At 37.3% G+C, this 72,089-nt stretch overlaps 1 protein-coding gene across 1 annotated transcript; it reads right to left on the reverse strand.

Moving 5' to 3' along the window:
- Positions 1-37,124: 37,124 nt before the first annotated feature.
- LOC133800719 (transcription repressor OFP1-like) lies at positions 37,125-38,739 on the reverse strand. Its single transcript, XM_062238751.1, has one exon. The coding sequence runs from the start codon at positions 38,607-38,609 to the stop codon at positions 37,335-37,337; it is 1,275 nt and encodes a 424-aa protein (XP_062094735.1). The 5' UTR covers positions 38,610-38,739; the 3' UTR covers positions 37,125-37,334.
- Positions 38,740-72,089: the final 33,350 nt, after the last annotated feature.

The raw sequence follows: 72,089 nt of genomic DNA on the forward strand, positions 1-72,089 counted from the left end.
GTTATGGATTGCTCCGGTAGCGAGCTTCTCAGGAAGCTCTGACCCTATGGGAAGTCAACACGCAAGATAAACGTGCATATTCCTGCCATCACGTGTCCGATATCCCCCTGACTTCTCGGACACGCAGTAGGAACGTGCGTATTCAGGCACCCACGGACGAGTTGGGCCGTGTGGCCCATTATCTCCTTCCATACTGATTAGACCACACTTGTGTGTCAGGTTTAGGAATTAATCATGAATATCACAGACTTGATATGACAAATGGTAAGGTCACGGGATGACCTCCCTACCAACTTCCAGGTGCCTTCTCCTATAAATATGGAGACCCTGGGAGTTTATAGGGGTTGGAAAAATAGTCTTTTAAGAACTATATACTTTGTAAACCAATTACCCAGAGAATATCAATAATATTGACTAGTGGAGTAGAAGGATTTTAACCTTCGAACCACTTAAAAACGTGTCTCGAGTCACCTAGTTCTTTCCCCAAAGATTTCCTATCTGTGACAGTTCTACTTTTAGTACTAATCTCTTTCTCTTCTTCTCTTAATTATCTGTTGCCGAAGAACCGCGTCAACACACTCAATCTCCTGAGTACCCAATTATTCAGGGGAGAATATCTGTAACAATCTTTTGTAATCCCCCTTGAGCCTATAAATAGCAAGAGATAGCTCAAGGGAGGGACTTTTGGGGCTTTTGAATCATTTTGAAACTATAGTAATTCTCCTAGTAAACTTGTATTGTTCTTCAGAGGTTAGTGAAACTCATTGAACCCTAGTTCTTTGATCACTCTTCTGATTCTTATATCAATATCAGTCTAAGTGGACGTAGGTCATTACCAGATCCTAGGGCCGAACCACTATAAAAATTCTTGTGTGATTTACTGTTTTTGCCATACGTTCTTCTCTATACATTCATTCATATCAATCACATTTTGACTCCGTGTCAGTTGGCCAAATCTTGGGTCAACAACATTTATTTAAATAAATACAATAAATAAATAAATAATATACGATGAACCGAGTACTAATGGGTATTTCTAATATTTACAACCCTTTGAAAAAATTAGAAATAAAATTGAAATCTAAGCATGTGTAGCTTTCAAGACTCTCCAAGAATGCTCCTTCTCTCCTTTAGGCTTTCTTGCTAATCTTTAGAAACTTTGTTTTTGCCCAAATTATTAATTAGAAACAAATTTTCTAATTAATTTATTTAATTAAATAACCTTTTTTTTCATTTAGTTGAATTTAAATAATTAAAGAATCAAATTCAAATAATTATTTAAACTTAAGACATTAAAATATCTTAACCAACTAAAAGATATTTTATTTTCAAATAAAATGAAATAAGATAAATAAACTTTTAAATTCAAATAATTTAAAAATTAATTAAATAAAAGATATTTTATAACAACTTAGGAATTAGGGTTTTGGGAACCAAAATGGTGCCCTAGGGCCGGCGACCCAAGGAGCCAAGGGCTCGGGATGGGAGGCTGGGCGAAGGCACGCGGGAGCAGGGGCTCGGGAGCCTGGGTGACGCGCAGGAGCAAGGGCTCGGGAGCCTAGGTTATGCGAGCGGGAGCAGGGGCTTGGGGCCTGGATGCGTGCGCGGGTGAGGCAACCACGGGGCTTGGTATGTGCGACTGCAGGAGGCTCGGGTCGTGTGCCATGGCTGGTGGCTCGGATCCTCTTGGTTTTCTTTGTGTACAGATTTTTCAATTTAAAATTCAAGAAATAAAATTACAAAAAATCTTATGCCCTTTATGGCTTACACAAGATCTAGAAAAATAATAAAATTCATAACCCAATAGCACCATATAATTAACGATCTATCATTCAACCATACATTCAAAAAAAAATATTCATCCATTCAATATACATATCAACATACATATAACAAATGCAAGAAACTCACACGGTATTTAATATATATATATATGTATAGACTATTCTGGTACCAATTGTTGGTATTAAATGATCAAATTAAAGGTATGCAGCGGAATATATGGACTCATTAAATAAATATTAATACCATCTAGGATAATATACATATATAAATATTAAATCACATAATATAGATCAGGGATTACCTCTTGTAGCATATCAAGTATCATTGAGTCTTTTTATATAAATCAACAATCTTCCTATCCAGTGTTATGAGATCTCACACCTTGATCTTCCAGATCAATCCTCAAACACACAAGGACGTGTGTGGGCATGTAGGATTCAAAAGATTAATTTATGTGACTCCCTAGATGTACTCAACACATGAGATCTAGAGAGTTTTTACTGAGAGAATGTTTAGAATAGTTTTCAGGTTTAGAGAAAACTATCGCTTTAGAGAGAGAGTCTGATTATCCTTCATTCTTTGAATATCAAGTATATCATATTTATAAAGATATTTTAATCTAATTAAATCATCTTTGTTTAATTGAAATTAAAATTGATTAGATATTTTCATTTAATTATCTATTTAAATCTTATTTAAAAAGAATAATTAAATAACTCATTAAACAAATTTATTTGAAATTCAATATTCAAATCCCAGGGATAAAAACTCTGATGCTAGGCGCCACACACTGTACTGTATAGTGTGTGTCGCCCATCCCTATTAAGGTTGCCCTAGTTTTCTAATTTGTTTACTTAATCAAATTTTAAGACAAGATATTTATTCCAACATAAATATCAGTAATTCAAAATTAACTTTATCTTAAAATATCAGTTTTAAATTAAATAAATAAATATCATATTATAAATAAGATATTTATTATTTTCTCTCTTTATATTAATCCAAACAAGATTAATATTAATTTTAACATATAGTTTTTCAAAATAAAAACTATACAATTATATAATTAATTAATTCACAATTAATCAATTACTTATAATTAGCAAATAATTATTTCCTTACTCTTGAAAATTAATTCATTTGCAATTTAGTCATTTCTCTTAACAAATCTTTCTTTTGACATCCTTACCCTTGACAGTGTAGGACATAGGTGATATGAGACCATGGACCTATAATACGAAGCTCCAATAAACCAGATTATTAATTAAACTCTTTAATCTAACAATCTTATTTATTAATTCCTTGATTACTCCACTAAAAATATGGAATTGCACTCTAAGTATTTATAGAATTATATTTACAGAGTTTTCTCTAGTAGTCTATTGATATAATCAATATATGTAGTTTTGTCCTCCATTTATTGGTTCGTTAATTAGAGATGGTCAAAATTACCATTTTACCCTTTTAATTACCTCTTGATCCTTAAGTACCATTAATTTACTAGAAAATAATTAATCTATAATCTAATTATAGATTTGAGCTCAATAACTATTTAGTTCCATAATCAACCTTAAGGGAACCAATATTCGATCTGTTAGGAAAGCATAAATTCCAATATTGTAATTCATGTTCACAGTCATCCATGATATTGATTCTCCAAAACAAAAGTCATTAGCCTCATTATTCTAAGAAACCTTAACAAGTGAATCAAAACATCCAATAAACATAAACAGGAGTTCATGAATACTCAGGATTTAGACTGATCTACAAATGATCATCTATTATGACAAGAATTAAATCTTTACGTCAAACGACAAGTTTATAAAGATAATTAATTCTCATTGTTCCTATCATATATAATCTCTATTATATACAACACCTTTACTAAGATGTCTATCAACATCAATAATCTGGATCTAGATTACTTGCATCTCGTATACTTAGCAAACCGTACTAGTAACCATTCATTAAAGATTTCTTACTTTCATATGAAACTGACTATTTTATTGATTATATATGATCTTAATTCTCTCCTACTAATACAAGATCATATTCTCATGAATGAATAGTAAATTTTCTTGATATTATTATATAATTAATTCAAACAATAATTATAACATTCAAATATAATAAAATTGTACTTTTATTTATAACCAATAAAATGTCTTTACATGCTTTTAGAGTATTAATCCTAACAGTCGGCCCACCCTATTCTTCATAGGGTGGTCGGCCTAAACTCCCAAATACACTTCACCGTTCAAGCTGAGATCAACATGCCTAGCACCCAGAAGATCAACAGGCCTAGCACCCAAGCTCTAAAGGGTCATCGGGCCTAACACCTAGGTCTCATGGACCAAATGAGACTTAGCGTTTTTCCCAAAGGTTTCAATTGTGCATCATCAACCACGATCCAAAGAAACAACGAGTAGACCCATGATCTCATAATCATAGGGAGGTGGTGTAACGCCCTACTTCCTTAGAGTCGTTACTAAGTGAGTTTAAAAACGTGCTTCCATCTCAATAATCGAGGTTTTAGATCAAACAGTGTAATTAAGCTATAAACAGAGGAAAACCCTTAGAAACATTAATTTCCATAGAAAATCATAAAAGGTGTACACTTGGGATCCCAAAACACAGTTTAGAAATGTTTACAACATATTAGTTAAACCAAGTCGACTAGACGACAAAATCAAAGTTTATTTACAAGCATCTCCCAAAATCCTCTGGCCGTGGCGGCCAGGCTGGCCAAACATGTACACGCCGCCTCACGCCTGCTGTACTCATGGTTGGTTAATCACCTCTGTACTCTTTACCTGCACCACAGAGCATCTGTGAGCCGAAGCCCAGCAAGAGAATCCACAAGCAGATAACATATGCAACACAAATATCAAACATATAAGCATGCCACCAATGGCTAAACATGTACGGCCTAGCCGTCCCAGGCATTTACCAAGCCCTTGGTTCGCGAACCATGCCGTGAGGATATCCCAGGTATCCTTCTGGGGACTCGCCCTGGCAACTCGCACCCCACGTGCTCAGCGCTGCTCCCGGCCCCTTGCCGTTCTCAGCCTTGCACTCAACGTGCCTGACGCCGTTCCCGGCCCCTCGCCGTCCTCGGTCTTCACTGTTCTCAGCTCTTGCCGATCACCCACATATTATCATACATGATATAACAACAAGTACAGAATTCTAGCATAAACAGATAAAGAGCTACGCTTAGCAGTTCTAAGATATTGGGCTCGACCTTGCATATCAATTCATTCAAACACATTGGGCTCGCCCCTGCATGTTAATCCACTCAAACACATTGGGCTCAGCCCTGCACATAAGCTCTATGGAAACAGGGTTCTCTTATCTGAGTTCTGAGCTTTCTGAGCACCGATGTCCCGAGCACAGTCCTCAAACTGGAGCCTCGTCGAAATCCCTAGTCACAACACATCACCAATATTCAATCATCAAATTATAATCCAATGAATAACTTCGAGCCACAACCCTAACCTCTGGAACCTTGAATTCTATCAATCCAGGTGATAAAATCCATCCTGAGCCTTAACCATTGAATTCACAGGCCTAAATACCCTTAAAATTGCATACTGGCACTAAGGGTCGCGGCCCCACCCTCAAGAGCCGCGACTAGCCTCAAAATAGAGGCTAGCACCACACTGACCCCCACACGAGCCGCGGCGCGCCCACCAGGCGCCGCGGCGTGCATGAACCTTCTCGGCCTCCCATGGCCGCGCGCGCACACAGGCCGCGGCGCACCCCTCCTAGGGCCGCGGCGCTCCTCACCGAACCCAGAATTCTTCATCAATTTCCTACCTTTTCTTCAAGCCAATCCTCACCAAAACTCACCTATCTAACCCAGATATTAAACACATATACACCAACTCAATAATAACTCAGTAACAACATCAAAACCCATTAGAATCCACCCCAAAACCCAACTAAGATACTCAAGAACATGTCAAACTTAACTAGGGCATGCATACTCTAGCAAACCAGTAGCAATTCTCAACATAATCCCAATAATTAAATCTTACCTTGTTGAATTCAACCCCTGTAGTTGATCCTCAAGCCTTAAGCTTCAAGCTCCTATAGTATCACAGCTGAATTCCCCTAGACCTTCAAGTTGATTCCCTTAGTTTTCCTTGTGCTTTCTTAGAGAGTGAATGAGGAAGGAAGAGATAAAACTATCCTTAGCTGAAAGAAGAGAGAGCAAGTCGGTTCCTATAGCTTCTAAACTATTCCTCTATTTTGTCTTACTTGACTTAGGTCTATATGGTTACCCCAAGGCTCGGGGTACCAAAACGTCCCCGAGGGCAAAATGGTAAATTTCCCCAATATTCCCGCCTACACATTCTATCCTCAAATATATCTCCAAATATTTATTTTCATGTCCCGACAATCCCATAACACACCTAGTACCCAAATTACCCCTCGACTCGCCCCGAGTCGGAATCTCAACCTCGTTGTGACCCTTTGGCTAACCGCTCCCCAGGACTGTCTCGGATCGTGCTGTACAGACATTTCACATATATACAACATATATCACATTCACGCCCCTAATATCCAGACGGGGCCCGCATGCACATTTAACTCACTAAACATGCACCACTATCATATATTCACATTAATTCACCCATTAACACATTAAAGCATAATAAATCATTTATTGCCCCTCCAGGCACACTAATCAAGGCCTTAAGCCCGATTAACAAATTTGGGTCGTTACAGGTGGACACGTATCTCGACTACCCAATAATCGTGTACCAAACCACGATCTCCAGTATTACTGATCATGTAACAGCCCCTGAGTACTATAAATAAAGACCCGGGGCTTCATAAAAGGGGATCTTTATTTTTTTTTTGGGGGGGGGGGGGGGAGGAACGATTTTGAGAGAGATTTTTTCTGAGGAGAAACTCTTGGCAAATTAGTAACGAGTGAATACTTCAGTTCATCCGTGTAATTGTCTATCAAGTGATTCAATACTAAAGACTAAGTGGATTAGGTTATTACTGTTCATCAGAACAGGGCTGAACAACTATAAAATTTATGTGTGTTTGTTTAAGATATTTGTACTCTGTCGTATATTATATTCATTTCGTTCAAAATGTGTCGTATATTGTACATACGACCGTTGACCAATTTCACAGGTCAACAACTACAAAAAGGGACTTTGATGATAAACAATGTTTGTCCTTAGAAGGGCCAGATGTCCAGCTATAGCTCAACATCAAAGTTTATGATGTCCTATCAAGGGTCAATGCTCAACGTCAATTAAAAATATCGGATGTCCTAACTAACCTAGAAAAAGAAAATTTCATTACCTTGTTTGTGCATTAAAAAACACCATATCCACAAGAAAAGGATGGTATAATAACAACTATGAGACTTCAAATGAATCAACTCAATTAAACTAAAAAATATATGCTAAGAGCTAAAATTAAAGTGAAAGTGGAAAGACAATACCACTACATACCTTTAAAGAACAAGGCACTATAGCAGCCACATATGCCTATGCATCAAAATATGCATTAGACATTACAAACCCACTTGCAAAATCAAATTACATGAGGAAAAAAATAACCTTACATAGGAATGAGTAGAAGGAAAACTCGCAACCTGAATAGTAGGCTTGATACACAAAATTATTTCTCATTTAGAATCACAGAGGTGAAGGGCTTAAAGAGTTGCCCAATTTCTATATAAATACTACTTCTTATCAAAATTGTCAGAAGAATGAGATTTGTAACCATAAACAAGTCCATACTGGTGCTATCAAAACTCTTGATGTTGTCACGAAGTACATAATAGTGGAATGGCATCGCCCTGCCCTGTCGGCTTTCAAGAAGAATGAGATTTGTAAAAATCACAGAGGAAGAAGATGTGAGAAAGATTGAGTACAACTGCAAGAAGAACAAGTGGGCCTTTTCCTTGTTAGAAATAGGGTTTTAATTCATAGGGCCAATTAAATTGATTGATTTTTTTCTTTTTGGGCTATTTTTTTAGCATTGTTGGAGGTCCTCTTGACATATTTATTTAAAGGTAGGACGTTGAGACGTCCTACTTTATTTGACACATAAGATGACCCACGTTTTTATGCACATCGTTTTTATGTGTCATTGAGGGGGAAAAAGAAGAAATAAAATGATTAAGATATATTTATTATTTGATAAAGATTAAAAACAATACAATAATAGAATTTGAAATTTTAGCCAAAAATAAAATAAATGAAAATCTAGTTTTAATTAATTAACATAATTTTAAAAGGTTATTGGAGTATTCATTAAAATATTATCTATAAATTTGTCTAAAATTAGATCAAAGTTAAGGTTATTCTCAATAAATTTTGGAAATCATTATGTTTGTTGTGAGTTTTTTTATAAAAAAATATATGATTATATTATTTTGCTAAAACTCGAAGATATAAAATGAGATAAATCCATTAAAAATTGGGAAAATTAAATTTTGGATAACAAAATATAATAAGATATACAATAATAAAACTATTATTTCTAATAACACTTTTAAACTTATAACATAACGCAAATACATAAATATTAGAGTATATAGTTTTATTTGGATTGTGTAAAATTAAGGCAAGTTAATGATGATTTTGATTTTTTTTTCCACAATTATAATGGTTTTTTTTTTAAAAAAAGTGATTGAAAAGGTAAGTTGACAAGAGTTATCTTGATATTCCGTATACACATTAAACAACTCATTTCAAAAAAACTTTCTGACTTCTCTCATTTTAAAAAAATCCATTTTTATTGAAATAAAATATTTATTTTATTTTTTGTCCATTTCGATTGGTTTTTTATATGCTTTAAATTCAAATTTTTTTTAAATATACTTTTATGTATATTTATTTATAAGCCTTCTATTGACTATGTATAAACAAATTTATTTGAATATGTATAAATTATCATCAAAATATACGAAGATTGGTAGTTTCATATAAGTACATTTAACTCCAACCAAATAAATTAAAACTAATTAGTTTATTTTAGTTATTATTTAATTCTAATGATTTAAACTATGCATAATAAGTTTATTTCTTATGCACAATTTAATAAAATAAATCAAATCATTTACTTTCTCACGTTGTTTAAACCATCATGTTTATTTTAATTGTAAATAAAATAAAATAAAATATACAAAAAAGTTTAATTTAGGCATCAAATTTAACCAATTAATTTATTTTATATTGTTATCTGTGCATCAAACTAATTGGTTATAAATTTAATAAAATCAATTAGTTTATTATAAGATTTTATTGTTCAATTAAAAAAGTAAAAAAAATATATTGTTTAATGTAAGTTGAATTGCCACTAAAATAAGCTTTTATGTTTACCTAAGATGCATTCACGTTTTGTTTTGTTTTTTGAGTAATTGGCGACGAAAATAACAAAGTTTTTAAAAATTAGCATTTTAATACCTAAGTCTTTTTTTAACAGAATAAATACATCCTGTCAACATTTCTTGACAATCTAGGTACCTCGCGTTAAATTTTCGGTTAACTGCTCAATAAGTACCTACGTGGCAACATGTGATTGGTCAAAGTTTAATTATTTAAAAATATTTAGATATTAAAAAATCAAATAAAAAATTATTTAAAATCATTTAAAATTCTTAAAAAATATTAAAAATTTATTTAATAATTAATTTTTTTAAATTTTTAGTCCCAAATATTCTTTACTGCTTTTTGAAAAAATCCAAAAAAAAAGACATGAACTATAAACAATAATTAGAAAAATATGAATGGTGAACAAAAACAAAACCACAAAAAAAATCAGACCACCTCATCTTTCCAAACACAAATCCTAGAAAAAAAAAATAGATATGAACCATGAACAAAACCCAGAAAAATGGGTATGAGCTATCAACACAGCACAACAATCATACCAAAATCTATATACCTAAATCTATTATTCTCCAATATCAGATGAAAATAATAATAAAAAAAAAAAAGAACAAAAAGGAAAGAACTCTCATACATGTTCATTGTTCTTCAAGTGAACATCTAAAATACCCAAATTCATACAACAACAATTTTTAATCTACAATCTTCTAAGAAGCCTTCAACCCATCCCCGATCTTCTAAGAAGCCATCTCAGATCTATCCCTTCTCCTTGACCCGCGCAATCCTGCAACCCTTCCCCGGCGCAAACCCACCCCCATATCGTCAACATCAGCCCCATGTAGACGTCATCCCAAATCTAGATCCGAAGTTACCACGAGTAGACTTCGAGCCTCTGTCACTTCAGAAGAAAACGAGGAAGAAGAAGACCCCAACCCAAACCTCGTTTCCTGCCCAAATCTGTCGCCAAAAAATTCAAAGGGAAATTGAAGCTTCCCCAGAAATCATCCTCCTTAACCCAGGTAGTACGAAGCAATTTGAAGCCATTGAAGGCACTACAAGAAAAAAGACTTTTTGGGGAGACGCAAAGCCACCCCTAAAAATGCTATTATCAGTGGATGCATTACGTAGTCGTCGCTAACATAACCTAGAATTTATTAATAATTAACTAAAAAATGAAAGAAAGAAAAAATCTGAAAAGAAAACATGGGAAATCTCCCCCCAAAATTTTAACAGCACTATTAGCAGTGACACAGGTCACTGCTAATAGTCATATGCTCATTTAAAAAACGCAGTAAAACAATCTCATTTCTTCATTAGCGGCGACTATTAGTGAGGACATGTATCGCTGATAATAGTCATATATATTTCAACTCCCTAACTCGTCTTCCTCATTTGGCCATTTCGAAAAAAACCCTACTGTAACACCCTACTACCCTAGAATCGTTACCATGTAATTTTATAACTCTTATTTGACTCGCTAATTGAGGTGTTAGACCCAAAAGTGTAATTAAATTTAAAAAAGACTCATTTAATAAAACTTTCATATTAAAAGGTTTGTACTTTCATTGGGATCGTAAAAGAGTTACATTGGAATCCCAAAATATTGTTTAAAATATATTTACAACTCAAAAGTTGTTGACGCCGTTTTTCGTCAACTTAAATATGAAGAGCACTAAACACAAAATTAAGAAAATAAAGAAGATCAATCAGAATTTTACGTAGTTCAACAGTTAAAATCTGCCTAGTTCACGAGTTAGTATTATTGACTGGTGATCTTCTCTTAGAGCTTTAACAATGCAATTTAGCATAGTGTTCTCAGTACCTAATTGTGCGTATCCACAAATGAAATTCTTCAGTCTATATGTAGACTGGTTAACAAAATATCCTCCTTTTTATTTCGGAAAGTTACAATTCAAATTTGAAATAAATACAAATAAATGCATATATTACATAATATCCCATGATAATCGGGATGTATTATAATATTACAAAAAATTCCCGAGGAATAGGTATTTTAAAACAACTGTCACATTCAAACTGGATTACCAACCTCGAACATACAACTTACACACTTTCAAGATTGACCCACATCACGAGTTCGTCATTTTGATTAACCTCGTCCTTAGCCAGTGACTTTACCGAGCTCAACCATCGGAGATCAACCTCCTTGAGCTTGCAATGAAGGTTCGAATTACACTCAGACTTCGGAGAAGATTCATCCTGTTGAGCTTGATGCCTAAGCTCGAGCCTTCTTAATTGGTGCTCAGTCGCCAATGAGAAAAAATCATGAAACATGATAATTTATACAAGTGTTGAACCCTTACTTTCTATTTTTGAGCTTACACTTTATGAGTCTACATTTCGAGGTCATAAATTCTATTCTCAAAATTTGGGAGTAACATTTTGCCCCCTCAAAAGTGTTGGTTCGAATCCTATGAGAAGGAAACTTTTGAACTTCTCCTTTTGAAAAACGTGCCACCTACCATACCCAAGTATGGACACGCGTCACTCGGGGATTGCACACCAAGAGTACTCAAGTACTCCCTATCTTTGCCAATGTCTTTTCATATATCCCCTTTTTGCCGCCAATGCTATAACTAAACCCCATCTGTCAGATCCTTTCTCAACCCAAACCAAAGACCAAGATCAATTCGACCTTTAACATCCCACTGGGACATATATATATATATATGCCCTCTCTTCTCCTTCATCACTTTCATTCTAATTTTCAGAGAAAAGAAAAAAAAAACGAACTAGAGCCTTATTTTTTCCTTTGCATGTTCTCTAAACCGAAGAAGCAAAGTAACTCCAGTACTTTCAACTCCGTGAAAGCTTTCCTGCAATCGCTCCTCCAGTAAACGATTTCATCATTCCCACGAACAACTTTGTGTAAGCTCATGTTCTTGATCCTTTTCTTTAGCATATATATTTTTTTTACATGTTCCTTATGTTTTGTGAGAATATCTTCACTGGTTTTTACCACTTTTTTAAGGCTTCACTTTGATATTAGGCAAGCTTTTGATCCGAGTAGTTTTGATGTAGTTAGAATCACGGTTTAGACCAAAAACTTTAAGGCATAAACATGTAAAAATGGGGATTTTTCTGGTAATGGGGGGTTTCGTGTAGCTTAAGAAATGGGGGCTTTTGGTTTAGGGTTTTAAACGCACAAATCCCAAAAATATCACCTTTTGGGGTAACTGCTAACTTTTTCCCTGAAAATCTGGGATTCTTTTAAACTGGTATTAACCTTCCCACTCTCGCGTGGGTGCATCCTCGATGCCCAAAATTTACAATAGTTCGGGAATGACATCTGAGTTAATCTCTCCCTTTCAAACCTTCAGTCTCAATTGAGGCAATCTTGATATCTCAAGCTTTCGAGCTCAAGTTATCAAAATTATAATTTCCTTATGATTTCCTATATGATGGGCCCTCACCTTTTTCTTCCTTGTTAGATGTCGCAGTACTCTGAGAATCGGTGGGGGCCCGAGTTCACTATCCCTTACCACCCATCAACACCCAGTCCTAAGTCACCTTTTACCCAAAATCAACGACTGATCTGCAAGTACAAAGAAAGGTGTGAGCAAGAAGTTATACGAGACCGCTTTCGACATCATATAGACGAGGTCGAAGAAAAAAAGAGGAAGAGACTCCGAGTGGCGGCTTATCCTGATCTAGACCCCGAGATCAGACCTATCCCCTTAGATCCCAAACTCAAAGTCACTGTTGCCTTCGCACCTGGAGCACTTTCCTTCTCCCTAATGGAAGACTCTTCAACACGTCCTTCCACTTCCTAAGCTCTCCCAGTCCCCACCTCGAAGGAGGAGTTTTTCGAGGCTGAGCACTACTGGAGCTCAGTCACTTCCACTGACCATATATCTGAGTTGCTAGTTTATCATGGCCTTAAGCTTTCTGGTACACTGATGTGCCGACCAGCAACCTTGAATGAATGAAGTTGCTACGCCCCGAGAGAAGGAAATCCCAAATGTAAGATCAAGCTCGCCGCATGGAGTCACGAGCTACCCCTAAAGACATACTTCAAGGATTTCTTGGACTTTGTCAGGCTCGCCCCCTTCCAGCTCTAGACCAACTTTTTCAGGGTTTTGTCAGCCCTCAGGTCGCTGTACCACAAGATGAAGTGGGAAAGGTCATCAATAGAAGAGATATTATATCTCTACTGTCTTAAGAGCAACCCTTCTCGAGCACGTGGAGGAGACGGCTTCTATTATTTCTCGAGCTATCTGAAGGAGAAACAACTATTCAAGGATATGCCAAATCATCCTCCAAACTTCAAAACCGCATTCTTCTGGACAGATGGGCTCGCTCCTTGCCATTTTTATTCCTTTCAATGCATCCGCAAGTTTTTCAACGCACTTATCCATTTTTCATTGAATAGTCAAGCTCAAAATATTCACACTTGTCCTTGCCTACAACCAACTACCACCGCCCCACTCCAACAGAAGCGAAGATGGAACATAAGTCAGCCATTCTCCGACTTTCTTGTGGTCAAAGGTCCCTGACCTACATTCTCCATGAAGACAAACTCCGAGCTTGTGGCCTTCTAGGCGAAGGTGAATCCACCGATGACTCAGGGATTCAAAAATACTAGAGGTGGGAAGATGTGCCACTCCCCATAGCCAAACTTCCCCCCAGGAGGAGACCTTCAGGCTCACCATTCTAAGCCACTGCCTCCCGCCTACATGAGCGACCAGTCTCGAGCAATGAAGCCCGTGATGAGGCCTTAACGAGCTCGGCCGATGGAGGTAAAGTTTTGTTAGACCACTCCATGTGGTCTCCGTCAATGCTTAAACACAAGCCTGACATGATCGTCGTGTGCGAAGACCTTAGAAATAATTTCTTAGCTTGGTCAAGGGTGGACCTTAGAGTTTGTAGGTTTGATAGCTGGTTAGGGCAGTACCAGACCATGTATAGTATAAATGAGGCCTGAGATGGGGTGGTCGTTCAATATGGGACCAATGATTATAGAGACCTTTTGTGGATATCTCCCTCTTATAGAGAGGGGACTCCCCTAGAGTCATCCGAAGATAGGGGAATTTCTTAGTCTCCGAGCTAAAGCTCGGTCGAGAGTACCAGTTAGGTTTCTATTATCCTTGAGTCTTGTTTCTTTTAATAACTCCTGTTCGATTATTAAAGTACAATCTTTATATTTTTCAGGCGAAATGGACTCAGATTTGTACAACATGCTCAGCAGGCCTATGGCCTCGAAGGCGACTAAGCGCCAAAGAGCCTCGCAGAAAGGAGGTCGCCCTTCCAAAATGCCCAAAAATACTGAGGTAGCCTCTCCAGCCTCGATTCCCCTGGATTTGAGTCAAGCTATCGAACCTACCGCTGAGGTCGAACCGAGGACAGCTAATGAGCCTGCGGTGCCTACCACTATTCTGCCTCCTCCTGCTACCCAACCAATACAGAAGATTCCTGCAGCCGAAGCGAGACAATCTCCTATGCGGGAACACTTCCTGTCGATCTCAACTCATGTTCCTGAATTTGTAGTCGACAATGCAGCTGGAACTCACAGAATCAACTTGGGCTCTAATACCTTGACTGGCGTGGGTCAAAGTCTCAGCCACCTCGGGGCCCCTCACTGGGAGTTTTTGACCTCTTGCTGTGATGCCAACACTATTTTTGACAAGGGTGGCGAGCTTCTCTCCTCGGTTAGTTATTTTTTTCTTTGACCTTTTTATTCTCTACTAACTTAGGCTATGCTTTGCTAACTTGTATTTCTTTTTGTGTGTAGGCACTTGCATCCTTTGTTCAGCACAACTTCATGCTAAATAACGAGGTGAGCAGAGTGCTTGCGCAAGAGGCTAGAGACGCCCAGCTGAGGCTCGAGGATGAACTAAAAGCAGTGAAGCTGGAGGTGGCAGCAAGGGATGTGGCCATTCAGAAGGTTTCTAAGCTCGAGTTAAGGCTGGAGGTTGCTTTGAAAGAGGCCCAGAACGTCCCCGGCCTTGAATCGACGAGGGAGGTGACCTTGAAGGAGGTTGAGGCCAAGAATTTTGAGATCAAGGAGATTTAGGAACTCAATGCCAAGCTGGAAGAGGAAAAGAAGATGACCTTTGACATCATCGAAGGTGAGAAGGCTTGTTTTCAAGAGGAGTTCAAAACCAAAAAAGATCGCGCCGTAGACATGGAAATGTATCGAATTTGGGTGAACAGTCTGACCTTGACACCAGCTTCCTAGCCAACCTGGAGACCGAATTCTTCACTAAATGGCAAGCTTGGCTTGAGGAGGAGGAGGCCAGGCTCGAGGCCGAGGATGCAGCAGAAACTTCAGGGGCTACGACTGGAAAGACATCTAAGTCTTGAAGCAAAGATTATGGGCTGCGACCTTTCTGATGAGGTCAATTTCCCATGTTGTGAATGGCCATGGGGAGCTCATCATGGTGAGCTCATTGGGTGGAGCTCGTGGTATTGAGGCAAACCGTTGACATTTATCACAGCGTTTTACGTACTCGAACGAGTCTGCCTTGACTGTGGGCCAGAACTACCCCTGCCTAATCACCTTTTTGACAAGCTATGCTCCCCAGTGTGGTCTCCACAAAACCCTTCATGAATTTCTTCCAAAATCTTTTTTTCCCCGATAGGAGTTACACACCGAAGTATTGGCATAGAGTACCCCCTTATGTACAATTTTCCTTCCAAAATAGTGTGTCTTGGAATTTGGTACATCAACTTTCTAGCCTCGTTCCGGTCTGCTGGGAGACTTCTGGTATCGAGGTAGTCAACTATTGGGGTCATCCAGGTGGGTTGTGATTCGATCATAATTACATCTTTTTCATCAGGCTCGCTAATACTTGGGGTCGGTAGGAATTCTACTAGAACCACATTAAGTGTATCAGCTTCGTCAGTTGTGGCGAGCCTGGCCAATGCGTCTGCATTTGAATTTTGCTCTCAGGGGACTTGTTCTATAGCATAGAACTCAAACCCTCTGAGTGATGATTTTACCTTTTCCAGGTAAGCGGCCATTCTTATACCACGAGCCTAATATTCCCCCAGGACTTGGTTAACAACCAACTATGAGCCGCTATAGCAATGTATGGCTCTTTCCTTGAGCTTGGTGGCTATTTGAAGTACTTCTAATAACGTCTCGTATTCAGCCTCGTTGTTTGACGCCTAGAAGCCAAACCATAGGGCTGAGTGGAAGCGATTTCCTCTTGGGGTAATTAGAATGATCCCTGCCCCCTATCTATTTTCATTGGAGGATCCATCGACATATAGTCTCCGCAGCTCGCGGGCTGGGGTTACAACTTCATCGTTGGAAATCCCAGTACATTTGACCATGAAATCTGCCAAAGCCTGCCCTTTGATTGTCGTTCTTGGGTGATAAGTAATATCGAACTGTCCAAGCTCGATGGCCCATTTCAACAGTCTTCTGGATGCTTCAGGCTTAGATAAAACCTACCTTAGTGGCTAGTCAGTTAACACATGAATAGGATATGCTTGGGAATAGGGTTGGAGCTTTCAAGATGCGTGCATCAAGCTCAGAGCCAGTTTCTCCATTAATGGGTATCTTGATTCTGCCCCCAGTATTGTTTTGTTGACGTAGTATACAAGTTTTTGTATTTTCTTATCCTCCTGTACCAGTACTACACTAATGACGTGCTCGGTCGTGGCGAGGTATAAGTACAAAATTTCTCCCACGATTGTTTTAGATAAGATCAGTGGTTCAATGAGGTGTTTCTTAAGAAACTGAAACGTGAGTTCACACTCACCCGACCACTCAAACTTTTTGCCCCCTCTTAAGAGATTAAAGAATGGAAGGCACCGGCCTTTAGATTTCGAGATAAACCTACTTAAGGCCGCCATTCGTCCAGTTAAGCTCTTGACATCTTTATGTTTTTAAGGTGAAGACATGTCTACTAAAGCCTTGATCTTGTCGGGATTAACCTCTATACCCTGAGCATTTACTATGAATCTAAGGAACTTACCCGAAGATACTCTGAATGAGCATTTTTGTGGGTTAAGTTTCATGTTGTATTTTTGAAGTACAGCAAAACACTTAGCTAGATCATCCACATGGTTATTGTTATGTTTAGATTTGACCAACATATCATCCACATAAACTTCCATGTTATTCCCTATTTGCTCAGCAAACATCCTATTTACCAGCCTTTGGTATGTGGCTCCAGCATTTTTGAGCCTGAAAGGCATGGCGTTGTAGCAATACAATCCCTTACTGGTTACAAAGCTCGTATGTTATTGGTCAGGTGCATGCATGGCAATCTGGTTATATCCAGAATAATCATCTATGAATGACATGATGTCATGACCTGCAGTGGCATCTACGAGCTGGTCTATTCGAGGGAAGGGAAAGTAGTCTTTGGGGCATGCCTTGCTGAGGTCCGAATAGTCCGTTCAGGTTTTCCATTTGCCATTGGGTTTTGGGACCAGCATCGGATTGGCGATCCAATCGGGATAAAAAGCATCTCGAATAAACCGATTTGCTTTTAACCTTTTGACTTCCTCTTTTAGGGCTTTCTTTCTGTCATCGTCCAAGAGCCTCCATTTTTACTGCTTCGGGGGAAAGCTCCTATCAATGTTGAATGCATGGCTTATGACATTTGGACTAATCCCTACCATATCTGAGTGTGAACATGCAAATACGTCCTAGTTTTCTTTCAAAAAGTAAGTTAATTGCTATCTTGCATTTTTAGATAGATTTTTTCCTATTTTTACCACCCTCGTGGTATCTTTCTTATCGAGCTCTACCTCTTTGAACTCCTCCAGTGGTTCAAGATCAGCCCTTTCCTCGACTCTAGGGTCGATCTCTTCTTCTATATCGAAGACAAATCCATCCATCTCCTAAATGATCACAAGTGTCTAAGCACTTGTTTGGTTTTTCCCTCTCACAGAATTGTTGTAGCATTCCCTTACTATGAGTTGGTCTCCCTTTAATGTCCCGATGCCACTAGACCTCGGGAACTTAATGGCCAAATGCCTAACAGATGATACTACCCCAGCCCAATCAGGGTTGGTCTCCCGAGCAGTACGCTGTAGGCCGACTGTGCATCCACCACCACGAACTCCATCATCTTAGTTACCGAGATTGGATAGTCTCCCAAGGTCATGGGGAGTTCAATGGATCTTGTACAGGCAATCCCTTCTCTTGAAAATTCGTACAACGTGGTTGCACAAGCTTTTAAATCTCAAAGCATGAGTCCCATCTTTTATAGAGTGGCCTTGTAAAGGATATTCACAGAGCTCCCATTGTCAATCAGGACCCTGTGTACCCTCCTATTCGCGAGCTGAAGCGTGATGAACAGGGGGTCATTGTGAGGAAATTTGACGTGTGACACATCCTCTTCTGTAAACATGATAGGTTGAGTTTTAACCCTCTACTGCTTCGGAGCTCGTGGTTCGGGTTTGTAGGGAGAACCATCCCCAGCCTTTAGCTCTTTAACATATCTCTTTTGGGAGTTTCTGTCCGATCCTGCAAGATGTGGTCCCCCAGAGATGGTTACCACATCCTCCCCATCTATTAGAGGAGGTCGATCATCCTCCCGTGCTTGAGAGTTGTTCTGTTGGGCAGGTTGTCCAGTCGCTGCCCTTTGTCCTGTTGAGGCTTGATTGGGATTCTAGTTTCTCACATACTATCTAAAATATCCCCTCGAGATCTGGCCTTCAATCTCGTCCTTCAGTTTTCGGCACTCATTAGTGGTATGTCCGACGTCCATATGGAATCTGCAATATTTGTTGGACTCCCTCTTTGCCTTTTGATTCCGCATTGGGTCAGGTCGTCTAAATGGGACCTATTTCTTGGCAAGAATTATACTCTCCCAAGTCTCATTGAGCTTGGTATATACTGTGTAAAAGGAGAAATACTCGTCTCCCTTCTTCTTTATCCCCCCATCAGCCTCGGGGTTATTCCCTTCATTTTTCTTTCTTTTTGAAGAGTTATCCCCAGAGGGTCTTGATGTTGATGGGGTTGCTAAGGTCAAGGCTGAGTTAATGTTGGTCGTTGTAGTTATGGGCTGTGAGGTCAGATTTAATGCTGACCTCGCCTCTTCTACATTGACAAATCTCTGGGCCCTCCTGTTGAACTCGATTGATGATCTTATGGGTTTTCTTTGCAAATCCTCACAAAGGGAACTCCATGGTAATATACCAGCTCTTATAGCCATCAGGTGACCACTGTCATCGATGTTGCGGGCTCAAGCTACTTCTATATTAAACCTTGTAAGGTAACTCTTCAGTGACTCTCCCTGTTGTTGTCTGACGTTGGTCAAGGCCAAGGCTTCAGGCCTGACGCCTACCATGGCTTTGAACTACTTCTTAAACTCCCTTGCTAGCTCATCCCAAGATGAGATTGAATGTCTTCTAAACTTCTCGAACCATTTTTTTGCTGGTCCTGTCAAAGTAGCTGGGAACAACATACATCGGAGCTCATAACAAACATTACTAGCTCGCATAATGGTATTGAATGTGCTCAGATGACGGTGTGGGTCTTAATTCCCATCAAATGGTGCTACATGGGGTATCCTAAACCCCTGTGGAAACAGATTATTGGAGATATGCGGGGCAAAAGGCTCGAGCTCCTCAGCCTTATTCCTGTTCCTTTCATCCTGTAGGAGACTGAACGCCCTTTCGAGCTGGTCAATTCTCTCACGGACCAGGTCCACTGGAGGCCGAGCTTGAGCTTGGAGGAGCTGGTTATTGTTCATAAAAACTTCAGCCCCTTGTCCTGGCATAGGGTTATTCTAGTTTCCCTATGCTGGATGCTTTCGACTATTCAAATTGTCACGTAAATCAGGGTTTGTGGGATTGGCCTACCCCTGGTTATGGTTCAGGTGATCCTGAAGGTCAGGATGATTGCCTTGTTTTCTAGTATTCCTGGGCTCAGTATTACATATGCTTACAGACCGATTGTAGTCTGAGCTCTCACTTAAGAAGCTTAAATTTCTCTCTGGCTGAGGGGCTCAGTGGTTACAAGGTGGATCATCCACTGGCCTCCTTGCCCCAGTCGTTTGTGATCTTGACACGTGGCCACCTAACGGTTGGGGAGCTCTGTGTTCTTGGGTAGTGTCCCTTTCGCTCTTATGTCGGGGTCTGGCCTGACGGTTCCCATCTCGACTACCACTGCGAAATAGCCTTTGTGGTGCAGGCTCTCCTACCTGATTCCTTTGAGAAGCTGGCTGTGGTGCCTCTCGGACCGTTGATGGGTGTCTTATTGAAGAGCGTGGATGTCTTATAGGTGATGGTGGCGGCCTCCCATTATTGGGTCTAGATGGTCCAGAACTGGCCCAGACAGGTTTTGGGTTATTCTTGACTGCTTCAGGGTTAGGGTTCCAAGCTGCTGGAGGAGCTCGGTTATTCCCTGTTCTTGTAGACAGCTCCATAGTCAAATTTTCAGTTGCCTCAGCTCTAGTGTTTCTCCTGGGGCACTCATCACCAGTATTTATTCTCGGCCTTGGCTGAGCCTACTGGTCCCCTTGCTCAACTCTCCTAGCACCTGTTCTCCCTCGGGTACATCTTCTTAGACTCCAGGGTGGTGCCTGGACCTCAGCAACCTGTCTGGCCAACTCCTAGTTGTGCCTTGTAGCTTCTGCCAATTGTTGGCATAGTTGGAGATTCTCCAATTCAACAATAGGAATGTATCTATCTAGATTATAGTAGAGATCCTCGTCGAGCCTGGGAGCAGGCGGTCCCTGGGAATCAGAGGAAGCACTCCCTTCCTCTGGGCCCTGGTCAGCCATGGGCTGCTTCCCAGGTCGTCACGAGTAATCTTCAATGCGCGGAGTTTATTCCTCTGGTATTTGGGGCAATGGTCGCCCACCAGTGTTGGGGTTGTTCGTGGCGGCCATTGGTAATTCTGGAGGTTTCTGATTAAACAATCTAATGACTTGCTTAATGCTCTCAATGAAAGCACCAAACTGTTGACGCTATTTTTCGTCAACTTAAATATGAAGAGCACTAAACATAAAATTAAGAAAAAAAAGAAGAACAATCATAATTTTCCGTGGTTCAGCAGTTAAAATCTGCCAGTTCACGAGCCAATATTATTGACTGGTGATCTTCTCTTAGAGCTTTAACAAAGCAATTTAGTAGAGTGTTCTTAGTACCCAATTTTGTGTATCCCTAGATGAAATTCTTCAGTCTATTTATAGACTGGTTAACAAAATATCTTCCCTTTTATTTCGGGAAGTTACAATTCAAATTTGAAATAAATACAAATAAATGCATTAATTACATAATATCCCATGATAATTGAGATTTATTATCAGATTACAACAAATTCCCAAGGAATAGGGATTGTAAAAAAACAGCCGCGTTCAAACTAGATTACCAACCTCGAACATACAACTTACACACTTTCCAGATCGACCCACATCAGCAGCTCATCATTCTGATTAACCTCGTCCTTAGCCAGTGACTTTACCGAGCTCAACCATCGGAGATCAACCTCCTTGAGCTTGCAATGAAGGTTCGAATTGCACTCAAACTTCAGAGAAGATTCATCCTTTTGAGCTTGGTGCCTAAGCTCGAGACTTCTTAACTGGTGCTCGGTCGCTAGTGAGAACAAATCAGGAAACATGATCATTTATACAAGTGTCGAACCCTTGCTATTTTTGAGCTTACACTTTATGAGTCTACATTTCGAGGTCATAAATTCTATTATCGAAATTTGGGTGTAACAAAAGTTATTATACAGGTAACCTAGGCAACAAAATCAGACATTTATAATGTGTTCCTCAAAACTACGCTAGCCGTGGCGGCCAGGTAGGCCAAAAATGTACGCACCACTCCATGCCCTCCAACTCATGCATGGTCGGCTCTTCCCTTGCCCTTACCTGCACCATAGAGCACACGTGAGCCAAGGCCTAGCAAGAAAACTCCACAAACATAATATATAACAACTCATTTCTAATAATTACATAACTAAACAAACACAACAAACAATTCACAACAGCGACCTAAGCTGATCAAGGTGCGTTACCAAGCACAGGTTCACGGTCCTAACTGAGCGAGTGAGTATGACATCCTTAGATGGCCATGCCATGGTAGCCTACATTCAGCATGCTTAATGTCGATCATGACCTTCGTCGATCCCGGCCTTACCGATCCCGGCCTTTGACGATCCGTCACAAACACATACATGAGATAACAATTATAGATTTTCATACATAACACTAAGCACATATAATCAGTTCATGGCTTGCTCTACAGGCACAAATATTTTTCTTACCCAAGTCCTGAGCTGACAGTACAAGGCGATCTCGGCACAATCCCTAATCCTGAGCCTTAGCAGTAAAACCTAGTCACAACATAATAATAGTAAATGACCATCAAATCCTAAACCAATTAAAAACTTCAGAATAATATACTAGCCTGCGGGGCCACGAATTATAGTAAACCGGGTAGTAGAATCTCTCCCTAGCCCTTAAGTTTGAGTTCCTGAGCTTAAAAATCTGTTTAGGCTATATAATATTAATTAGAGTCGCAGCCCAACCGCGCAACAAGTCAAAGAGCCCAAGGCTCTCTCCAGGGGGACACGGGTCACGGCTCCCCCTAACCTGCCACAGCGCTCGGGCGATTCAACAAACCCCTTAAGGCCTTCTAGGTTCATACGAACTGCGATGCTCAAGAACAGCGCCACGACATGACCCCGCAAACTCAGAATTCCTGCAATTCTAGAAATCGCAAAGCCTTCCCAATCCACCCCAAACTCAAGTTCTAACCCATTTCAACCACAGAATTTTACCACCAATACAAAACTACCACAGAGCAATCATCAAAACCCTCTAAACACCATCAAACTCATAACTCTAAGATTTCAACCAAATTACCAAAAAAAAATAAACTAAAATCTTGATAATTGAGATTACCTCCTAGAATTTGAGTTCCCCCAACTGGACCCTTTAGTTTGACCCTCTAATGCCCAAAGCCTAATGTAATGCCCCAAAATCCCTAATAAGCTTTATGACCTTGATTAGGAGGCCGGGAGGGCCATAATTAATTTATTATGCCATTAAATGATTATATGCATGTTTATGTGAATTATATTATTATATGATGATAAATGCATGCATGTGGGTCCACATTTCATGACAGGGGCATTTTGGTAATTTGGCCCATTGAGGGCGTAATTGTGTATTTTCATGCATGTTGGTGAATTATGAGTAAGACCACATTATATGTGGATTCGTTCAAGCCATTCTGCATGAAACGATCTTTGAGTGCAAGTTATCAGTCTGGTCATAATGGGGTTAATTTCGGGGCTCGGGGTGAGTCTCGGGGTAATTTGAGGATTAGAACATTGCTGGGAATTAAAGGGTAATGGGATATGAATTATTAGCATTTGAGAATATTGGGAATAACAGGAATTGGAGGGTGTTAATTATGATTATTGAGATAGGCGAGAAAGGACGGTTTTACCCTTAGTGGCCTTAAGAGGATTTTAAATGACCTAAGGGTATTTTAGTCTTTTCACCCTAAGGGATATATATCAGCCATTAGAAGCTTATAAGGCTGTAGAAAATAGAGCACTTCATCTTCCTCTCCCGATCATCTTCTTCTCCTCTTTTCTCTTTGAATTTTGAAGCTCCATTTGAGGAACCAAGCTAGGGAACCAAGTCTTGATGATCTACGGTTATGCTCTACCATTGAAGAGGGTGTGATACTGAGATTGAGGTGAGTTTCTAGCCATTAAAACTCTGGTTTTGCTCTATATTTCTATTGGATTTCAGCTTGGCTTTCTAGGTTGGATATTGAGAATTCAATTGGGTTTTTGGAAAAGTTTGGTTAGGTTATGATGCCTAGGACTTGTGTATATGGTTTTGGGGCTCATTTGAGAGTTTAAATGACATTTGGAGGCTTGTTTTGAAGGTTGGAAATGGAGGAGTCGAAGGAAGGAAAAACCAGGGTTGAAAACCCTGGTTGTAGCGCTACAACGCCTAGGTATAGGCGCTACAGCGCTAGCCAGGGGCATTATGCCCTGCTTGTAGCACTGGAGCGCTAGGGGGGTAGTGCTGTAGTGCTGCCCTACTTTTCCAGATTCCTATTTTGGGCACTTGTGAGGGTATTTGGCTCGGGTTTCAATTCCTAAGGCTCGGGATCAAATCTACTCATCGTTTGGGTACTATTCGGGGTCTCGGGAGTGAGGTTTAGGTTAAGAACCTTTTATAGTTGATTTTCATTGATGGATTCCATATTTGGTTATGAATAGGTGGCCGCTAAGGGATTAAAGGATCGATCGTTCTCAAGGGTCGTTCAATTGTTATTTCTCGCTCGAACCAGAGGTAAGAAAACTGCACCCAATATGTGATGCATGTGATGCATGAGAAACATATGATTAGGGCATGCCGTGAATGTTGAATATGAGAATGATTAGAGCTTGAGTCTCTCCATTTGTGCATGACCATAATTATGCTAGCGACTATTAAGTAAGCATGTTGAATGCCCTGCTTTTGGATAATTGACATATGATATATGCCTGGTTGCATTGCTTACTTGGGCATGGCACTGACCCGTGAGTCAGAAATCGGCACGGGCCGTATGGTATTGGCTTAAGAGTCAAGAACAACACTGATGTATTTAACACAAGCCAAAATGATTAGACCTAATCAACATAATCATTGAATGACTCTTCATGAGCATTAATGTCGGACCGACCTCAAGTTCGATGAAAACTAAAAACGCTTGTCTAGCCTAATGGCTAGTCACTTAGAGCTAGGGCCAGAAGGCCTAGGTGACTGCATCGTCACAAGGCTACGTGTGTTGAGCCCACGTTAGTGACTCACTCATCATGGTTATCAGAACCTCAAGTGTTAAATCACTCATCTGATTAGGACTACACGCCCCAACATGGTTAATAGAACCTCAAGCGTTAAATCACTCATCTGATTAGGGTTATACGCCCCATCATGGTTAACAGAACCTCAAAGTGTTAAATTACTCATCTGATTAGGATTGACTTGATAGTCATCCATTTAGGAGGGCGGGATCCCCCGTCATTATCTGAACTTATTTGCATGCACGAATAGGGCTATTATTGCTATGCATGCCTGATATGATTTTGTAACATGTTATTACTGGAGCATATTGAGTTTTCTTGCTGGGCATCGGCTCACGGGTGCTATGTAGTGCAGGTAAAGGCAAAAGAAATTTGGACCATCCTTGAGTTGGAGAGCTTTGGTGACAATGTGTACATATGCGGCTGCTCGACCGCCACGACCGATGGTTGAAAGAGGAACTAAGGTTTAACCCTATTTTGCCGCTTAGGTTGGTTGGTTGTAAATATTTTCTTGTAATCAACCTTTAAATTATATTTTTGGGATCCCAATGTATACAGTAAACATTTTAGTGAAACGTTGTATCTTAACCAAAAAAAATTTCTTAACCCTAAACTGTTAATCATACTTAGTTACACGATTATGGCCAAATGACTCGATTAGCAAGTTTAGCACTGTTTAAAATGCACACCGTAATGGTCCCTGTATTGTAGGGCGTTAAAACTTGGTATCAGAGTGAGCCAAGGTTAAGGGTTCCTGAAGACAAGTTGGGCATGTACACCCGTCACTAAAGATAGCTTCACTCAGGGAATGGTAACTATTTCTAAAGTTTTGCGCTTAACTGCTTAAATGGAATGTAAATGCTTTACCTACACATTGTATTAGGGAGCATGAGATTCTGATAGAGCCTGGCTCTTGACTATATGATTACCTGCTCCATGAATATATATAAATGTGATTATTTGCATGCTGGAGTTGGAGGCATGGTAGGTATGTTGGAAGACCAGGGATTATGATTGATGTGGGAATGTCATGGGCATGTTTTTAGCACTGTAGTGGTTTGTGAATGTAGTGTGGTAACATTGTTACCGTGGGGGAAAGCTCTTGATATGCTCATCATGTTTAATAAGTCAAGCTATTGACTGCAAATTTAATCAGTAGGTATGTATCCAAGGCAGATAATGAAACCTGATGGTGATTATACAAAGGCTAGGAGTTTCAACTAGGGTTTGAGTTCTTCATCTGCCCCTCAGAATTTCCAGCAAATGTTTACAGATTTGCAATTAAGATTGCAGAGGCAAGAGGAAGAGATTAGGTGTTTGAAGCAACAACAAAACTTGTCAGGGAACACCTCTTCCTTTGCTATGCCAGGAGTGGCACCAGTTTTGGCTCAGCCTAGGGTTGAGAACAGATGGAAATTTCTTTGTGAAATATTCCAGGAGTATTACCCTCTAGTCTTTGAGGGAGGCCTAGATCCATTCAGAGCTGAGCAATGGATGGGCATGATCAGTTCCATTCTTCACAGTATGGGGCTGGTAGGTCACCATACGGTGATCTGACTACATATGTATTGCGTGATGATGCCCAAACATGGTGGGAAGTAATATTCCAGACGCGAGATATAGTTGTGATGGAATGGAAATAATTTAGGCAGATGTTTAATGAAAGGTATTACTGTGATGCAGCCAAGACTGCTAAGATGGATGAGTTTCTGAATCTCGTTCAGGGAAATGCAACCGTAACCGAGTATGTTAACAGATTCGATGGGTTGGCCAAGTTTGCTTTTGATATGGTACCCACGGATGTAGCTCGAAAGGAAAGGTTTATTCAAGGGTTGAATTCAAGGATAGCTCAGGGCATTAGTGTTGCCCCAGTGCATGAAATCTCAACCTATGCTCAAGTGGTAGGGAAGACTCTTGTTGGTGAGAGCACAGGAAATCAGGTTGAGCAGAAGGGTGATGGAGAGCATGGAGCTCAAGCAACGATACCTCCATTTATTGGAGCGAGTAAGAAAAAGAGCTGGAGAACTTACCCAGAATGCACTCGGTGTAAGAGGCGTCATCTTGGGGAATGCCGAGCAAAGGCATGTTTCTTTTGTGACATGGTTGGGCACTTCAAGAAGGAATGCCCAAGTCAAAGGAAGGATGAGCAAAAATGGATGGCAGGTCAACTTTCTTGTTTTGATTTTTTGTATTGTGCTTACTAGTTTGGTGCCATGTTGTTCTCTGTTTGATGCGTCTAGAGAAGCATAAATTTGATATGCAGATTGCAGGGTTATGTTGTGATGAGAATGTGATACTTTACTGGTGGTTTTAAGATATGAGGTAGGTTATGGTGGAAATGACTCATTAGTAGTTATGATAAGGTTGGTTATGATTGACTTCGAGATAATCCTAGATTTTGATTGGTTAATCAAGTGTGGGGCAATGTTAAATTGTAAGGAAAGGATAGTAACTCTTGGATTTGAGAGTGGGAAACCCTTGTGGTAGTTGGCATTGTGCATGGATTTTGTATGCTGATGACATCTGTATCTAGAGCTAGAGATCTATTTCTGAAGGATGCATAGAACTCTTAGCTAGTGTGGTGGATACCACTTAGGTTGTGCCAGTGGGATCAGGATAGACTGGATTAGTCTGTGAAGTTCTGGATGTATTTCCCAGGGATTTATCAAGATTACATTTACATAAAGGATAGAATAGTGATTGGATTGGTGCCAGGGATAGAATCATGATTAGGGCACTGTATTGAATGGCTCAGCAAAGTGGTAAGACCTAAAGGCTCAATTATTGGATAAGGTGGTATTCTCAAGGGTGGATCTTTGATCTGGTTAGTACCAGCTGAAGGTCAGGGAGAAGGATATGCAGAAGACTGACTATTGTATCAAATAAGGGCACTGAGAGTGCTGAATTATTATTTGAGAGTTTGATTAATACCAAGTTGTTTTTATGGATTAGATGAACAGAGTATTCAAGAATTATCTAAATTGGATTTGTGATCGTCTTGAACGTGGTATCGTGATATATTCTCTGCGGAGATTTTCCAAGGTCAAGGAACGCCTTAGGGCAGGAATTTCCTTGGACAAGCAAGATATTATATGTGTTTTGGGAAAGAATTCTAGGTCTTCTTACAGATCAAAATCAATTTGCAGGTTGTTATGACACCTCAATGACAGGGAAACAGTGATTGCTTATGCATCATGTTGGTTAAAGGATCTGACCAGAACTAGAGTAGAGTTTTTGGTGGGCCAAGTGGCCAGCGGTATACTTGAGTTTACTCTTTTAGACAGAATCAAGGGAAAGGCAGTTAAGTGAATCTCAGATAAGAAAATTGAGGAGAAAGTCTTAGCTGGATTAGCTAAGGATTAAGCAGTGTCAGGTATGAGTTTATTGTGGTATAAAGATTGGATTTGGAATCCGATGGACATTGGGATTAAATGGGAGATTCTGGATGAATCTCATACTACTCTCTTATTCTCTTCATCCAGGCATAATGGAAAGTGTACAGAGTTTGAAAGCCTTATATTGATGTCCTGGAATGGAAAAGGACATAATGAAATACATAGCAAGGTTCTTAACCTGATAGCAGGTCAAGACAGAGTATCATAAATTAGTAAGGCCATTGCAGCCTTTGAGTATTCTATAATGGAAATAAGGATACATCGTGATGGGTTTCATGGTGGGGCTGCCCAAGATAGTGGGCCAGCATGATTGGGATTGGGTCAGTATGGAACAATATTTAAAGTGAGCCCACTTTTATCAGTAAGGACAAGTAACACAGTTGATCAGTACTCATATCTTTGTGTGAGAGAGGTGGTATGCCTTCATGGGAATTCAAGGTCCATCTTATCAGATGAAGACTCAGTTTTTACTTCCAAGTCTTGAGGAAGGTTGCAAAAGGCCATGAGTATATAGATGGAATTTAGTACAATTCATTATCCTCAGATTGATGGTAAATCAGGAAGAGAGAGTTATCCAATTATTGGGAGGACACTTTATGAGATGGATGAGATGTTATATCTGGATCCTGAGGTAGTTCAGGGGATCATTGAGGTTATTGAAAAGGTTAGAATTTGGATGCTCACTTCTCAGAGTAAATGGAAGATTTTTATTGAATTGAAAAGCATGAACATGGAGTACCAAGTAGAAGATTGTATCTTCCTTAAAGTATCACCATGGAAATGGGTGAATGGATAAGGGCAAGTTGAGCCCTAGATTAATATGACTGTTTGAATCTTGGATAAGACCGGTCAGGTTGCCTTTGGATTGGCCTTACTTTTGGCACTGTTGGCCGTATACAGTGTATTTTATATTTCCATGTTGAGGACATGGGTTAGAAAGAAAATCATGTGTTGAGTTATAAGAATCTGAAAATTGAGACTAAGATATCCTTTGAGGAGTAGCTAGTTCAGATTTTAACAGAAATAATAAGGTTCTGAGGAACAAAATTGTACCTTGAGTCAAGGTAATGTTACAGAAATAGTGAGGTCGAGGGAACGACCTAGGGAAAACTGGATTCAGTTGTGCGAAATTCTTCTTCTGGGCAGTTCAGATAAATTTTGATGATGCAATTTCTGTAAGGATGGGATAGTTGTAATGCCCCAAAATCCCTAATAAGGTTTAGGACCTTGATTAGGAGGTCGGGAGGGCCATAATTGATTTATTATGCCATTAAATGATTATATGCATGTTTATGTGAATTATATGATTATAAATGCATGCATGTGGGTCCACATTTCATGACAAGGGCATTTTGGTAATTTGGCCCGTTGAGGGTGTAATTGTGTATTTTCATGCATGCTCGTGAATTATGAGTAAGACCACATTATATGAGGATTTTGTCGAGCCATTCGGCATGAGACGATCTTTGAGTGCAAGTTATCGGTCTAGTCATAACAGGGTTACTTTCGGGGCTCGGGGTAATTTGAGGATTAGAACATTGCCGGGAATTAAAGTGTAATGGGATATGATTTATTAGCATTTGAGAATATTGGGAATAACATAAATTGGAGGGTGTTAATTGTGATTAACGAGATAAGCGTGAAAGGATGGTTTTATCCTTGGTGGCCTTAAGAGGATTTTAAATTACCGAAAGGTATTTTAGTCTTTTCACCCTAAGGGATATGTATTGGCCATTAGAAGCTTAGAAGGCTGTAGAAAACAGAGCATTTCATCTTCCTCTCTCGGTCATCTTCTTCTCCTCTTTTCTCTTTGAATTTTAAAGCTCCATTTGAGGAACCAAGCTAGGGAACCAAGTCTTGATGATCTAGTGTTATGTTCTACCATTAAAGAGGGTGTGATACTGAGATTTAGGTGAGTTTCTAGCCATTAAAACTCTGGTTTCGCTCTATTTTTCTATTAGATTTCAGCTTGGATTTCTAGGTTGGATATTGAGAATTCAGTGGGGTTTTTGGCAAAGTTTGGTTAGGTTATGATGCCTAGGACTTGTGTATATGGTTTTGGGGTTCATTTAGGAGTTTAAATGAGGTTTTGAAGCTTGTTTTTAAGGTTGGAAATGGAGGCGTTGATGGAGGGAAAAACCAGGGTTGAAAACCCTGGTTGTAGCGCTACAGCGCCCAGCTATGGGCGCTACAACGCTAGCCAGGGCATTCTACCCTGCTTATAGCGCTGGGGCGCTAGGGGGGTAGCGTTGTAGCGCTACGCTACTTTTCCAGATTCCTGTTTTGGGCACTTGTGAGGGTTTTTGGCTCGGGGTTTCAATTCCTAAGGCTCGGGATCGAATCTACTCACCGTTTGGGTACTATTCGGGGTCCCGGGAGTGAGGTTTAGGTTAAGAACCTTTTATGGTGATTTTCATTGATGGATTCCATATTTGGTTATGACTAGGTGACCGCTAAGGAATTAAAGGATCGATCATTCTCAAGGGTCGTTCAATTGTTATTTCTCGCTCGAACCAAAGGTAAGAAAACTGGACCTAGTGTGTGATGCATGAGAAACATGTGATTAGGGCATGCCATGAATGTTTAATATGAGATTGATCAGAGCTTGAGTCTCTCCATTTGTTCATGATCATAATTATGCTAGCGACTGTTAAGTAAGCATGTTGAATGCCCTACTTTTGGATAATTGACATATGATATATGCCTGGTTGCATTGCTTACTTGCGCATGGCACTGACCCATGAGTCAGAAATCGGCACGGGTCGTATGGTATTGGCTTAAGAGTCAAGAACGACACTAATATGTTTAACACAAGCCGAAATTATTAGATATAATCAACATAAGCATTTAATGACTCATCATGAGCATTAATGCCGAACCGACCTCAAGTTCGATGAAAACCAAAAGCGCTTGTCTAGCCTAATGGCTAGTCACTTAGAGCCAGGGCCAGAAGTCCTAAGTGACTGCATCGTCACATGGCTACGGGTGCTGAGCCCACGTTAGTGACTTACTCATCAATGACTCATCATGGTTATCAGAACCTCAAGTGTTAAATCACTCATTTGATTAGGGTTACACGCCCCATCATGGTTAACAGAACCTCAAGTGTTAAATCACTCATCTGATTAGGGCCATACGCCCCATCATGGTTAACAGAACCTCAAAGTGTTAAATCACTCATCTGATTAGGATTTACTTTATAGTCATCCATTCAGGAGGGCAGGATCCCCCATCATTATCTGAACTTATTTGCATGCATGAATAGGGCTATTATTGCTATGCATGCCTGATATGATTTTGTAACATGTTATTATTGTTCATGAGCATATTTAGTTTTCTTGCTGGGCTTCGACTCACGGGTGCTATGTGGTGCAGGTAAAGGCAAAAGAAAGTTGGACCATCCTTGAGTTGGAGAGCTTAGGTGATGATGTGTACATATGCGGCTGCTCGACCGCCACGGCCGAGGGTTGAAAGAGGAACTAGGGTTTAACCCTATTTTTCCGCTTAGTTCGGTTGGTTGTAAATATTTTCTTGTAATTAACCTTTAAATTATATTTTTGGGATCCAATGTATACAGTAAACGTTTTAGTGAAACGTTGTATCTTAACCACAAAATTTTTTTATCCATAAACTACTAATCATACTTAGTTACACGATTATGGTCAAATGACTCGATTAGCAAGTTTAGCACTGTTTAAAATGCACATCGTAACAGTCCCTGGAGTTTAGGGCATTACACCTAGCTCCAAATTCCCACCAAGGACAACCCTAAGTTTGAAACTCAGCAAATTCCTTTCACAAACTTGAGAGAACCACTTGCAAGGGAGAGAGAGAGAGAGAGAAAGAGAAAGGAACCTGAGGGAGAGAGAGTGGCCTGCTAGAGGGACTAATTTATTTGGTTCTAGGCTTCCTAAAGTCTCTAAGTGGCTAAGGTAGTCCAATGCTAGGGAAAAGACCGAATTGTCCCTAGCCTTAACCTTGACTCCCTCCCACCCCCAAGGTCGAAACCGTCCATGTACCACATTTCCCGCTAATCCTCAAGTAGCCCCATAAATTCCCAATTAATCCCGACATACACAAATAATCACCAAATAATTATCCGTCACCCGATAAATCCCGAATACTCACTAGGTTTCCCAAAATACCTCTAGGCTCGCACCGAAACTGGTATTTTAACCCCGTTGTGACTATTCCACCAATTCGCTCACTAGGATCATCTCAGACCACACATCTCAAATATATCCCCATAACACTGGGGTCTCACTCATAACACATACATATTGCAAATATATCATCAACGAGTCAAAAATTACAGATATGACTCAATTTACAGAAATGGGCACACATGCATATTTAATACACATAAACATGCATATCTACTCACATTACCACACAAATCATTTATACTGCATAATCACACATATATTCAACTAATTCCACCAATAAATTTGATTATGCCCTCCGAGCACAGGAATCAAGGCACTTGGCCTTATTAGCAAATTCGGGACGTTACACCTACATTCCGCCGCCTGCTGCAATTTCCCCATCTGAAATCGCTATTCCCAACCCCCAAACTTGAAATCGAAGCCATAACCCCCATTAGTCGACCCTCCAAACCATAACCCCCATTACCCGACCCCTTTCTCTCTCTCTCTCTCTCTCTCTCTCTATCTCTATCTCTCTCTCTCTCTCTCTCTCTCTCTCTCTCTCTCTCTCTCTCTCTCTCTCTCTTCCCCCTCTCTCTCTCTCTCTCCTCGGGTCCGACACAGCCACCATGGCGCCGACCGCCTCCTCCACCACCACCTCTCCATTAGCATATATAACTATATATATATATTAGTTTTTTATTTTATTTTGATTTGTTTTATATTTCAGTATATATTTTTTAAGTTTTTTAATTCTTATTTAATTTATCTTTATATTTCTTATTTAATTTGATTTTTTTATTTATATATATGTGCGTGGCCGTGTGTATATATATATATATGTATATATAAGTATATTAATATATATGTGTGGTCGTGTACATATATGTATGTTTGTATAGATATATATATATAATATGTATTTGTGATATATATTAATTTGTACATGTTTTTATATATATATACATATATTTATTTATTTATTTGGTGTTTATCAATTTGAGTGAAAAGGGAAACTTAGATCCGTGTTTACTTATTGGGTGTCTCTCTTGGCTCGGTATGTGTATTCATTTTAATTAAAAGTTTTGTATATGTGTATTTGAAATTAGAAATTGGATATATATATGTATTTAATATGTGAACTTGAATCTTGTTAGTGGTGTTAGGGGACTAAATTAAATAATAAATATAACTAATTAATAATAAATCACTATTAACCTCAGACACCTCACATGTCTCAACTCAAGGTTCAATTTCTCAGCCTTCACCAGTCCATTTCTTCATGCCTGCACCATCGTGGTCATCTCAACCTCCAGCCCACCCATACATGTACCAATGGTCAATGTCTCTGTATCCTCAGGCTTATCCTCCTCATATGAGTGGACCTTCATCACAACCTCCGCCTCCTCATATGTGTGGACCATCATCTCAACCTCCACTCTATCCCTATCCAGACATGTATGGAGCTGGAGGATCATCCTTACCTCCACAATATCAGTGGTAGATGCCTCTGCAGACACCACAGCCACCACAGATTTGGCAGGGACTGCAGACACTCGAAAGGGGCGATACGGGCGACGGATTTGAGATATTAGATCTTTATATTAAACAATTTCTTTTAATTAATATATTATTGTATGCATGGATATTAGTTTTTGTAATCAGAACGAATTATTTTTTTATGCATATTTAATTTGGATATTACTGTTTTTATGAATTAAAAAATATTATTTAAAAAAATTTATATTTTCTTTTAATAAATATTTTTATTTTTTATTTATAAAAATTTATTAGGGGTATGACTTTCTATTATTAGGGGCGAAAATTTATTTTGGGAGCACCTTTTTTTGAGGCGATTGGCAAAGTATTAGGGGCGACATATCGCCCCTGATGTCATTAGGGGTGACTTTTGGTGTTATTAGGGGCGATATCCATCGCCCCTAAAGATACTTTTTGTTGTAGTGAGGGTATCTCAGGGTAGAGCCACTGAAAGACCGTTGGGGAAGAAAAAAATGAAAGAAAGAAAAGGGAAGAAGTATCGGGTAGAGAAGAAAGTGAAGGAAACGAAAAAAAAATCTAGTTTTTTTATTTTTTTTAATATTTAAGTTTTGAATTTAAAATTGTTTTATTTATTTCTTAAAGATTTTAAATGAATTTTTGAAATAAAAAAATACACATGAACCAATCACGTGATGTCACATACACATTGACCTTGCATTTAGGGTTCCTCCAATAGCTATCTCTGTATTATTGGTGGATATGTTTTTCTTTGTTTGATTTTGATTGTTGTTTGTATTCTCTTTAAATATATATATATATATATATTATTTTGAATATATAGTTAACCAAATATTATAACTTTTTAATTAACTCATGAAAGTTAAAATTATAATTTATCAAACACATTATCATGCATAGATTACAAATCTACCAAATTGACCCTTAGACTAAATTAGTGACATCACTGAATTATGCATAATTAATTGAGAGTGAAAATCAAAATCAATTTCACTAGTCTTAATAAATCGCTCTTATGTGGTCATAAACATAGTCTAATTACACTACACTTTATTCCGAGTTCAAAATCTCCCCCTCCCCATATTCTCAAAAAAAAAAACCTAATCGCTTTCATTTTGATATTATTGGGAAAATGGATAGAAAAATGAAAGTGTTGTATAGTGACTAATGTTGACTTTGATTATAGAGTACGTACTTCTACTAGCCTATTAGAGTGAATAATAATATACAGACTTCATTATTAGGTCGATACATAGAATGAGGCCGGTGTAAAAACCATTATTACTTCCCATTTGGAAAACTATATACACTCCTTAATTAAGTCAATCGAAAATAGTGACATATATTATTTAAAAAGTAAAGGTTTAATTTAATCACTGATTTGAACCGCAAGATTAGGAAGTTATGAGAAAAATCAATAATATCCCATACTTATATTTATAATGTTACTTTGCTTCTTCTGTTTTGTTATTTAACTAATAGTAATAGGCATGCCAAGCTTGTAAACACTATTTGTCCCACAAAGAGACTACATTTATTTATTTGGTAATTACATTTTTTTTCAATTTTTTAAAGTAGTGGATTTTACTATTACAGATAATAATTCTCTAAGCTAAAGACAGAAAATAGCCACTTTCTCATTCTTTATTAGTTAATTTAATTTTTCCTTTGGAAAAAGAAAACATTGGACATAATAATGCATTACATGATGATTATATTATAAGCTTGTTTGTAGAAAACACAAAAAAAAAAAGTAATGAGTTCACATGAACTTCTTTTCTATATATATTTGTATATACCAATTAATTATACATAAGGTTGAAAGGTTTCACTAGTTTTTGCATGCTTTTGAAACACTCGAAGCAACTTTTACTTTTGAAAATATCAACCTTATTCAGCTTTAGACAAGCAGCTGCAAAATTTGAAAGGCTTCATTATTTCTCAGTTTTTATATTATAGGGTTTCCCAAAGCTTTTTTTTTTGGGGGGGGGGGGGTGACCGTACAAATAATACTATACATCAATACAAATTTGAATTTACCTTCTCTCAAATTATATATACATATATATATATCCAATAATGCACATTTTAAATTTTAAAAGAGTTACAACATAAGTTTTTTTTTCCTTTTCTCTTTTATTTTTTTTTTTACATGTCTCTAAAAGGCTGCTGCTAAATTAATGGTTATATGAGGCATGTGGAGTCCAAAAACTGAATACAGTACCCAGAGAAAGAGACAGTACCACCCCTTTAAATTTCTGATTATACAATTTTACATAAAAGAAGAAAAAGACTTAGAAACTCAAACATAATGTGCTTAAAGTGTATCTTCTTTTGGACAAATATAGAAAAAAAAATTTAAAAAAAATGTAGTTATTGGAGGAAGCTGTCAGTCATTTGTGCATGAATTAAGGTCCCAAAGCTTACCAATTTTAATAATTGTTATTAATTGGGGTTTTGGGAGTATATAAATTCATATAGACCCACAAATATTTTTGTTTGTTTTTTTGGTTTTTCACTAGGGAAGATGACAGAAGCAGAGCCACAAAGGAAAACCACACACTTTATATAGAAAAAGATATATAGATTAGCCATCTTGACTTATATGCATACATATAGTATTATTTAATTAATAATGATATGTTAAAATATTACATCAACTAAAGTGAAAGTGCATTTCTTCAAATTAGTATAATGTTTTAGTGCACATAATTACTATTACTTATTCAATTAATATATATAACGAAGACATCTAATACGATATGCAAATCAAATCAATCTTATATATATTCTCAATGGAATGGAATCAAATTAGTAGTACTGATTATAATGAACATAAATAAGTTGCAATATTAAAGATAGCGTATATAAATTTATATATGGATTTGTATTTATTATCTCTTTTGTCTAAACGTGGTGTTTTGAGTTTCAGATTGGTTACCACGTTTGGTTCATTATATAAAAATTAAAAGAAAAAATAAATACTTTTCATAAAGATTTGAGTTTGACACTCATACATATACAAATTATATAAATATACATAATGAATAAACACCTCTAATTTCAGTAAAATTTTAACACCTTGTTGTGCTTTTTCTGAGGTTTTAACTTTATCTGCAATTAATTGCAATAGCTGAAACTGTCTAATTAAATAATCAACAAGACATTTAGCTCTGCATGTTGTGTATATATATATATATATATAAAGATCTATATATGCTTGTTGAATTATATCTCATTGATCATCTGCTGGAAACTTAAAGATCAATCGAACTGTAAGTATGATGAACTACATTAGAGAGAACACTTTTTTAAAAAAAATAATAATGATATACAATTTAATAAGTAGTTCTTAAGAAAATATATATTTATATATTTATTTGGAGTTGAGATCAGTGAGGTCAAACCAGATTTGCTTGAACACCTTGATAATAAGATCATGATACTCATCTGAATTGAGAGAGAGATAACATGCAAGAAGATCTTCCAAGTCTTTGGAAGCTCTGATGTTGTTCTCCACAATCATCTCCACCATTGATTCTCTAAAATCCTTCTGAGGATCAAACGAAGACTTAACAATGGCGAAGCTCTCCGATAGACTTCTTTTCTTCAAGCGGTGGTCACCGGACGAGGAGTTGTTCGAACCAGACACACTTTTCCGGCCGGAAATCCTTTTGCCGACGATTTTCGGAGAATGAATCCTAAGCTTAACACCGTGAGAAGAAGAATTATTATTCGGCGATGAGAACTTCCGTACGACTGAGCTGGTACTAGTATTAGTACTACTCCTACTCTGTTCCTTGACCGGAACCACTGCAGAGCCAATGAGGTTTGTGTCTTGTTTTTTCTTGGGTTTGGTGATGATCGGAGGGAGTTCCAGCTCGGTAAACGAATCGAAACCTTCTGCCACACCCGTCTTTCTAGACAGAAGAGAAGACTTATCCACGTCGATAACGACGTCGTTTTCCTTACAACAATTTTCTTCTTCTTGGTGGTGGCAACGACAAGTACTACTAACCATACCATCAAACGTAGTGAGAATCCGGTCGCATCGGAATTCCGGGTCACCTGGAATCTCCTTCTCCGGCGAGCTACACAGCGGAGAAGACGACGACGAAGACAAAGACGTCACGGGTTTGGTGAAGACGGATTCGAGCTTGGCTTTGCAGCTGAAACCAGACGAAACAGAGGAAGAAGTAGTGGTAGTGGTAGTTGCAGTGATAGTGAGTGGAAACAACTTGGGCGATGGTGATGATGATGATTTGGTGGGTCTTCTTCTCCGAAGCCTCTGTTTGGAGGATTTTCTGGGTGGGGACGGTTTGGGATTTGGTGTTGTTGTTGGGGAAGAGTGTAATCTCTCGTCGTCATTTGCGTTGTTGAGATCTCTTGTAAAGTAGTAAGATTTTCTGGAACGACAATGGTGGTGGGGCTGTGATTGGTTCTGTCTCGGCTTTGTTTTGGAAGAAAACGACAATGAAGTTGTTGTCGTTGAAGAAGAAGATAGAGAAGAAGAAGAAGAAGAAGACGAAGGTGGTGCTGGTGGTGGTTTCTTTTTACTCGTTTGGTTTCTGGGTTTATTGCCCATATCTTTGAGCTTGTAAAACCAAGCATTGGGCATCATATCAGATAACCTAAACTTGTAATTCCCCATTATCACCCTTGAAAACCCACTCTTTCTTTCTCAACTCTTATCTTTTTTTTTCTTTTCTCTCTATCTAGCTATAAAGAGAGTGAGGAGAGAGAGAACGAGTAATATATAATTTCAACGATCTTTTTTTGAGTGTGTTTTTTAGGCTTTCGGGTGGGATTTGATGAAAGATAAATAGAGAGTAAGAATGAGTGAGGAGACTTTTGGAATTTGGAAGGTATGGTATGTGGGACCCACTAAAGGAGAAAAAGTTTACATGAAGGAAAGAGCTGGTTAGGACCCACGCAGGCGAGTCCCAGTTGGGTTGGGTAAAAATCAACTTAAATCAACCTAACCACAATTAAATTAATAAAACAACGGTTGGTTTAACCACAATTAATAAGATGTGATCAAGTAAAATTAGTCTGGGCATTGAGGTTGGGTATGGCAGTAGCTTTGTTCTATTGTATTGTTTCGAGCTCGTGGTAGGGCTAATCAGAGTGTTAATTTGTTGCATGCTTTCCCTAGCTAACCGTTTTGTAAATGTGGCTTACATGCTGCTACCCTAACTCATTGGGTCCCAACATCGTTTTTGCCCTCTCTCTCTCTCTCTCTCTCTCTCATGCAATGTTTGGTGCAACCAAACCTTTCTTCTCATAATTTTGAGTTGTGATAATTAATCAAGATACACAAGTTAATCCAAAATTTATCATTCTTATATTTCGGTTTGTATGGCAATTCATGTTGAAATATAACAAATCCAAATATTTACACATAATTTTTACTATGTCTATTCTTGCCCCCCATGTTTCCCCAAAATTATAAAATAAAATTACAAAATTGAATAACCATTTAGAACATATTTGTGTATATGATCATTACTGGGTGAATCTCAATATGATGTTCTTTTTATGATTTATTAAGATGAATAGGAGTACTACTACAATTAATTAATAAACTTTATTATTCTTGTTTGTATCATAGAATCTTTTCTTTTATTAAAAAAAAGTAGGGCAGATTATATAAAAATATATATTATTAAACTCCATTACACACAAAAAAAAAATTAATAAAATTTTATTAGCTAATGAACAAAAATTAACACATCAAAATTAGATTAATTAATTATCTTAATTGTATAAGCATAATAATCTTAATAAATATGAAGAGAAATTTGTGTGGTATTATTGGTACATAATCATTTCATACTGTTCCAAAAATATATATATTTTATGATGATTCTCCCCTAGTGCTCAACTTTAGTCATTTCTGAGACAGTATGCTAGTAGAAGGAAGCATATAATTATATATATAATATATTTTTTTGGTGGAATTATATATATATATGTATAAATAATATTGAACAATCATGATTATATATATATAGGAGTAGACATGTAACAATATTGTCTATTAGACCAAAAAGTATGCAATAATTAAGACATATATAAGGTTAATAATGAGCATCATTAATGCTTCCAAGTAAGTGCTACATCTTTTTTTTATTGAAATTTATTAAAAAAAATAAGAAGTGTATTAATAAATAAAGAAAACAATGATATAACTCTCAACGCGGATTTCTGAACATATGATTTAACTAAAGAGAATATGTAAATATACACTAATTATTTCAATACTAATACTAAAATATTCCACTCTATTTTATGAATAAGTGTAATTTAAAAAAAAAATTAATTTGAATAATATAATAATACATTTTATATATTTTTTGCTATATTATTTCATATAATATAATATTAGATTAAATAATGTGACAAAATGTGATTTTTCACACAAATGTGATTTGTCACACCTTGTGACATATTATTGAAAGTTACAAAATTGGACACATGTGTGTGCCCAAATGTAACATATTTTGGAGTTACAAATTTGTAACTCTCAAATATTACCCAATAATGTGTAGATTGTGTTACACATTTGAGATTTGATTTCACAAAGTCATTATGAAATATGACTATTGAAGACATGTTTTTAACTCTCATTAGGTATTTGGAGGTTACAAAATCATGTGGAAAATTATTTGGGACGTTTTGGAAAAATGACATTTTGTGCTGAAAATAGCCAGTGGCCGCTAACATTCCCTGGTCGCGCCCTGGGGGACAGAGGCCAATGGGCGCAGCTAGTGAGGCTGACAACCAATTTATTTTTTCAAATTTGAACAGTTCTAACATCTCAAGTAACTCTCAAATCTTCATTTTAATTCCATAAACATCCAATTAAACATTGGTAACAGCCATGGGGGTTGGTGGAATTTGAAATTCAAATGGTATCTCAATCTCTATAAATAGGAGTTTAATGCTCAATTGTAAGACATACAATTTTCTATCCACAAAACACTTGGTTGGAAAATACACCATAAAGGCTTGATAATTCCCGAGAGCTATTTCCTTAGAGATCCCATAGTGATTATAGAATAGGGGGAAATAAGCATTTGGACAAAGGTTTTGAACCTTGTTCAAGTTGGTGATCCCCACTATACTATATGAGAGTTTGTGTTCTTATTATTGTTCTTTTGTTCTTTTTGTTCTTATTTATTTGTATTATTATTGTTTTGGGTTTATGATATTTCTCTTCTACATCTTTCTATTTACTTGTATTTTGTGCAATTGAGTTGTAACATTTCTTTAACCAATATAACATTGTCTATTGTATTATTAATACATTTCTTATGTACCCATAGGTGCTATATTGGATTTGAATCAGATTTCGGATCAATCTATATTGATTGACTGCCTTTTTACTTAGAGTTATATTTTGGTTTTACCATTTCCATTGAGTATAATATAATATATATTCTCTAACAATAAAAAGCTTAACCCTTTTTGTTTCAATGTAAGGTGAGACCATCAAGATCATGAACCAAGACCTAGTGAGGTTGGATAGGTTTGATGGATCCAATTTCATTAGGTGGCAAGACAATGTGAAATTCCTTTTGACAACACTCAAGATAGCCTACATCCTTGAGTCATCCTTGGCACCTCTAGCTGATTCATTCGACAAAGACACTCCTGAGGTGGTGGAGAAAAGAAGGAAGAGAGAAGATGACAGCCTTCTTTGTAGGGGTCATATCCTTAATGCCCTATGCAATAAGCTATATGACATCTTTACCAATACCAAATCCGCGAACGAGATTTGGGATGCCTTGGAGAGTAAGTACAAGGTCGAGGAAGAAGGTACAAGAAAGTTCTTAATTTCTCAATATTTTGAATTTTCTTTCATTGATGGGGAAAAATCTTTTACCTCAAATTCATGAGTTACAAGTGATTGTGAACAAGTTGAAATTTCTAACGATTGAGCTTCCCGAGATCTTTCAAGTTGATGAAATAGTGGCAAAATTACCACCAACTTGGAGGAGCTATAGGAAAATAATCATCCATAAGAATGAGGATTACACTTTGGAAGAGATCCAAAAACACATTAGAATTGAAGAGGAATCGAGAATAAGAGACAAGGGTGTGAGTGAGTCTAAAGATGAGAGTTCCAAGGCCAATGCGGTTCACACAAGCATCCCAAGGGCAACAACAACAAAAAGGGTAGTGGGAACCGTTTAGGTCCAAAGAAAGACCATGGAAAATTCAAAGACGTGAGATGTCATTGCTTTGTTTATGGAAAATCCAGGCACTATGCTAGAGTGTGTAGGTACCGAAAGGACCTACATGAGAATGAGGTAAATGCAATAGAAAAGGAAGAAGAGATCCTAGCAAGATTACTATGTTTATGTGCCTTGTTGGTAAATAGTTATTTTCATGTAATAAAGTCTATACTCTTGAAAGCTATCAATAAAATTAAAGTACTATTCTATGATAATTCTTTATTTTGCTATGAGATTTGTGATATGAGACATTTGTATGAGATATTAACAAAATTTCAAAATGAACTTGTTAAAATAATAGGTAAGAGTGTAGACCTATTATTCCATAATGTAATTATTTGTTTGAGAAATTCTCACACTACATTTGTATTCACATTTTTATTTTGTGAAATATATAAAAGAAAGAAACTATGTGAAAGCTGCTTTCAAAGAAGTGTGTCTTGCTTTAGCAAGTAAATAAATCAAGATAACACACTAAGGTTTTTTATCTTGATCTATTGAGAGTTTATTATGTGTCTTAGAAGACTCATGATGAACTTTGAGAATTATAAGTCTAGATTTATCTTGGAGGATAAATGACTTAATAGAAATGAAGAGATTTCTATTTTAAAGTGATATTTTATTATCACTATGTGAGAAATATGGGGGTGATGCTCCAAAATTAATCAATTTATTTTGTTGATAATAATTGATTACTTTGGTCATCCTATCAAATAATTGATTTGGAATTCCACAACCTAAATCACATTGGCTATATGTGTATAGAATTGATAAATCTAGACATGCTTGGTGTCTAAAGTTATTGTTTGTAATATTTTGATTCAAGAAGGAATCAATTTAAAACATAATGGAGAATTTTAGAAACAAAGAAGTTTATAGAATTAATATTTAGGGAAAATGTTTATCTTGGATAATGAAGTATAAAATAGTAGGGGGTGTTGGCTATGGTCAAACTCACTATTTTAAAGAGATAACTATTTAATCAAACTATAGCTAGCAACAAAGTTTGAATAAAATAATGAGAATGTTTAAGTATGCATACATAAGAAAAGAAATAACTCAAATAAAATCACTTCTACATCTCAAGGGATGTGACTTAGACTCCCTAAAGAGATTCATGGTTAATGGTAACCTATTTTAATACTAGTAACCAAACTAGTATTAGGTTCAATAGGTAATAACAAGTCAATCAAGTGATTAGTAGTAGTACTCAAATTTTGTCTCATATGAGATATGAGTACTATTATGTTACCAAAATGAGGGTTAAAACTGAATGGTTTTTTAATAGAACTCGGTCTTGAAAAGACAAGTATTTTAGGGTAACAAAATACTATAAGAGTTCTACCTATATAGACTTAGGGGTGGTGTCGCCCCTCATAAAAATTGAGAATCATTCTCAAGAAAAGTCTGTGAATGTAATGTGCACATGACCATTAACGGTGCAAAAGTGAGACATTGAGGTCTCAAGTGAACATAGCAAAAGTATGTGTGTTATCACCGGTTTGTTATCAATGGATAATGGTTCAATGCTTCGGCAACCAAAATTTCAACAAACTTTGTAATAATTACACTAAGGTAAAATTCAAGTCGAAAGACATTTTACTTCATGCACCAATGAAAATGTTTCTATAGAGAGTGATTACTTAATCAAGTGGGGAATATTATATTTTAATATAATGTTTGATTGATTAAATAGGTGTTACAAAAAGTGATTATTTAATCTAATGGGGGAATGTTATATTATTTCATATAATATAATGTTATATTATGTGACAAAATGTGATTTGTCACACCTTGTAATATATTATTGAGAGTCACAAAATTGGACACATGTGTCTGCCAAAATGTGATATATTTTGGAGTTACAAAATCAGTTACAAAATAGTTACAAATTTGTAACTCTCAAATATTATCCAATAATGTGTAGATTGTATGTTACACATTTGAGATTGACTTTCACAAAGCCATTATGAAATATGGTTGTTGGAGACATGTGTTTTAACTCTCATTATGTGTTTGGAGGTTACAAGATCATGTGGGAAAGGATTTGGGACGTTTTGGGATGTTTTGGAAAAATGACATTTTGTGCTGAAAATAGCCTGTGGCCGCGGCCACTGACATTCCCTGGCCGCGGCCTGGGGGACAGAGGCCAGTGATCGCACTGGGGCCACTGATAGTCCTGGCCGCAGCCAGTGAAGCTGACATCCAATTTGTTTGTTCAGTTTATTCCAATTTGAACAGTTCTAACATCCCACGTAACTCTCAAATCTCAATTTTAATTCCATAAACATCAAATTAAACATTGGTAATAGTCATGGAGTTGGTGGAATTTGAAATTCAAAGAGTATCTCAAACCCTATAAATAGGAGCCTAATGCTCACTTATAAGACACATCATTTTCTATCTACAAAGCACTTGACTAGAAAATACACCATAGATGCTTGATAATTCCATAGAGCTATTTCCTCGTGAGATCTCTTAATGCTTAGAGAATAAAGAGAAATAAGTTTTTGGACAAAGGTTTTGAACTTTGTTCAAGTTGGTGATCTTTACCACTCTACACTTTGGTTGTGTGAGAGTTTGTATTCTTATTATTGTTCTTATTTATTTGTATTATTATTATTTTAAGTTTGTGATCTTCCTCTTCTACATCTTTCTATTTACTTATATTTTGTGCAATTGAGTTGTAACATTTCTTTAACCAATATTACCTTGTCAACTGTATTATTTTGCTTAGAGTTGTATTTTAATTTTACCATTTCCATGGAGTACAATATAATATATATTCTCTAACATTTTTCAATATTCATTTATAAACTGTAAAAAAAAGTATTTATTTCAAATCTAAATAAATAATTTCTTTTTTTGAGTAAATAATTATTTGTTCTTCAAGATTTTAAAAAAATAAAAAAACATGTAAAAAAAAGTAGGAAAATTCTTAAATACAGTATGCCTTTTTGCAACACTAGTAAGGTACGAAATTAGCCAACCACACAATGCCACATAGACAGTACACAACTGTACACGGTACACCATTGTGCATCTGATTTTATCTTTCTCTTATTGTAAGTAAAGTTATTTGAATAAACGAAAAATAAAAAATAAACTAAAAAAAATATTATTATTTTATTCCCACCACTTTTATCCCATGTGAAAATCCCCACCATGCACTTGAACGTTTTATTGGTCACGGGAAATCACACGAGTTTCGCAACGATACAACACAAAAATTGTGCCGTATTCTAAACTGCCCCCTAAAAAATTATTGTTATCTTATTAAAATTAATTGTACTTAATTGAACTCAATGTGGTAATTTGTACTAATTGATAAAATAAAGAAATGTACTTTGGTATTATGGGAAACTACAAAAATATAAATTGGTATCTAAGTAAAATACAAAAGGTAAATAAAATGAAAACTAAATTAACATAATTAAAGTTTTACTACAACTTGTTAGTAGTGATGCTGAAGTTTCCACTCACTAATTGTAATTCCTAGTGCTGATTAAAAAAAAACACACACACACAGACATATGAAACAAACCCAAAGCGTATTTTGGGTTGCAAATTTGTAATCTACTACAACAAAAATATATTTTTCATTGAAAAGGTGAAACCCAATGAGTGGTTTCTATAATTTATCTTAAAAAACAATATGGAAATGTGATGAAATTTAATGAAATTCTGACAATTGAAGAACATTCACCACAGGTGAGGCTTGTTTTGTTTGTCCTATGCATAACCCCTAAGAGGTAGAAACTTTATCAACAATAATCTCACAATTGCCACTCATTTGGCATATATTGTAAAATATTGTATATATATGTGTGTGTGTGTGTGTAGAGTTTACAAAATTAGATTGGAAGCACCACATTCCAACTATATTACAAGCTTTAGTGACTACTATTCTGTCACAAAAATAAAGATGACAAAAAAGACACCAAAACTAATAAAGAAGCTTTTTGGGCCAACAAAGCGAGTCTTGTGAGTAGTGACCGTCGGCATAGTAATGCGTCCAACATAGAAAATTTTGAGTGGCCCATCACTATATGAAAATTGCATAATTAACTCTATATTCAGTACACTTTTTGTTTTCATTGGTTCTTTTCTTTATTGTTATTTGTATTTTCTCCATTTGGACTTATTTCAATGCATATCCATATATAGTCTTCAATCTTCATGTTTTTACTCACGTTATTATAATTTCTTGGAGGGGTCCACATCTATAACCTATATATATTTTGTTCTACTCCTGTGTATGCTTTGTCCCACCTCTCAACTTTATTATATGGTAATGATTGTTACACATAAATTTATTTGAATACACAAAATATATATATCAAAAGAAAAAAATATATTATTTAATAATAGCTTTGCATAATAGTAATTTTTATTTTATTGTTATAATTACTTACTAAAAAGCTTTGCAGACACATTCATAAAAATACTCAGGATATAATTATTATTATTATTTTAGTGCGTATTATAGAATGATTTATAATTTTTTGAACTCTGTGTGTTGTTTTATTATTTATTTGGACCTTGTATTTTAATAAAATACTTTTTGGACTATATATTTTGTAAAATGGTTCAAATGGACTCCTTAACTTGATTTTGGTCAAATATTTTATTTAATTAAAATTATAAATAATTCACCAAACTAACAATTTAGAACAAAAACACAATCATTCTATCTAATAACTGTGTCATCATAGTCAATTTTTTCTTCATCAAAATTGAATTTATGGGTCTATATTTGAACTATTTTACAAAACATATGCTCAAAAAAATAATTTATCAAACCACATAGTCCAAACAAGTAATGAGACAAAATACATGTTCGAAAAAAAGTATAATCCCTTATGTAAATGAAATGTGATTTATATAATGATATAAAAAAATTGTCTATTTTCTAATTTTTCTTTTTTAAGATGCAATAGCTAAAACAAGTAGATTTCAACTCTTTATTTTTTTAACTAGTAACACCATTAGCATTACATTACTTAACAAAGGTCCTTGCATTTTATTCATTTACTATTTGCTATTTTATAAAAAGTTTGGGTGTAGTACATGTGCTATTATAGATGCTAGTGCGTATGCAGAGAGGTAAAATATGCATACTATACCAGGTTTGAAGTTATATTGTTCTTTACCATTTTAACTTTCCCTTCAAACTATTTTAGTGAGTAGTACTCTAATCGATGAATATACTTCATTGATGAATATAACATCTATAAAAAGAAATGTAGAAAAAAAGGGTGTTTCAAAATATGCTTATTTAGGATCACCTGAACAAAACTAGCTAGGGTTCTTATATCAACAAAATTCTCACCATAAGAGCTAGCTCTTCCCTATGCTATACATGGTCTCTAATCAGAAAAAAAAATAGACCTTTTGTGTTAAGTTTCTAACAGATTGTAACCATGTATGTATGGAATATAACTCACTTGTTCACATTACCAAGTCTATACTTCTAATGTTTTGAAAGTTATAAATATTGTAGCCAACTTTGACTAATTATTAAGCTAGGGTATTATTCTCAACAAATAATTTCAAATATATGGCTTCGTGCCAATGATCTTGTCACATGCACTTCTCAACTTACACAAGCAGTAAAACCTTAAGAGCTATCTATATATATGAAAGCAATAATTGAGCTATATATGCACCACTCACTTGCAATTAGGGTTTTATTTTCTTCTTTAAAAGCTCCATGAAAACCAAAAAAATATAGCTAAAAAAATGTGTCATCAATTGTTATCTAATTTTGTATCTTTTGTGAGAAAGAGAAAACTAAATTGATAATTTTAAATTTGTGTCTACTAGTGCAGTACTTATAGGTACTATGGTATATTTCGATCGGTGTGTGAAAGGTCCACATGATGGTTACTTACCCTTTCATTGTCTACTGCAAAAAAATATATATATCAGCAGAGAAAATGATAAATTATTGGAATTATGAAGAGAGCATTGAAATATACATAATGAACTATTTATATATATAAAAGATTGAGAAATCAAGTTGCATGCTAGTTTGTGCAGAGAGGCCATATCGTTGGATCGAAATTGGATAAGAAAAAGACACAACGATCTGATGTATCTCATTGATAATGGACTATATATATATATATATATAATCCATATATATAAGAGTTACCCCATAAACCCTAACCCAAGTCAAAATATTGGTCCCCTTTTCTCTGAGTCCTATATATATTGAAAGGAACATGACCGAACCACAAGAGGCCTCGACATATTATTTCTCAGCAGTAGAGGACGTGTTCTAAAAAAAGTGATAAATGATCGAAAGAGAGGGGGACCAAAAATGCCATATTTTGTCTCAACTCCATCAAACAGGTGTAGCTAGCTAGCTCTTACTCAATATTATTTCCAATTTATATGTATATGTATAAACAAGTAGCGAGGGATAGTAACTTAGTTTATTATGGCAGTTGTTTTGTGTGGTGGAGATTTTGGAGAAGGAAGACAAAAAAATCATCAATCGATATTTCAAAGGGAAGTGGTATAATAATATATGTTCAGTGTTATCCTCAGCTTGATGTGAATGGAAAGAATGTTTGTCCAACCAGACATTATTTACAACGAAGTACACTACAGTATGGTATGGCTTATAAGAATGTGGATTTTACGTAAAATACTAATTTTCGCTAAAAAATTAGATTTTTATGTTCAAACATTTCTTTTTTAATTTTATAATTTTAAGGAAAATTTTACATTTTTACGTTTTTGTCTCTTTTTTTGTATTATTTTCAGGTTTTTTTTTTGTGTTTTCACGATGTTTTTAAGTTTTTTTTTGTTGATATTTAGTTGGTCCAGTGAGTTGTTTTCAAGTTGTTTTCTAGTCGTTTTTCCTAAAAGTTGCATTTTTATAATTATGAAACTTTAAAAATCGTATTTTTGAAAATTTGAGTGTGTATTTTTGAAAAAAAAATAAGAACTGTAAAAAAAAAAATGTATTTAAGAAAAATTATTTATAAATTATAAGATTAGGATGGTGCTGGGACTATGTGGAACTATGAGCCTATATTAGAATATTTATCCAAATTCATGGACTATGTAGTGGCCTAATGCAGGCCCAAAGTATATGATGAACTAGCCCAGCCCACTTCCTAGTTCATGAAATAATGAAAGTGAGAAAGAGAGATGAACACACAACTACTCAATAAGTGTGAGATATAGTAGAAAGTGTAACAATATAGTTTGGGGTATTTTGCAAAATTGTCTATGTACACAATGATTTTTTATAATATATAATTCGTCGCAAAATAACATTTCTAGTACACTCAACGCCATGTCGAAATTTTTTGACTCTCTTTAGAAGCCATTTTGCAAAATAATTTTAAAAAATGGTATTTTCACAGATTACTCATATATAGCAATATGGGTTAACAAGTCACCGCCCCTGTTGCATAGTAAGATAGTCATAGTATGAAGAGGATCAGAATAAGGATTTTCTACAAATTAAGCTGGCATTACTACAATAGTCACTACCACAATAACATCAAGTACTAATGTGAAGGCTTCTTTGTTAGTGCAAGAAGCTCAGCTGTAAAGCCAAGGCCATACATATTATGACCTGTACAGTTTTTGGAGCAAGCCCATGATAATAATGCACCAACTACACCTTCCACACTAGCTAGTGCTTCTCTTCCATATTCATCTTGGTTTGCTATAACTCAAATATGTCCCAACCAACTAGCATCATTTTCAAAATCTTTCAAGAGATTCACAATGGGTGAAGATATTTCTTTCTTTCCATCACATTGACCTTTTTTACCACTTGTTTGTAACTTGGAATTTTTAAAGGAAAAGGGAAAGAAAAAACTATCAAAGAATTGTAGTTCTTAATATTTCTAATATAACATTTGAATAATAAAGCATGGTAATAAATAGAGAAATTGGTGGAAATGACCTACTTTTATGATGTATTTTGCACTATGGTCTACTTTACACAGTTTTTAGTTAAATGACATCTTTTATTAATGAAACTTTGTTATTACCCTTTTTTCCCTTAGAATAATATAATATTAAATTAAAACAAAAATACCCTAACACTATCTTCTTCTTCCTTACTCATCTCACCCACCCACCCACCCACAACCACCCTCCCCCATCCCGCCGCCGCCACCACCACCACCTGGGATAGTCACCGGGGACCACTGCCCTTCACAGCCACCACCACGCATCTCCACAAATCTGGCCAACAAAGTTAGTTTATATGAGTTTTTATTAAAAATAAGATTTGATGTTGTTTTTGTAGATTAAAAGTGTAAAATAATTTTTTTAGTAGATTGAAAATATTTGTAAGGAATTGGGTTTATTTCTGGAGTTTTATGGAGCTTAAAGTTTGAAAATCTGAAAATTTTAATGGTGATTTCGACAATTTTCAGGGATAGAGAAACCCAAATTTTTTTGACAACCTGTCTAATTTTTCGACAGGTTGTCTGATATTTCAGACTAGCTGTCTAAATTTCAGACTAGTCATAGTATATTTTTGCCACCAGTCTAAATTTTAGACCACATGTCGAATTTTCAGACAGCATATCATTTATTTCGACCACCTATCGAATTTTTAGACAGACTGTCGAATTTTCAGATTTTAATTTTCTTATATAATATTTTAATTTAAGTAATACCAATAATTTATATTTATTTTTTGTCGTATTTTTTATTCAGATGTCATCGAAAAAAATTGTAATATTATGTGATGGATTATGGAAAAAGAATGAAGACTCATGGAAATGGATTTTAAATGGCTCACGATCAAGATCAAGTTTGGTACAAACTAACCTCACTTTTGAGGAGTTAGTTGAACATATTTATGAAGTTACAGAAATCAATCACAACCTCTTCGATATAGAATTAACTTACAAGGTAACGACGATGGTGGAAATTGAACTGGTTGCAATAAAGAATAATAGAGACGTTGTTAGTTTCTTTACATGGCAAGAGCGTGATCTGATTATATTATGGGTGGGTTTGATAAAGAAGATGGAAAATGCATTCACTAAGGATAAACTTGTTACTAATATTGATTCTACTGCAAAGGTTGATTCTATTGCAGACCTTTCTAGTGATGATGATTTTGATGATGCTGGTTTGAACGATGATAACGATGTTGGTTTAGATGATGTTATCCAAAAAATAGGCGTGAATGACGTGGCAGACATTTTTAACACGTGGCTGACACCTGGCAAAGGTTATGTTCGACTATCGACCAGGGAGGTTCCCCTGGCATAACATGTGGATTTTATATACGACCAGCTTGGTCGTATACTCCGTATATTTTGAGAAGATCTTATGCAATTGTAATCATATCCGAGATTATCTCCCATAATTCCTGAGTATCCGATTATTTAGGAAAGAATATATGTAACAAATTTATGTAATCCTCCTTGAGCCTATAAATAGAGAAGAAATTGCTCAAGGGGGGGGGGGGGGGGGGACTTTTACTTTTGGCTAATTCTGAGTTTATGCTTTACAAGAGAATTATAGCTATTATCTTCTGATTGTATTGTTTATCCCTCTAAGGCTTGTGAAACTCGGAGAACCCTAATTCTTTGATCACTCCTTTGAGAATCAATATCAATAATAGCTTAAGTGGACGTAGGTCATTACCAATTCGTGGGGCCGAACCACTATAATTTGTTGTGTCGTTTACTGTTCTTTCCATTAGATCTATTTCAATATCTTCTATCACATCAAGCATTTGACTCCGTGTCAGTTGACCAAAACAAGGGTCAACAGATGATGATGATGACAAATACGGTGATGTTGAAGAGGGGGAAAGAAACAATATTGATCATGGTCTTGTTGAGGTAAATTTGAATGTCTCATGTCATGAAAATAGAACTTTTGATGATTACTTTGATGGTGCATACATATGTAATGTTCCTGATTCTAGTTCTTCACCTTACACTGTTGAAGAAAACCACAGTCCACTTCCTCATGGTCCACTTCCTCATGTATGCCATGATGATAATTGTAATGAAACAAGTCATGTTAGTAGTACAACAAGCTCAAATGCAACAAGTATTGTTGAAGAGGTTTTTTGTGTTAGTCAATATTTTGTAGATAAGAAAGAGTTGAAGATGAAAGCACACATGCTTGACCTCGCCATTAATATTAAATGAACAAGTAACAAAACGAACACAATTCATCAACAAATTAACCCAAGGTGTGGCAAAACCAAGTTTGAGCATGACCATCTCTAAGAAAGATCATTCAACTCGATCATATGTCTTACTCATATCCAATTTCATTACTGAAAAACATTTCTTTCCCTAGTTAAGTGCAATGTGGTCTAAAATTAATGCAAATTATGCAATGAATGTCCCAAAGTAGAGATTTGTATTTTTCATCTAATGCTCTATGGTTCAATGCAATATTATTTTGTATATATATGTGCTTTGGATGCTTCAAAATAATCCTAAAATAGTCAAACCTACTACTTTGGATGGTTGAAATTATATCATGACATTTCTTAGTAGTTTTACTAGGATATCCACCACTCAATCCTTAATCATCAAGTGATGGTTGGTTAACAAAATTTTATTTGAAAAATATTAATTGTAATCCAATAATGACGATATGCACTTTATTTAGCTTTAATTATTAGACCTTTTTTTTGGACATTTTCAAAATTTTAGATCGGCAGTCGAAATTTCAGACAACCTGTCAAAATCATTAGACAGGCAGTCGAAATTTTGGACACCCTGTTGAAATAATGAAACAAGTATTCTAAATTTTAGATTGTATGTCAAAAATGATACAAAACCTCTCAAAATTAATAATAATCCGCCAAACTATAAGATGATTAAGTGTCATGAGCAGCTCCTAACATCAACAAATCCCACATTCTCTCAAGAAATTCCACTAAATTCAAAAGACCTTCAAGAATTTCCTTAAGTGTGTATTTTAGAGTGACCAAAAGTGAGAGTGAGAGGGGATGAATGTGAATCTGCTAGAGTGTTTAGCCCAAAGCCCCATCTTGACTTAGTCCCAAATCCAAAAAGACATTTTTGCTCCTAAGAAAACTCAATCTCAAATCCAAACTCCTCTGAAATATCAACAACTAGTCTCAAATATCGACAGCTTGTCTCAAAATTTCGACACCTCGTCTGAAATTTCGATAGCCCGTCTGAAACTTTCGACACCTAGTCTGAAATTTCGACAACCTATGTAAAACTTTCGACAGGCTGTCTGAAATTTTGACAAGTTGTCTGAAATGTTTGAAATGTCCAAAAAGGCTCCAATAACACAATAAAACAACATATATCTTAATTAACATTTTATAAAGTTAAACAAAACTTAAGTGGTACATATCAATCAAACTACTATGATGATCAATGATTGGGTTGTAGATATTCTATTGAGGTACTATTATGATGATTATCTTCATAGTATTAGATCAACACTTTATCATGTAGAATTGGATTTTAATTATACATTTTTTGATAATTAGTCGTGAGTTTTGACAACTTGTCTCAAATTTCGACAGGTAGTCTCAAATTTTGATAGCATGTCTAAACATTTTCACAGGTTGTCCAAAAAGTTTGAAATGTACAAAAAGGCTCCAATAACTATATAACGATATATATTAATTATAATATCCCAATTAATATTTTATAAAGTTAAACAAAACTTAATCTTTATGAGATTATGATGATTATATATTGAGTGGTACATATTTCAATCAAACTACTATGATGATCAAGGATTGGGTGGTAGATATGCTGTTGAGGTATTGATATGATGATTATCTTCATAATATTAGAACAACACCATATCATGTAAAATTGGATCTTAATTATACCTTTTGACAATTAGTCGTGAGTTTCGACAACTTGTCTAAACATATTCGACCACCTGTCTATATATATCGACATGTTGTCTTATAATTCAACAACCTATCTAAATTTTTTGACCACCTGTTTGTATATTTCGACGGGTTGTGTTATGTTTTGACAACCTATCTAAAATTTTCGACCACCAGTTAAAATTTCGATATGCAGTCTAAAACTATCAACAACCAGTTTCAATATTCAGACAACCTAGTTAAAACATTACATATCAAACCAAGTCCAAAATATGAAATCACACAATATTATCAAAACATTACATATTAAACCAACTCCAAAATAAATCCAAAAATAATCATTTCTTGCATGTGGTTTTGTTGTGTCCATAACATCCATAATTGGAACACTCCTGTTGCTTTTTTTCCCCATCATCATCAGAAGCCTTACCCTTTACTTTCTTTGATGATGATTCAGGTGTAGAATTAGTCTTCTCCTATGGAAACTCTCATCTCGAAGGAATTCGTTTATTCTTTGGTCTCCCTGGGGGAATTAACATCACTAGTTTGATAACAACTTAAGACCTAACCTCTTTTGGAAGATGTCGTTCTATTTTAGGTGGTAAAGGGTAAATAGATTCTGCATAAGCCATCCTCCAAAATTCAGTCGTGTATTTTGAACATAGACTATATACATCTACTCCATGATACATTGCTGCAGCAACGCCATGAGCACATGGAATCTTATCAATGGAAAACTCTCGACATGTACAAGAATGTTGCGATCATTGTCGTTATCTTGCCATTGCCATGTAAATAAATTAACAATGTATCTACTATTTTTTATTGCAATCGGTTCAATCTCCACCATTGTTGTTATCTTGTAAGTTAATTTTATATCGAAGAGGTTGCGATCGATTTCTGTAACTTCATAAATGTGTTTAACTAACTCCTCATAAGTTAGGTTAGTTTGTACCAAACTTGATCTTGATCATGAGCCATTTGAAATCCCTTTCCATGAGTCTTCATTCTTTTTCCACAATCCATCACATAATATTACAATATTTTGAATGACATCTGAAAAAAAATACAATAAACAAATATAAATTTTTGGTATTACTTTGATTGGAAAGTTATATAAAAAAAATGAAAATCAAGTTGAAAATCTAGAAATTCGACAACCTGTCTAAAAATTAGACAACTTGTCTGATAATTCGACAACTCGTCTTAAAATTCAACAAGTGGTTGAAAATATACGATGATCTGTCTAAAAATTAGACTACTTGTCTAAATTCGACAGATGGTCTAAAATTAGACAGGTGGTCGAAAAAATACGATTACTGGTCTAAAATTTAGACAGCTGGTCTAAAATATCAGACTCCTTGTCGAAAAATTAGACAAGTTGTCCAAAAATTATGGGTTTCTCTATCTTGAAAATGACCAAAACCACTATTAATTTTTTTAGATTTTCAAGCTTTTAACTCCATAAAACTCCATAAATAAACCTAAATCCTTACTTATACTTTCCATATACTAAAACAATCACTTTTCATTTTAAATATACAAAAACAATATAAAAAATCTCATTTTTCATAAAAATATGAACCAACCTTTTGAATGGGTCCGGATTTGTGGAGAGACGGTGGCAGCCGATGATGAGCAGTGTTCGCCGGCGGTGGCGGTGGCAAGGGGCAGTGGTCGCCGGTGGTGGTGGCGGTGGCGGTGGCGGTGGCGACGGGATGAGAGTGGGTGGTTGTGGATGGGTGAGAGGAAGAAGATGATACTTTTTAGGGTTTTTATTTTAATTTATTATTGTTTTATTTTAAGGGTAAAATGGGTAATACAAAAAATTCATTAATAAAAGAGGTCATTTAGCTAAAAACTATTGAAACTAGACCAAAGTGCATATTGCACTATAAAAAGAGGCTATTTTGCCAAGGAGCCCTAATAAATAACCTATCTATCTCCCATAAAGATACACAATACTATTATAACTACAAATAAACAATTTATAATTATAATCTAACTAACAATTATAATTAATCTAGCTAACAACTATAATTAACAATATTATTATAACTGTTTACCAAATTTTTCGAAAACTACAAATATATCGAGAAATGAGAGCTAGAAAGAAAGGCAAAGAAATGAACGAGATCACAATTTTTACGTGGTTGGAGAGTTAATGAGTTTTAGTCCACGAGTCAATAGTATTGAGCTTTAGGGAGTTCAACAATGGAGGTTTTCTGCAAGTTCATCAGCATTTATGCGTACATGAAAAACCGGATCCCTGCTACAGTGTACAAATGACCCTATTTATAGGCGATCATGTGGCTTGGGTCGGACTAATCCAGGCCCAATAAGGATATAAGAATAAATTCTCTTTGATGGAGCTATAATACAAGTGTGTAACATGATTGAAAATGGTTTAGTCTAGGCCCACTAGGCTGGCTTAAGGATGGTAGAGCCTTACAGCTGCTCGTTGTACGTTGAAGCGGACAGATGCGCATGAGCCCTCAGGGGGACTCGGGGAATAGGATCTGTCAGAGTAGTGGCAGAACTGATCTTTAGGAACATCATACGTTCCGTGCATACCCTCTTTATGGGTTAGTTGAGGAGACCAACTGCCGGATTTCTCGGGGACACGTCAGCTGCATCAAGAACTGATCTTGTTCTACTCGGACATATGGTCCGGGTTCATTTACCAAGACCCGGGTTCATTCACCAAGGCAGACATCAGTTAGCGACGATGGATCAAAGGACGTATCCTGGTAGCAAGTTGAAATGTTGAGGATGGACCTAGAAACTTCATCCGGATCCCTCATGATGGGATCCGTCTCTTGGAATGGACCATCCACCGCCACAATCTAAATCCTGGAGGATGGAGATTGGGTGCGCTCGTGAAGTTGGTTCAGGCCTACATCTCATGTCCGAACCCCTTACTATGCTTGGGCTATTCGCTGGTTATTGAGCTAAGCATGGTCTGGGCCTATAGGGTTTGGTTTTTCATTGTTTGATGGGCCCTAGTTGGGCCTGGGCCTCTCCTGAGAGCCCATGAAGCCCGTTTGACCATGCCACGTGTCCAAGGTGGAAAATATGGACAACATTTACCCCCAAGTCTTCATCCGTGTTCGTGCGATGGAGACTTGCTTCTTTGTCCCAATTCAATCACATGGCTCTAGAATCACATACCTATTTGCTGGTTCGTTTACTTGAGTCCCGGTTCGTTTACCTAAGTCTCGGTTCATTTTCTTGGGGGCCAACTGGTTAATCCCCAACCTTTCGAATTCCCAATGACCTAGGCACATGTCTCTAGGTAAATGGTATGTTTGTGCCACTCGCGCCCAAATAACCTGGAGAAAATCCTTTGTTGTCCTGGGTGACTAGTGGATGTCAGTGCTTTTCTTGAAGCGTCCCATTTGGATGAAAATGTGCTTTTAACACTGAGTGGGCTACTTAATGTTTCTACATTGTCTAGAACTATCGGATGAGGATTGTCTTGGGATTTTCAATGTGGATCGTTGGATGAGAAAGGCGCGGATCGTGGATTGACGAATCCACGATTTAGCACTTGATTGGGCTAGTTAATGCACCTTTGCTATCCAGAACCGTCAGATGTGGATCTTCTGGGGATATTCCATATGGACCGTTGGATCGAACAAGAGATTTTTCTCCTATAAATACCCCAGTGGGCTCCTTTCCTCACTTTTACTGATTCTAAATTTTCAAACCAAAGAGCAGAGATCAAAAATCCTTGAATGTCCAAAATCACAGACGAACTTTTCCAACGTTTGCTGCATTTTCGAGCCCACCTATTTCCATCGAAGTCACCCTCCATTCATCAAGAGGACAACTTTGCCCCGGACGACCCTTATGAGAACATCGATGAGATGTTCTACTGTCTCCTCAAGTTTAAGACCAAGTTTCTGTCGACGTTCTCGCTTGTACATCAACAAATCCCAAGTTCAAGTTTCTTTAGTAAGTTTTCTGGTCAATTCCTTATTTTCCCTAATTATTTTTTATTATCATATTGCCTCCGCGACCACCGTGTAGGGTGGTTCTAGGTAGTGATGAATAATAGAGAACTTTCTAGGTGACACTTCCTTCAGTAGATAAATTTATCAATGGAGCAGGCTATACTGCTCTGAATCATCGAACCCGAACGCCTCAAAACCGTCTGGGTGAATTAGTTTCCTTTTGCAATAATATTTTGTCTTTAGTTCCCGACTCATGCTCTTGGGATCTTAATTGTTCCCGGATCTATGTCCGGAGGGGACCTCTCCAAGCAGTTTAGGAGAATGCCCGTACCTTAACCAGGTTTTCAGTTTTGGTGCTAATTGTTTGGTTCTTTCTTTTCTTGTCGCTTCTCGGTCTTTGATCATGGCTCGCAGTATCTTCCTCTACTCGGAAGATGCAATAAATACGAGCCCCATCGTCCTAGAGGGGCAAAAGATTCTCACTGGAAACACATGGGAAATAGATGTGGAGATAAAAGAGTTCCGGAACTCCCGGATGCTGAATGAGTTTGGAGAAATCCTTCGAGATAGAGTCGACTCCGGGGCTCTTCTTCAACAGGCTTGTCCAGAAAAGAGGAGAAGGCCCATACTGGAGTGGGCGTATTCAGGGCCTGGAGCACAGGCCACATTAGTGTGGGAGCCATTCTCCCGCTCCACGACTATTTTGTGAGATTTCTCAAGTTCGTGGGGATCGTGTCATTTTAGCTCCTACCCCAGGCGTACAAGTTGCTTGCGGGGTGGCATGTATTTTGCTCCTGGAAGGAGATCGTTGTGCCCACCCCCCCCCCCCCCCCAAAGGTGTTGTACTACTATCAGTTGGAGCTACGGCTGAACTCCAAGGATAAGACACGGAATGGGTTTTATTGATTGAAGAGTCGAAATGTCAGTCTGGCTCCATATAGCTCCTAGAAACATCCCTCGGATGTCAGACACTACTAGTTTATGACATCCGGGTTCCTTCTGGAGAAGAACCCTACTTTAGTGCTGGACTTTCAGTATGTGGGTAAGTTATCCTTTCCCATTCTTCGTCTCATCCCTTTTTTTTATCAAATACTCACGTTGCTTTGAAAAGATCCGTATGCTCAGACCTAGCTAACCAAGTTCATCTTGGACTAGAAGAAAATATATGCCGCCACTAGTGCCGAAGATCTGGAAGTGGGGGGGTTCGTGACCACGGAGAATCTTCGGCTGACCGGGTTGCTTGCCGGCCATCAGTCGATAGACGCCCCCAACCTCTGGGGATTACAATGCGAGAGGGACCCTGATCTGAGGGAGGAATAGGCCATCATTCATATTTAGGCAATGAAGGCTCCAATCAGGGCAGACGCGAAGAGGTTGAAGGCGGGGCGTGCATGCCTTGTGGAACGGGTCGAGTCTGACGAGCTGGATGCCTTGCTTGAGGGGAGGCAGCCAAACACTGGTGCTCCGGGGGCCAGAATCTCGGGGAAAGGTAAAATGCTTCCATTTTTTACTTATGCTCCTCATACTGAGGGCTTTGTTAGGAATAGGCAATGACACCGGGACTATTTAATCGATATTGTTGACAATGTGGGGCTTCCTTGCCCCATTGTCGTGAACACACTAACCATCATGCATTCGTCCTGGTTCCTTCAATATGGTAGCTTTTTGGGCCTGGATGACATGGGGGATCAAATTCATGATTTTTCCATAGGAGAATTAAGTCAGGCCCATTCCATAAATAAGGGTCTGTCCTAGAGGACTTAGACTTGCATCTTTCTTTTATGTTTGTCTTTCTCCCTTCGTTATTAATCAGTATTTTTTTCTTATTTCAGGTGAACTAGACATGGCTAATCTCGTGGCCAAGATGAAAGAAATGATAGAGGTCAGGGCTTCCAAGGCCAAGGTATCAGCAAAGAAGGCTGCCAAGGGTCCGTCATCAGGCCACGACAGTAAGCCACTTGTTCGTCTTGTTTCTTTATTACCGTTATCTTTTTGTGGTGTTCTAACTTTGCTTTGTTCCAGCCCGCACTGCTGGCTCATAGGAACGCGAACCTGGTGTCCGAGATGGCCATGAAGTTGGAGACAGCTCAGATGGAGCTGGAGGGGGCCGTTAACCAACAGGAAGCTGCCAAGGAGGCCTTCACCAAGGAGACTGCTCGGGTTCAAGCTCAACATGAAGAAGTTTTTTCCATGAAGGACGCTAACCACAAGAAGGTGGTGGACAACCTGGAGGCAGAATTTCCCATGCCCGTGGCTCAGAAACTTCGACCAAGGAACTTTTGGAGGTGGCTGAGGCCCAACTTCGTCAGGAGCGGGAGAAGGTGGCATCTCTCGGAACCCAATGTAACGACCTGGATATCCCAAGACCGTGACACTATGTACTTTAAATAGTGCTTAACTCGCTAAACGAGTCATTTGGTTGTAAACGTGCATCTAGGTGTTATTAACAGACCAGGGTGAAAATCTTGGTCAAAAGGAATGGATATATTTTATTTAAAATATTATACTATACATGGGCCCATAAAAGTGTTTACAAAGTTATTTACAATCCAAAACGATCATTACAGTATAAAAGTTACAGCCTGGCGACCTAAGCGGCAAAAATAGGGTTAAACCCTAGTTCCCCTGAGAAACACCTTGGCCATGGTGGTCAAGCGGTCGCATACGTACACATCGCTACCTAAGCCCTACACTCAAGGCTGGGTGAGCTTTTCTTTCCCTTTACCTGCACCACATAGCACCTGTGAGCCAAGGCTCAGCAAGAAAACTTATTACTATATGTATACAATATAAATAAATGATTATGGGGCTTGTAGCCCTAATCAGATGATGACTAATAAGTCTGTCTAGGTAGATGACTAATAAGTCTCTCTGAATAGATGAATGATAAGTCTCTCTGAATAGATGACTAATTAGTCTCTCTGGGGTCCCGCGCCCCAAGCCATGTGACGTTTCAGTCACCTGAGCCTTTTAGCCCTAGCTATAAGTGTAACGACCCAAATTTCCTAATAAGACTTAGGGCCTTGATTAGGGGGTCAAGATGGAAAATTTTGGAATTATGTGATTATTTGATATTTATGTGTATCATTATGTGATTATGTGAGTTATATTATAATATGACTTGATATGCATGTTTAGGTGTATTAAATATGCATGTGGGCCCATTTCTGTGTAATTGGGTAATTTTCATAATTTGGCCCATTATGGGTATATTTGGCATATATGTGGTATGTGTGTAGTACTTCATTATTATTTGGTTATGCTTGGATTACTCAACACGAGATGATCCTAGGAGGCAAGCCAGTGGGAAAGTCACAACGGGATCCATACTTGACTCAGAGTGAGTCAAGGGGTATTTAGTACATTGCCGGGATATTGGGTAATGGGAATAAATATTTGATGATAAATTGGGAGTTAGTGAGATCAGGGGGAAATTCTCGAAATTTTTACTATTTTACCCGGGGGCATTTTTGGGACCCCGAGCATTAGGATTTGCTTGAGGTTACTTAAGCTTGAAGTAACCTGTCAGAATTATAAAAGAACATTCACTCTCTCTCCCGTTCCTTTTTCGACACCCGTTCGTATCTTCGAAGGAAACTCGAGTTTTAGGACTCGGATTCAAGCAAGGATTGAAGCATAACGATTCTAGGGAAGATTAAAAGCTTATTAGTCGGAGGATTTAGTTGGGAAATGACTCAATTGGAGGTAATCCAAGTTTTTGTTAGGAGTATGTCCTAAAAGCATGTAAAAGACATTTATTATTTCAATGAATAAATAAATACAATGGTCTATTATTGTTATATTTAGAATATTAAATCATTGTTTGAATAATTTTTTGTAAATATCAGAAAAATTCCATATTCACCATTGAGAATGTGATCCTGTATTAGTACGAGAGAATTAAGATCACATGGATGAATAAAAATAGTCAACAACAAATTAAAGTTATGGAATTCTTTAATTTGGGTTGCAAGTATGGTTTACTGAGTATCATGTTGATACAATAATCTAGATTCGAATTATTGATGTGGTAAGACATCTCGGTAAATGTGCTTTATATAATATGATTATATATGACAAGGAGCGATATGAATAAAAATCTTTATCCAAAAACCATTTAATAATAAAGATTTGTAATTCATATCATAACTGATGATCATTTATAGATCAACTTAAATCCTGAGTGTTCATGAACTCCTATTTATGTTTATTAAATCTTTTGATTCATTTGTTAAGGTCTCTTCATAGATTGAGGCTAATGACTTTTGTTTTGGAGATTTAATATCATGGATGGCTGGGAACATGTATCAACAATACGGAATCTAATCTTTCCTAACGGATCATATATTGGTTCCCTTAAGGGTTAATTCTGGAACTGAATGATTTTGAGCTCAAATCTATAATTAGATTATAGATTAATTATTCACTAGTGAATTAATGGTACTTAAGGAATAAGAAGTAAATTAGAAAGGTAAAATGGTAATTCTTCAATTCTAGTTTATGAACTAATTAATTAGAGGGTTGAACTATTGTAAGATGGTTATATCAATGGACAACTTAAAATAAGATTTCTGTAAAAATATATCTATAACATAAAGAGTTCAATTATGAATTTATAGTAGAGAAATATTAGAATTAATAAATTAACTATTATGATTAAAGAGTTTAATTATTTATTTTTAATTTATTGGAGTTTAATGTTATAGGTCCATGGTCTCCGAAATGGCTCAAACAAACACTGACAAAGATAAATACAAAAATGGGCAAAATGACTTATTTGATAAGTAAAATATTTTTCTATGCACTAAACATAATTATTATATAATTATGTGTAATTAATTAATTATTTGATTTAACAAAAATGTAATTAATTTTGAATTAATTTATTTTTGGGATTTTTTATATTTAAATAATGATGAAAATTGGGAAAATCACATGCCCTCCCTGGCATGGGTTGGGCGTGTAGCACAGTGCACAGACACTGTGCTACACGCACAAGAAGATTCCAGAAGAATCTTGGTTCAACAATTTTAGTTATTTAAATATTAAATAAATAATGAGATATTTTAATATGATTAAAATATTATTATTTAAACAAAAATCTGATAACTGATTAATTGTTTTAAATTGTTTAAAATAACTAATATTATTTATTTTAATATATATTGGATATATTAAATATAGGAGATCAGTTTTTTCCAGAGCGATACTTTTCAGAGATAGAAAATATATCGTGAAATCTCCCTGAGAGAAATAGAACAGTGCTACAAGCATAAGTCACTGTTCTTCACAAATTTAGGTCCAAACTTTATCAGATCTCATGTGTTGATAAAATCTGATAAATAGATTTTGCCTATTGTTTTGTATAACGAGCCCACACTCGTTCTTTGTGTGTTGAGAACATTTTGGAAGATCTTGGTGTGAGATCTCAAGGATTTTGCTGTACGGAAAGATAACAGCAAGAAAGGACTTGAGGTAATTTTTCTATTCATCTCTTTGATTCAATATATATATATATGTATGTGAAGAAGTATATCTAGAAATCTTGTGGGGTTAAATTAACAATTTTGATTGTTGTTCCGCTGCGTATAATCTCTGATTTGATTTATAAAAACTAACTGTTTTAAGTTCTAAGTTTTTAAAGTTTTTAAGCTTTGATTGGATTTTATGTTTTGATGAGTTTTTGGATGGTTTGAGACTTAGGTTTTATTGGTTTTGGGAGATTAGGATATTTGGGAACTTTGATTTTGGGATTTGGATATCTTTGGATAGGTTTTTGGAGGATTTTAAGTGGGAAAAAATGTAGGAAATGGCTGATTTCGTAGTCAAGTCGCGACCTTGTTCTAGCAAGTCGTGACTTGGATGTAGCCAGGAGCCAGGAGGGATCTGTCTGGGGGGCGCGCCGTGACCCAAGGGGGGCCAGGTCGCGACTGGCTCGTGTATTTTTGCCTATATTTGGTTTTTAGCCGAGGGAACTTAATTCTAAGGGCCTGGGATCGATCCTACTACCTAGTTGAGTAAGATTCAACGTCCTGGAGGCTAGGTTTGGCTCTGGAAGTATTTATTCACTCATTTTTTTTATGAGGTTTTATATTATGGTTGTGACTAGGTTATCGCTAGGGGCTTGGAAACAAGATCGTGCTTGAGGGTCATTTATTGGTAACCTGTGAATGGACCAAAGGTAAGAAAACTACACCCAGTATGTGATGCATGTGATTATGGCATGGTATGAAGGTGAAATATGGAATTTTGCAGAGCATGAATCTCTGTAATTGTGCATGATTATAATTATGCTCTTGATTATTGATTAAGCATGATAAATGCCTTATATTGAATATTTGACATATGATACATGTCTGTTTGCATTACCTCATTGAGGAAGCACTGACTTATTAGTCAGGGAACGGCAATGGTGTCAGTATTGATTGTGAAGCTGTGACTTATCAGTCAAGATCGATAGTAGTACTGAGCACTGGTCATATGGTATTGGCTTATGAGTCAAGAACGGTATTAGCGTGTTTAACGCAAGCCAAAATGATTAGATCTAATCAACCTAAGCATTAAATGCTTGACCGACCCCAAGGTCGAAGAAAACTAAAGCGCTTGTCTAATCTAAAGGCTAGTTACGTAGAGCCAGGGCCAAAAGGCTCAGGTAATTGAAACGTCACATGGCTTAGGGAGCGGATCCCCAGAGATAGACTTATTAGTCATCTATACAGAGATAGACTTATCAGTCATCTATACAGAGATAGACTTATCAGTCATTTATATAGAGATAGACTTATCAGTCATCTATTCAGAGAATGACTTATCAGTCATATATTCAAAGAGTGACTTATTAGTCATCTATTCAGAGAGTGACTTATTAGTCATCTACCCAGAAAGACTTATTAGTTGTCTACCTTAGAGAGACTTATCAGTCATCTACATCAGAGAGAGATACTTATTAGTCATCTACTCCGAGCGCAGGACTTCGCAATTATTGATTTGTACCTGCCTGCATGCATGAATATGGTTATTACTGCTAGGCATGCTTATTATGATTTGGTGACATGTTATTATATGCTTATAATCATGTGTTTGAGTTTTCTTGTTGAGCCTCGGCTCACGGGTGCTATGTGGTGCAGGTAAAGGCAAAAGAAAGCTGGACCATCCTTGAGTTGGAGAGCTTAGGTGACGATGTGTACATATGCAGCTGCTCGACCACCACGGCCGAGGGTTTAAAGAGGAACTAGGGTTAAACCCCATTTTTCCGCTTAGGTTGGCTGGTTGTAAATCTTTTGCTGTAATTAAATATATTTTGGGATCCCAATGTATACAGTAAACGTTTTAGTGAAAAGTTGTATCTTTGACCAAATTTTTTAACCCTAAACCGTTAATCACATTTAGTTACACGATTATGGCCAAATGACTTGGTTAACGAGTGTAGCACTGTTTAAAATACATAGCGTAACGGTCCCTGGGTAGTAGGGTGTAACGCCCTGGATAGCCAGGACCGCTACACTGTGTACTTATAAAGTGCAAGACTTGCTAATCAAGTCATTAATTAAAAAAACGTGTCATTAGTTTAAGTGTTCTAGGGTTAAAAGATATTTCGGCCTCAAAAGATACATTTTATAAGTTATAAGCAGTTTACAGAAGGGATCCCCAAAAGATCAGTGTTTAAAAGCTGGTTTGTAAAACTCAACGGTTAAAAGTGAACATTAGCCATACTAAGGCAAAATACAAGGTTCTGGTCCTCTTGTCCCTGTAATCTCCTCAACCGTGGCGGCTGAGCAGCTTGTCATGTACATTCACCCTGCAGAGCTCTCTAATCAGGGCTGGTCGATCTTGCCTTTGCCTTTACCTGCACCACGCAGCACCCGTGAGCCGAGGCTCAGCAAGAAAACAACATACACAACATATACAGCAATCTCAAACAGATATTCCAGTGAGCATGTTCAGATATACAATTCATAGCATGTAACCATACTTCAAAGTACAAACAACCTTATCTACACTTAGTTTATTCAACAATCTCATTAATCAACATTTATAGCCAGATACAATAACCAATTTACACAAATACTAGGGCCAACGCCTTAGGCCGCACCCTCTGTTTAACCCACTGACTCTGGCCTGCTTAAACTGAGCTCAGTGCATAATAAGCTGTCCTCGGATACCAGTGTCCGAGTCGTGCCAATTGTACAAGTTAACCGTGGCACGCTTAGGCCATTGGTTTACAATTTACATGGCATAATACCATTCTTTCAATCATATATATCAGGGAGCCCTTAGTCCCGCTCAAATATTCAACCGGGTATAGTTTTCTTACCTTTAATCTTTTTTGGTTTTGGATTACGAGCAACACCCCTCAAGCATGATCCGTTCCTGAGCCTAAGCCTTTATCACCTAGTCACAACCAAAGTATAGGGTCTTATTAAAACTCAAGTTAGGGTTTCCGATCACAAAACTAACTTTCGAGAAAACAAATCCCACCAAGCACAGTGATGGAATGGTTCCCGAGCTTCCTAGGCTTGGTCTAAGTCCTTAAAAACCCTAAAAGATCAAGTGGGCAACCAAGGGCTGCAACCCTTGAAGCTTAGCCGCGACCCTAGCCTCAAAACAGAACCAAGGGTCACCCTGGCAAAAACACGCGCCGCGGCCCTTGCATGGGCGCCGCGACGCTCACCCCTGGCCGAGCCTCCTTGGCTCATTTTCAACCTAGGGCCGCAGCGCTCTAGAACAGAGTCGCGGCCCTTCCTTTCGAACCCAGAAAATCCACCATTTTAAAGCTCAAAACCTCAGCCAAAACCACCCTTAAGCTCCTTAATTCAACACCCAACATTACCACAACTTATTACACAACTTATGCTACACCACTCAACAGAAATTCAGCTCAATAACCCATAGAAATCCCAGTTTCAATCCTTGAAACTCTAAGAACATAAACACCCAATTTTAATCAGTCAAAACTCAAACTCAAATTATCAATTCATTAACTCTTGGAGTAAAACTTACCTTCTTGATAGAACCCTTCCTTAAGCCAAAACCCAGCTGATTCCAAGGATTTCCCCCAGCTCAATTCCACCCTAGTCATCAATTGAACAATACCTCAATAACTCAGCTGAAACTCAAGTTCTAACCACAGAAAGAAATAAATTCATGCTTACCTTAGCCCTGGTTTAACCCTTGATTGTCCACTGAGCTAATCCTCAAAGTTGCTCCTGAATTCCTCTAAATTTCCAGCAATTCTACAGCTCTAATTTCCCAATTTTCCTCTAAATGTCTCTTCCCTTGAGAATGAGAGAGAGAGTAACCAGCTGAGTAGAAAATAAAGTCGGTCTAATTCTTTCTAAAGGCTTCCTAGGTTTGTCTTACTTGTTAAGTTAATCCCAAGGCTCGGGGTGCCGGAACCGTCCCCGAGGCCAAAACGGTAAAATCCCCCAATATTCCCGCCTAGACATCCTAACCTCAAATATATCTCCATATATTTATTTCCATGACCCGATAGTCTAAATCACTACCCGATACCTAAAGTACCCCTGACTTGTCCAAAGTCATATTTTAAGTCCCGTTGTGACTTTTCCCGCTATCTGACCCTAGGATCGTCTCGAGTTGCGCTCTATGAACCTGCCCACATGATAATGTGGTTCTCACATATATCACATAAATATTTCATATTATCACATAATATCATTAATTATCATATAATCATCATTAATCACATATTCACACATTTAAGTCAATAATATTCACTCTAATCTCATTTATGCCCTCCCGACACACTAATCAAGGCCCTTAAGCCTTATTAGCGAATTTGGGTCGTTACATAGGGCGTTACAATAAGTAACTAGCCTTTAGACTAGACAAGCGCTTTAGTTTTCTTCAACCAATAGGTCGGTCAAGCATTTAATGATCATGTTGATTAGATCTAATCATTTCAGCCTGCGTTAAACAGGCTAATGTCGCTCTTGACTCATAAGCTAATACCACACGACTAGTGCTCAGTACTACTGCCGATCATGACTGATGAGTCAAAACTTCACGACCAATGCTAAACACCAATGTCGTTTCTGACTAATACGTCAGTGTCATTCACAAGTAAGCAAAGTTGGCAGGCATTTACAATGCAACCAATGTCCATAAATAGAGCACTCAACATGCCTCATCAATAGCCATGCATATCACATACTGGGTGCAGTTTTCTTACCCCTGGTTCGAACGTAAAATAATAAAAGAACAACCCTTGAGAACCATCTGTCCTTAAGTCCCTTAGCAGTCACCCAATCATATCCAAGTATGAAATTCCATCAATAAAATAAATAATAAAAAGTTCATGGACTAAAACCCCGCTCCCAGGACCTCGAATTCTTCTAAAACGATTAGTAAATTCGATCCCGAGCTGAGAGAAATGAAAACCTGCGCCTAAAACTCATTAAAAACCCATCCTGGCACAAAAGGGATAGGCAGGCTGCGACCTGCCCCCAAGGGCCGCGGTGCACCCCCAAGATAGAGAGCCCCCTGTCTGGGGTGCCAGGGGCGGGCCGTGATTTTCCCCTATAGGCCGCGGCACGCCTGCTAGACAGAACCCAGGGTTGGCTCTGGGATACCTTCAAGTCGCGACTTACATGAACTCGGTCGCGACTTGACCCCACAAACCCAGCTCCCCTACATTTTCCTCAATCCTAACTCAACCAAATCTCACCAATAAATCCCCTATAACACAACCAGACCTTTATACAACATTATCACCATTCTAGCATTAAAACCCTAGCTTTTATACCACTTGAAATATCACCAAATATCCAATTATACAATCAAAATATCAAGCTATAAACCATCTGAAAAACATAGCAAAACCAGGGATTTAAATCTTAGAATCTTTACCTCATACAGAATTGAACCCTTTCAGCTGTTGAACCCAATCCTAAACTCTCAAGCTTCCAAAATCGTAAGTTTGAATCCTCCTAGTTTGCTTTAAAAGTTCAACTCAAGAGAGAGAAAGATGATCGAGAGTGAGAGAGAAGGAACTCTGTTTTTGCCTTAAACCTTCTACAACCTGCCAACCTTAAGTATATCTAATGGTCAAAATGACTAAAATGCCCCTAGGGCCTTTCTAATCTTTCAAAGTCAACAAGGGCAAAATTGTCTGTTATCCCTAAAAAATACGAGGATGATGTGGGGAATGAGAATGTGACACGTGACATCACAAAATCAGGGGAAAAACAACAAAGTATTGAGAAAAGATCGACGGGCAAAAAAGATAGTCCAGGACCTATGGGGAAGTTGACCAAGCCTAAACCCCCTAAGGGTGGTTGGCCTGACCCCTACCCCTAGGGGTGTTCAGCCTAACCTCTACCCCAGGGGTGGTCTGTAATGCCCTAAACTCCAGGGACCATTACGGTGTCCCTTTTAAACAGTACTAAACTCGCTAATCGAGTCATTTGGCCATAATCGTGTGACTAAGTATGATTAGCAGTTTAGGGATTAAAAATTTTGGTTAAGATATAACGTTTCATTAGAACGTTTACTGTATACATTGGGATCCCAAAAATATTATTTCAAGGTTCATTACAAGAAAATATTTGCAATCAGTCGATATAAGCAGCAAAACAGGGTTTAACCCTAGTTCCTCTTTCAGCCCTCGGTCGTGGCGGTCGAACAGCCGCATATGTACACTTCGTCACCTAAGCTCTCCAACTCAAGGATGGTCCAGCTTTCTTTTTCCTTTACCTGCACCACATAGCACCTGTGAGCCGAAGCCCAGCAAGAAAACTCAATATGCTCATGAACAGTAATAACATGTCATCAAATCATAATGTGCATGCCTAGCAATAATAGCCTTCATCATGCATGCAAGCAGGTGCAAACAAATGATTATGGGATCCAGCATCTGAATAGATGACTAATGAGTCAATCTCTAGGGACCTGCTTCTTGAATAGATGACTAGTAAGTCAATCTCAGAGTGGGTGACTAATGAGTTACACCCTGCATAGGTGACTAATGAGTCACACTCTGTATAGATGACTAATGAGTCATACCCTGTATAGGTGACTAATGAGTCACACTCCATATGGAAGATTAATGAGTCTATCCCTGTGTAAAAGACTAATGAGTCCATCTCTATCTAGGTGACTAATGAGTCACACTCTGTATAGAAGACTAATGAGTCTCACTCTGTATAGGTGAGTAATGAGTCACACTCTGGATAGATGACTAATGAGTCTGTCTCTGTGTGGATGACTAATGAGTCATACCCTATATAGGTGACTAATGAGTCACACTCTATATTAGTGACTAATGAGTCACACTCTGGAGGTCCTATACCCTCCTAGCCATGTGACTTGTAGGTCACCTTAGCCTGTCTGGATCTGGCTCTAAATAACTAGCCTTTAGACTAGACAAGCGCTTTTGGTTTTCATCGAACTTTAGGTCGGTCCGGCATTAATGCTCATTTGAGTCATTCAATGCAGATGTCGATTAGATCTAATCTTTGTTGGCTTGCATTAAACTCGCGAAGACTGTTCTTGACTTATGAGCCAATACCACGTGACCAATGCTCAGTACTACTGTCGAACCTGACTAATGAGTCACAGCTTCACAGTTAAGACTGACACCATTGCCAATTCTGACTAATGAGTCAGTGCCACGCACAAGTAAGCAATGCTACCAGGCATATATCATATATCAAATATCTAAATATAGGGCACTCAGCATGCTTACTTAACAGTTGCTAGCATAATTATGATCATGCACAAACACAGAGACTCAAGCTCTGATCAATCTCATATTCAATATTCATGGCATGCCCTATCCACATGTTCCTCGTGCATCACATTTAAACACTCTACATGCCTCAATAATAACCATGCATGTTATATACGTGGTGCAGTTTTCTTTCCTCTGGTTCGAGCGAGAATTAGAACAAGAACGACCCTTGAGAATGATCAATCTTTTAATCCATTAACGGTCACCTAGCCATAACCAAATATAACCTCCATCAATGAAAATCAACAATAATAGGATCTACCTAAACCCCACTCTTGGGACCCTGAAACATACCCACATGGTGAGTAGATTCGATCCCGGGCCTTAAGGATTGAAACCCCGAGCCAAAAACCCTTAAAAACACACAAAACGGGATTCTAAAGAAACAGGGTAGCGCCCCAGTGCTACCCACTAGCATCCCAGCGCTCTTCTCATAACCAAAACTGCCCCAAGCGTCCCTGGGTAGCGCTGTAGTGCCCCCTTGTGGGCGCTATAGCGCTACACCCAGCCTGAAGTGCCCCTGAACTTCTCCCCTACAACTCCTCCATTCCCAACTTGATTCCAATGCTTCCAAACATTAAATTAAGTGCCAAATGAACCCAAAAATCAACCCCACATGTCCTAGGCATCACAACCCCAATAACCCTAGCCAAAACTCCCATCAATTCCCAACTTTCCAACTCAAAAACCAGCTAAAACTCAACTAGAAAAATAGAGCAAGAACCAGAGTTTTAATGGCTAAAAACTCACCTCAATCTCATCTTAGCACCCTCTTCAATGGTAGAACACAACCCTAGCTTGGTAAAGCTTGGTTCCCTAGCTTGATTCCTAAAAAAGGCTTGAAAATCCAAAGAGAAACGGGAGAGAAATAACCATCGGGAGAGAAGAGAAGTAAGGCTCTGTTTTTCTACAGCTTTCTAAACTTAAAGGGCTGATATAAATCCTTAAGGGTGAAAAGACCTAAATACCCTTAAGTCTACAATAAACCTTAACAGCCACCAAGGGCACAATCGTCCTTTCGCACCTATTTCGTTAATCATAATTAACACCCTCCAATTCCCCATTATTCTCGATATTATCAATTACCAATAATTCATCTCTCGTTACCCTTTAATTCTCGGCAACGTTCTAATCTCCAAATTACCCCGAGACTCATCCCAAGTCCCGAACTTAATCCTGTTATGACTAAACCGCTAACCTGCACTCAAATATTGTCTCATGCCGAATGGCTTGAACAAATCCACATTATGATGTGGCCTTAACAATTAATTACAAACATGCACCAAAATACACAATTACGCCCTCAACGGGCAAAATTACCAAAATGCCCTTACCATAAAATGTG

This window comes from Humulus lupulus, chromosome 9 (assembly GCF_963169125.1).
Source record: "Humulus lupulus chromosome 9, drHumLupu1.1, whole genome shotgun sequence".
NCBI classification, from domain to species: Eukaryota; Viridiplantae; Streptophyta; class Magnoliopsida; order Rosales; family Cannabaceae; genus Humulus; species Humulus lupulus.

Excerpts from the sequence above, each read along its gene's own strand:
- LOC133800719 (XM_062238751.1), bottom strand. The coding sequence starts at position 38,609 with ATGGGGAATTACAAGTTTAGGTTATCTGATATGATGCCCAATGCTTGG.